Source organism: Haematobia irritans, chromosome 4 (assembly GCF_050003625.1).
Source record: "Haematobia irritans isolate KBUSLIRL chromosome 4, ASM5000362v1, whole genome shotgun sequence".
Classification (NCBI taxonomy): domain Eukaryota; kingdom Metazoa; phylum Arthropoda; class Insecta; order Diptera; family Muscidae; genus Haematobia; species Haematobia irritans.
Window position 1 is genome coordinate 192844617 of NC_134400.1, and position 72089 is coordinate 192916705.

Consider the following 72089-nt stretch of genomic DNA (forward strand, 5'->3'; position numbering starts at 1 on the left):
TTTTTTAATGTATTTTTATTTTATTTTTGTTTTAGATTGTTCCATTCACTCGTTTGGCCTCTTTGCCATCTGGCTTTACCAGCGAAAAACCATTTGCTACCGAATATGCTTTAGCATTGATTCAACTGCCTCAGGACAATGAAGACAAAGAGGAAGCTTGGCGTGCCTTCTCTGACGATGTTCTAAATCGCAAGCTTCAGATCAATATTGAATTAAAATCTGGAACCGGTCCTGCCCTTGCTACCATCCACGATCCATCTACCAACATTGATATTGGTAAACAATTGGTATCGGACGGTTTGGTTTTGGTGGAGAAACGCGGCGAACGTAAACTCCGTGAATTGATTGACCAATACAGAGTTGCCCAACGAGCTGCCATGGATGCCCATTTGGCCATCTGGAAATATGGTGACATAACCCAGGACGATGCGCCTGAATTCAGCCGCTAAAGACGCCCGTTAGCCTTCCACAAAAACAAAGCTATGAGCGCATTTAGCAAAAGTTGAATGTTTGTCTGCCACATACCCGCCCTTTAAAATAACAACAACAACAACTATTACAACAAAGTACACGAAAATAAAATCTTTGGAAATTCAAAAAGAAAAACATCCCGTTCAACTCAGACGAAGCAACCAGATTATAAATACTTATATACATAAACTAATACGGTAGAGGTCTATACAACAACAACAACAAAAATCAGTAAACAAAAACAACATAAATTATAAATATTTAATCGTGTTTAAATGAAATATAATACCAAGCTTCCAATACAATAAGTAAACAAATATGAACGAACACCAACAACAAAAGAAAAAAACTCAGCAATCAATCAATCAACAACAAAAAACCAACAACCACAACATTTAAACGATAAATTCCTTTTTTATACATTTAAAATAAAAACTAAATAAATATTATTGAAAACTACAAAAAGAAATCATATTCTAATGGTAGATCTATTATTATTACAAAGAACTAAATTTTTTTCAATTTATAAACAAAAATATATTAAAATATATACCGCTTTTCTCAAGTTAACTATTATTAAAAAAACAAAACAAAAACAACAAACCATATGAAATGAATCCAGAATGACTTAGAAATTTCTGCTTCAACTCCTTTAGTTTTTATGAGAGCCTTGAAATACTTCTTGTTATGTATTTTCCTTCTACACTTCCTGCCCCCCAAATCACTCAAACCCAAATCAAGTTCACTGTTTATTTTTTACAATCACCTTGCGTTTTTCGTATATTTTCTTTTTTTATGATAATGAAGAGAATGATGTTTGATAAACATTTTTTTATTAAGAATTATAAATATTTCATATATATATTTTGTCATTTTTTAAACGAAAATTTTATTTCAAGAAAAATACACGATGTAATTAATAATAATGGAAAAAATAATTGATGTTTCATTTGTTTTATACCCGTTATGAGGTTCTTTGCTATTGGTCTCATAATTAAGGTGAAGCGAATGTCTACTAAATTGGTCAATAAGCTAATTTTGACCAGTAAATGTAAATATACCCAAAATAACGATATTCTTAGATTTAATATACTTTTGGCCGGTTTTCTCATTCTATAGAAATATTTCAATAGAAAGTTTTGTCAAAATTTTATTTCTATAGACAATTTTGTCAAAATTTTATTTCTATAGACAATTTTGTCAAAATTTTATCTCTAGAAAATTTTGTCAAAATTTTATCTCTATAGAAAATTTTGTCAAAATTTTATCTCTATAGAAATTTTGTCAAAATTTTATCTCTATAGAAAATTTTGTCAAAATTTTATCTCTATAGAAATTTTGTCAAAATTTTATCTCTATAGAAATTTTGTCAAAATTTTATCTCTATAGAAAATTTTGTCAAAATTTTATCTCTATAGAAAATTTTGTCAAAATTTTATCTCTATAGAAAATTTTGTCCAAATTTTATCTCTATAGAAAATTTTGTCCAAATTTTATTTCTATAGACAATTTTGTCAAAATTTTATTTCTATAGAAAATTTTTTTCAAAATTTTATTTCTATAGAAAATGTCTAAATTTTATCTTTATAGAAAATTTTGTCAAAATTTTATTTCTATAGAAAATTTTGTCAAAATTTTATTTCTATAGAAAATTTTGTCAAAATTTTATTTCTATAGAAAATTTTTGTCAAAATTTTATTTTTACAGAACATTTTTGTCAACATTTTATAGAAAATTTTGTAACAATTTTATTTCTATAGAAAATTTTTGTCAAAATTTTATTTTTATAGAACATTTTTGTCAACATTTTATAGAAAATTTTGTCAAAATTTTATTTCTATAGAAAATGTTGTCTAAATTTTATCTTTATAGAAAATTTTGTCAAAATTTTATTTCTATAGAAAATTTTGTCAAAATTTTATTTCTATAGAAAATTTTGTAAAAATTTTATCTCCATAGAAAATTTTGTCCAAATTTTATCTCTATAGAAAATGTTGTCCAAATTTTATTTCTATAGACAATTTTGTCAAAATTTTATCTCTAGAAAATTTTGTCAAAATTTTATCTCTATAGAAAATTTTGTCAAAATTTTATCTCTATAGAAATTGTCAAAATTTTATCTCTATAGAAAATTTTGTCAAAATTTTATCTCTATAGAAAATTTTGTCAAAATTTTATCTCTATAGAAAATTTTGTCAAAATTTTATCTCTATAGAAAATTATGTCCAAATTTTATCTCTATAGAAAATTTTGTCCAAATTTTATTTCTATAGAAAATTTTGTAAAAATTTTATTTCTATAGAAAATTTTTGTCAAAATTTTATTTCTATAGAACATTTTTGTCAACATTATATTTCTATAGAACATTTTTGTCAACATTTTATTTCTATAGAACATTTTGGTCAAAATTTTATCTCTATAGAAAATTTTGTTAAAATTTTATTTCTATAGAAAATTTTGTCAAAATTTTATTTCTATAGAAAATTTTTGTCAAAATTTTATTTTTATAGAACATTTTTGTCAACATTTTATAGAAAATTTTATCTCTATAGAAAATTTTGTCAAAATTTTATCTCTATAGAAAATTTTGTCAAAATTTTATCTCTATAGAAAATTTTGTCAAAATTTTATCTCTATAGAAAATTTTGTCAAAATTTTATCTCTATAGAAAATTTTGTCCAAATTTTATTACTATAGACAATTTTGTCAAAATTTTATTTCTATAGAAAGATTTGTCAAAATTTTATTTCTATAGAAAATTTTGTCAAAATTTTATTTCTATAGAAAATTTTTTAAAAATTTTATTTCTATAGAAAATTTTGTAAAAATTTTATTTCTATAGAACATTTTTGTCAAAATTTTATTTCTATAGAACATTTTTGTCAACATTTTATTTCTATAGAAAATTTTTTTCAACATTTTATTTCTATAGAAAATTTTGTCAAAACTTTATCTCTATAGAAAATTTTTGTCAGAATTTAACTTCTATAGAAAATGTTGAAGCCTATTCTAGCCATATTTTTCACAAGTGTTAATTAAAGGCCTCAATTCCAGTCTGTTCATCGCCATCAGACTTTCATAATTCCCGCAGTTCTTTTAATCTCATGTCAACTGGGTTTGCTCCCACCCTCTGAGGAAACCCAACATTTTCACTATAGGTTCTCATATTTGACATGAATCCTATAACGATATGAAGACAGCGTGGGAAAGCGTCCGCATAGACATTAGCGCACTTCGGCACATCTGCTTCCCCAGCACCTTACGTTAGAATGACTAGCCTATTTAATTTGCAGTAGAGTGGGTCATATCCTGCTCGAGATTTTGGGCGCTGTGGATGCAATGAGTTCCCTGAGCTTGTGCCCAGTGTCTTTTCCTACCAATCGAAATGTATGACTATTTGTGCTCACATTAGTTATCTGTCGGGTGTTTAAGCAGCAAATATTTACGGTCTCTTATAGAGAGTCCATCGATCGAGCATACACGAGATAACCGATATAGTAAACATTTTTAAAGTTCGAGATCTTTTTGTACTATTTTGGAACGAATAAACAAACAAACGATGTGGGCGCATTGAGTTCCATTAGCTCATGCCTGCGTTTTGTGGGTGTGACCCACGAACTGGAGAAGGGTACAATGAACATAGGGCCGATTCGAAAGAAAAAAATCCTCTTGTGCCATAACAAGAACAAACTATAGCCCCTTTCCGTGTCACCTGCTACAAATATCGGGCGAAAATATTAATCTCCTCATTCGGACAGTTTATCACATTGTATCGAATTATGAAGAACATGTTGAAACTAGTCTTGTGTCGTTCCGGAACGAACTAGTTCCAATGAACGATTCACTAAAAGGAACGACTGTAACTAGTTCCATCTCTTTCGTTCTCATCGTTCCTTTTGTCATTTAGTTTTATTTTCAATTTACGCTCCATCGTTCCGCGGATCGCAGTTTTTATACCCTTCACCACTACTGTGGTACAGGGTATAATAAGTTTGTGCATTTGTATGTAACGCCAAGAAGGAGTAATCATAGACCAACCTTTTAGTATACGGATCGGCTTAGAATTAAATTCTGAGTCGATTTAGCGATGTCCGTCTGTCTGTCTGTCTGTTGATGTATTTTTGTGTGCAAAGTACAGCTCGCAGTTTTAGTCCGATTGTCCTAAAATTTGGTATAGGGTCCTGTTTCGGCTCAAAGACGATCCCTATTGATTTTGGAAAAAATCGGTTCAGATTTAGATATAGCTGCCATATATATTTTTCGCCGATCTGGTCATAATTGGCGTGTATATCAACCGATCTTCCTCAAATTCCGTACATCCGAATATTTTATGGGTCTCGAAAAACTTGCAAAATACCAGCCAAATCGGTTCAGATTTAGATATAGCTCTCATATATAGCTTTCGCCCGATTTACACTCATGTGCCCACAGAGGCCAATTTTTTGCTCCGATTTAGTTGAAATTTTGCACAGGGAGTAGAATTAGCATTGTAGCTATGCGTGCCAAATTTGGTTGAAATCGGTTCAGATTTAGATATATTTCCCATATATAGCTTTCGCCCGATTTACACTCATATGACCACAGAGGCCAATTTTTAACTCCGATTTAGTTGAAATTTTGCACAGGGAGTATAATTAGCATTGTTGCTATGCGTGCCAAATTTGGTTGAAATCGGTTCAGATTTAGATATAGCTCCCATATATATGTTTTTCTGATTTCGACAAAAATGATCAAAATACCAACATTTTCCTTGTTAAATCGCCACTGCTTAGTCGCAAAATTGTAAAAATGACTCTAATTTTCCTAAACTTCTAATACATATATATCGAGCGATAAATCATAAATAAACTTTTGCAAAGTTTCCTTAAAATTGCTTCAGATTTAAATGTTTCCCATATTTTTTTACTAACATTGTGTTCCACCCTAGTGCATTAGCCGACTTAAATCTGAGTCTATAGATTTTGTAGAAGTCTATCAAATTCTTCCAGATCGAGTGATATTTAAATGTATGTATTTGGGACAAACCTTTATATATAGCCCCAAACACATTTGACGGATGTGATATGGTATCGAAAATTTAGATCTACAAAGTGGTGCAGGGTATAATATAGTCGGCCCCGCCCGACTTTAGACTTTCCTTACTGGTTTTTTACTAACATTGTGTTCCACCCTAGTTCATTAGCCGACTTAAATTTTGAGTCTATAGATTTTGTAGAAGTCTATCAAATTCTTCCAGATCGAGTTATATTTAAATGTATGTATTTGGGACAAACCTTTATATATATCCCCCAAAACATTTGACGGATGTGATATGGTATCGAAAATTTAGATCTACAAAGTGGTGCAGGGTATAATATAGTCGGCCCCGCCCGACTTTAGACTTTCCTTACTGGTTTTACTTCTGTTTGAGCTATTTGCCAATTCATTTTTGGCGCGTATGTATTTAAATCATTGATTGATATGCTGATATTTAATAGAATCATTAATCCCATCTCAAGCTCTTCACAAACGACAAAAAATCGTAATTTCTTGCAAGGAATAATTTTGCACAGAGTATAGTATTATTAAATCCAAAAATCCATCAAAAGAGTTTGGCTTCCTGAGTTTAGTTACTACCTTAAATTTTCCATTCCTTTCATTATTTTTTCTTACTATAAACTATTTGAAGTAATTTCACCCAATTTTCCATATTTTTGTATCTTTCAATTCACCACGAACTTCGTTACACAAAGTAAACAAACAATGTCATGCCTTCCTTTAGTAGATGACAGTGATAACAAATATAAAAATCCGGAACGAAAAGGAACGATGGAGCGATTTGATGGAACTAGTTCCTTTGTACAAAAGGAACGATGAGTCCGAATCACTACGGTGAACGATTTTGCCCAAGACTAGTTGAAACTTAAATCGTTACTTTTCCAAAAATACTCCTGATTTTTAAGGTAAATACTTATGGGATCCCTTGTAGAACCATGCTGTCTATGAGGTAAATGCTCAAGGCCATGTTGTGAGCCTATTTAGGTATGTTCGTCGTATGTCTGTCTGTAGCTTATTTTTGTAATCAAAGTTTAGGTCGATTAGAAATTTGGCCGGGTCAACCCTAAGCCCTTGTTAGTTTTTGCATTAATTTTTCCATTCGGAAAATTTAATGCATTACGATAGAACCACTTAGAGAAGCTTTGAAATAAATACTCAGAAATGTGAGGGGATAATCCACCGGTTTCTCTAAACTTCCAAGAACTTTAGTACATATTCCAATATTTAAAAGGTTCAGATTTAATAATATAGAAATTTTATAACAATTTATTTGGCAGTTTTATCCTTTTTGAGTAAATGTATCTTCTTAATCAATTCATCAATATTGAAATCCTCCGGTATATTCAATGCATCCTAGAATGAAGTGTTTATAGTAATTAATTAGTACATAATATTTATTATTAATTGCTACTTTACCAAACGATCTTGTAGACTCTCCATATTTGATTCAACATCCATTACAGATGATTGCATCTGAGCTTCAGACACAAGACGCTTATTGATAGATGTTGTAAATCTAAAGAGAAAGAAGAGTTCAAAAGTTTTAAAATTAAAATTCTAACAAGAGTTTCATAACATATCTTACTTCTCCAATAAATTACATTCCGCCTGCTCCTTTTCCAACTCCTCTTGTTGTTTCCTAATTTCGTTTTTCAACTTAGCAATTGTGGCTTCATTTTCAATTTGCTCTTTTTTCTTTTTGTAATAGAATGATTTCAGATTCAATAGATCAAGATCTTGCAAATTCGTAGCACGTTGGAGTTCTACACAATCATCGAGCAGAACATGCAGATTATCATCTAGATCGCACATTTCCAGACCAACTAATTTCAATTGGTATTCATAGTGCTCTCCTAAGAGAAAGTTAAAGTCCATTAATTTTAGAATTGCATATAAAAAAGAGAAAGGTAAGTCGGAAGGAACTGACTTCAATTACTCTACTATCGAAACGTTGGCAAAAAAGTGAGGGATAATAAGTAAATGTTTGCTTTTGGACAAGCAATTGCATAGGGTGCATATCAGTGTAGAGAAGCGTACTATCGCTTTATTTATAGATCTTTCCTGGGACACTTTGTATCGCTTCTTTGGCATAAGTTTATGGGAGCCACCGTGGTGCAATAGTTAGCATGGCCGCCTTCGTGGGTTCGATTCCACCTCAGTAGTGCTGGTGTCATTTCTGAGTGTTTCACAACGTATCTAAGTGGTGTCACTGCAATGTCGAACACCGTTCGGACTTGGCTATAAAAAGGATGTTCCTTGTCATTGAGCTTAACATAGAATAGGCCAGCACTCAGTGATAAAAGAGAAGTTCACCACTGTGGTATCACAATGTTCACCACTTTGGTATGAGTTTGGAGGTTGAAAATCCATGTGGACCGATGTGTAGAACCAAATTCACTAAGTTTATATACTAAAATGAGTCCTGAACAAGCTTGTTAATGTTGCTCGACAATAACAAAACTTTGATAACACATACTTGCCAAAAATTGTTAGGTGTTTCATTCGGAGTTTGGACCGACTTTTTAAAGAACTGTAAAAATCCAGTTACGGCGCGAACAGAATTTGCCCATCGGGAGAATTTTGTGGAAAGGATAATTTGCCCAACGGGAGACTTCCTTCGAGGATCAATTCGCCTAATAGGAGAACTTCAATGGGAGAACTCTTCCGAGGAACAATTCGCCCAAGCCGAGCACATTCTCTGTGAATTTGCCAGTCGGAAGAACACTCCCAAACACAGAATATATCCACGGGACAGCTTCTCAGAGGAAAAATTTGTCCTAGGGCAAAGCTCCCACAGCGGACAATTTGCCCAACAGGAGATCCCGCACAAATTTGCCAGTAAAAGAAAATTCCCCCAAACGAATAATATAGCTATCGGGAGAACACCCTCAGAGGACAATTTAGCCAACTCGGATTTACACCAGTTGAAACTAAAAATTAGCGCATGCACTTTTTCTCACATTTAACCACTGGCTCAAATTTAACATAAAACCAAACTCAAAACTTACTCAATTTCTTCAATTGATTTATCTCTTCAGACAGTAGCAAAGAATCTAAAATATAAATGAAAAATCAAAACCATCAAAAACCAAAAACTTATAAAATTAGCAACAAATACCCATTTTTATTTGAAATAATTAGTGTGTGCGGCACAAATACTAGAAAATGAAATGTTAATGGCGTTGCCAAATGATGAAATTTCTTCGATGTTTGGCAATGCATTACAGCTGCTATTGACAATCTCACAAAAACAAAACAAAATATAAACACAGGGCAGACTTTTTCAATTAGATAACGCACTTAACTTTTCCATTCCGATTGCAACAGATAAATATAGTCGGCCTCAAAAATGAGAAGAATTTCTAGAATATATTGTGGATATTTGAAAAATAGACAAATATATACAACCACAAATACTGGTAGATATATTAATACAACAGCGTTAAGTTCCACTCCATGTCTACACTTAGAAAAAGAGACAATATTTCAAAGTCTATCTAATCAACAAAAACGTGCCTATGTTCCTGACACAACGGCCCCTGCAAATAAAGAATGTTGGAATTGCAAAAAGGATGTCACACAGACTATGATTTGTCAGCATTGTAAATATATTCAAGACGTGAACTCCAATGTGGTAAGATTTAGGAAGAGGAATTCCAAATAAAGTCTACAATAAAAATTTTACATTTTTTTAGAACTATTTCGAATTGCTGGACTTCCCACAAAGTTTCGAATTGGAAACTTCATCATTAACCAAACGATTCCGCCAACTACAATCCCTGGTGCATCCTGATAAATTTAGTAATAAGTAAGTTATCCATAATACATTTTTTAGTATTTCTTGAGCTTATAACTTTTTTGTTTAGATCTTCACGTGAACAGATAAATTCTGCGGATTGGAGTTCCTTGATCAACAAAGCCTACAAGACTTTATTAATACCCATAGATCGTGGTCAATATCTATTACAATTAAATGGAAGACAAATTCCCCAAGATAATAGTGCTTTAGATAAAGAATTTCTTATGGAAATGATGGAACGTAATGAAGAAGTAGATGAAGCCAATACCAAAAACGAATTAGAAGAAATCCACGAAAGACTATCGCAAGAGCTCCAGGAAAAAGTACAAAATCTAACAAAGAGTTTTGGCAGCAATGACTTAGAGAAAGCCACTGCTGTATTGGTGGAAATGAAATATTTATTGAGTATACAGAAAACTATTAAAAATAAGTTACAATCATTAATGGGAAGCTGAAGCTATAGTAGTATGTTGAAGCAATGTTGTTATTAAATGACAAAAATATGTGATTATTTTAATGTTATACGCAGTTATTGGCGATATATAAATAGTAAACTTAAAACAAATCTATCTTGTCCGCTGTGTTTCATGTACACTAAATTCAGAGTAGATTAATATGACCGTATTCAAACCTGAACTTATATATCTGATACTTTGTAAGTCCAAGAAGTTTCATAAAAACCAGTCACCATGGTATAATGGTATTGGTGTATTGCCACAATGAATTTTTATTTTGAACCAAAATTTTTCCAAAATTGGACAAAAATACGTAAATTTGTCCAGATTAAATTAATATAATTTAAAAGTTAAAATTTTTCCAAAATTTTACATAGATAGAAAATTTGGTAAACTTTTTATTTCTATAGAAAATTTTGTCCAAATTTTATTTCTATAGAAAATTTTGTTCAAATTTTATTTCTGTTGTTTTTTTGATTTCAGCTTAAAATCATACATTGACTAAACTACAAGTGTAGGCTAACCAACAGAGGAAAAGAATGTTTGTCAAATTTATTTGGGCAAAGCCCTATAGACTGGAAGATGGTTGGATGGACGCACGTTTCGGAATTACCACATTCCTCATCAGCATCCTCTACATGCAGCAAAACTATCAACCAATTATCAATGGAACTCGATATCCACATTCGTGGCCAGAGTATCCCCACTTCCAGGAACCCCAAGGTTCTTGGTGTGACGTTTGATAGCCTGATCCTCTTTGGTAAACATGCGGAAGTGGTAGCTAAGAAGGTTGGGAGCAGAAACAAGATCCTGAAGGCATTGGCTGGTAGCACCTGGGGAAAGATAAAGAGACGATACAAAAGACCTACGAGTCTATTGGTCGTCCCCTTATCGATTATGCAGCCCCTGTTTGGACTCCCAGTATTAGCGATACCCAATGGAGAAATCTCCAGACGGTGCAAAATACTGCGCTGCGGATTGCGACCGGGTGTCACTCCAAGACCCCGGAACAGCATCTGCATCATGAGTCCAAAATGCTATCGGTGAGGCAACACTGTACCCTCCTCACCCAACAGCACCTGATAAAGTGTAGAAGTGTAAACCACCCAAACCACGCCACCTCAAGGAGGGCAACGACCGAGAGGGGTAGACCCATTCGGTTTGATTTTAGGAAGGACTTACAGCCAATAGAACATGTGATCGGCGATGACAGTGATGAGGGAATAAGGACGGCATTGAGTGCAGTGCACACGGCAGCGGTTCAAGATGCGATCAACTCCTACCAGTGCAGTGTTGTACTGGGAGGTAGGCCACCACCGATCAACGAAGATGAGAGACGGCTTCCTAGAGAAACCAGGTCGGTGCTATCCCAGCTAAGATCTGGGATCTCTAGGTACTTAAACAGTTACCTCTCCATATTGAACCCGGCAATTCAGGATGTTTGCCCGAATTGTGGACATTCGCCTCATATCACGAGGCACCTCTTCGAATGTCCTGCTAGACCGACAGATCTGACACCTGCTTCGCTTTGGACACATCCAGTTGAGGCAGCACGCTTCCTTGAACTGGATGTGGATGCTTGAAATGTCTAATCCCTGTATTTGTTTGTAATCGTTTATCCTTTGTTTGTTTTGTCTTTTTCAATCCTTTTTCCACAGGGGCTACAACAACAACCAATTATCAGAATAAATTCAGGCAGTTCATTAAACCCAACAATGAACCACACTTGAACCTTCCGAAAAAAGGTTTTACATTGAAGAAATATTCTTAAATTTGATCATGAATTGACAAAATTATATATATATATATATATATATATATATATATATATATATATATATATATATATATATATATATATATATATATATATATATATATATATATATATATATATATATATATATATATATATATATATATATATATATATATATATATATATATATATATATATATATATATATATATATATATATATATATATATATATATATATATATATATATATATATATATATATATATATATATATATATATATATATATATATTTGTACTTCAGGGCCAAATGAACAACAAATTATAAAATGTTTAGGTTATAAATTTTTCCCCAAAGCATATTTAAGAACCAAAAGTAGTTTTTTGTATATTTTTGCACTGTAATATACTTACAAGCTCCTAAATACGTTATGCCTCAATTCGATAAATATTCAGATTTTTTGGTCAAATACTATAGATATTCATAAAATATTGTTTTAATTATGTTAGGATAGCTCCTAAGTTGACATTTTTGTTTGTTTTAGCCAAAATAAAACATGTTTTAGTTTAATCGAGCTTCAGAAATAGCAGGAAATGTTTGCTATTTCAGCAAACAGTGACTGCTGTCCCTTTTTCAGCAGACTTTCTGCTGTTTTAGCAGACTTTTCTGCTGTCCCTACTAACAAATTTCTTTGGGTGTATAAAACCCTTACATTTATTTTAGTATGGGCAAGTTTGGGCAGACAAACCTTACAGTACGTAAAAGTATACTTTCTCACGAACAATTATAAGCAACAACTTTCATTAACAATCGTTAACATTTTTAGTTCTATTCTTCGCAAATATACGTATGTACTATAATTTTCACATATAAACAGCACTTTATGCTTACAACGTTTTGAACTACTAAACCTTTTCTTAGAATCTACATTTAAAAGTTTTCTTTATTCACTTGTATAGGCCGGTATGCACCTCTAGCGAAAAATTTCATTCCCATAAGAAATGCATTGCTATTTATGCTAACGAAATTTTCGGTAGCGTTCAATTTCGTAAGCTGGTACGCACCTCTAATGAAAATAACAGGGTTGTCAAAAGCATAATTTGGCAGCAAACATTTAATTTATTACAATCATTGTGTGCGTAAAAGTTTTAAAAGGTCTGTAAATAATAAACAATTTGTTTGAGGAATATTTGGAACATATATTAACAATTTTTAAAAGCGATTAGCTGGTTTAAAATTTGTGTACACAGCCCTGGTTTTTTGTTGTAGACTTAAATAAATTTTTGCTATCGAAAATTTCGCTAGAGGTGCATACCGGCCTTATTGCGAAAAAAATGAAGCACGAAATTTTTCCATTTTTGCTCTCCTTGATTGCACGCAACTTGCATAAAATTTGGTAAACATTGGTAACCTTTTTCTTCTGAACAGGGTTGCCAAGTTTTAAATTAACTTTCGATTTGTACTTTCCAAGATGTTCTATAGTAATTTCAATTGGAACATCCAATAATTTTTCATTTTGAAAATTTGACTTTTTGCCGCTGTTTTGCGATTTCCGCCCATAGTGCAGTTCCCAAAACTATTCAGATTTTCTTGTAGGACATACGGTTCATATGAGCTATCAAATGAGAAGAAAATCTTTATATTATACGCATATTACCGAAGGTTTATTACAGTTTCCCCTTACAACATAACGATGTAGAATAGAATAAAACATGGCTAATATGGCTTGCGGAAATGAATGTATATGTTTTGCAAATAATCAGCTGGTCGCTGTCAAATAACAAAAATCTCGCGCTCAGCTCAGCTCTCCTCTCCATACTACATAAGTACATTGTTATCATTTTTGCAATGGAATTGTATGTGCTGTGGTGTCTCTTTCGGCTTGCTTCAAATTGAGAATTTCAAGTTGTTTAAAAGAATATTTGCATTTATATTCACAATTCACGTGCGAAAATTTCTATTTTAAAAACCGCGGAATTCATTAATATTTCGGATCATCGTTTAAGTTGCTGTTACTTCGGAGGTGCTATTTGTGAAGTAAGTATGCACTGTCATAAAATCACATTGTATAGTTCCGGCATTTATTATTAATAAGACAATATATTAGCATTAGTGTGTAAACATTTCTTATATGCACGCCATCTCTTTTTCTAACAATTCTTCTGTTTGATAACAACAGGAATGGCAAAAAAATAAATGTGGACACCATATAAACTGGAAATGTGCATAAGTCTCATGTGTTTGTTTTTGTATATATTTTATTCATATCGATTTATGTCCCTAAATATTCATATATTTAGCTATCCTAACACCTGTGAGAGTTCATATACACCCAGAAAAAAAATATGTGTTATGAGCTACCATGTTCTATTACACTCATAGAAAAATTCTGTTATTAACAGTAAATTCCCCTTTTCGGTAGTCGGTGTTGTTTTAATAGTTTTTATTTCTTAAACACCAATACATGTGTAATTTCAAATCATTAAACCTACACGCTCACAAAAAATCGCTTCTGTAACATATACTCCCAAACATATTTTGCTTCAAGCATATACATTTTTGGGTATTGCCCAAACATTTATATGTTTTATCTCTACCAATATATAATATGTTTGAAAGCATATTGGTCTAAACAATATATGTTTGGGTAGTCTAAGTTCCAAACATTTTGTATTTTTGCATCCAAATTCAATAATGTTGTCTTCCAAAAAACAATATGTTATTATGTGAACATATAATATGTTTGGAAGCATTTTGCACCCAAAAATATTATATGCTTAAAAAAAATTCTCCCAAACAATATTGTGCTCAAAATTTTATTTATTTATTTATATATTTACAATCATAATGAATTATGAAAATAAACAGGTAATATAGGTGCTAACAACATAGGTTTTCGACCTGAATGCTCAAAATTTTGTTTCTGCCCAATTGTATATTCCCCCACATCTTTCTCACTTCCACGAGATTTTTTAGTTCTTAGCACCTTTTTCTGTAATACAAACATTGTAGAAGAAATTATTCAATTGTATGATTTTTTTTATTTTAATTTTACCTTTTGCCGGACGGGGATTCGAACAGCGGACCACACAGTTTGTAAGGATCAAAGAAGTAGCTGATCAATTGCCCAAGGAAAAATAAAATGTTAATTTTGTAATAACAAGCAACAACCACCAACTTAATTCAATATCGCTCCCTGTTAAATAGCGCTCCAAGCTACTAAACACATACAGTTTGTCAAGAAAGTGTTTTGACAATGGGATCAAAATTATGTTTTGTTCCAAAATTAAATATAATGAAATTTTAAAATAATATTTTATTATGTATTTTGCAAAGTATACATACGTACACAGAATTAAAAATTTAATAAAATATTTAATATTTCAATTTTTTTTTTGGATTTGAAATAGTTGGCAATGTCAAAAGACTTTCTTGACAGACTGTATATGTTTATAGACTATTTCTAAATTAATATATGTTTGCATCCAAGCATATTATATTTACAAACATTTTATGTCCCAAACATAATATGTTCTAACATATTAACATATATGTCCCAAACATGTTATGCTAGTTTATGAACATTATATGCTTGCACTCAAAAATATCGTGTTTAAAAATTTGTGTTCCAAACATATAATGTTTATATCCAAACATATGAAAAACAGTCTTTTTCATCCGTGTACTTGTTCCAAGTTGGATAGTACAAAAAAAAGTTTTCGGTTTATACACTCAAAAAAAAAGTGAACTCTCTATTTCACTAAAGCCAATTTAACTTTATTTTAGTTCATGGAATTATTATGTTTGGAGAAAGTTTCCTTTAATTTTTTGTTTATGTTAGTTAAATTAACTAAAACCGAGGAAAAAATATACTCAAATGAAGCATAAAGATGAACTAAATTCGTGTCTTCCACAAAATAGTTCAGAATTTCTTTCAATTTGTAAATTTTATCAAAAATGCGTCCATCATGAACTTCGTATGTCACTAAAGACATTCTTGCAATTTTGAATACCAAGTTTTTCCTTCAAACTAAAAAATTTTCTTTAACAAGTGAAAAAACGTAGTTATGTCTAATAAATTTTCTTGAATTTGTCGAAAAATATTTACTTATTTTTATGACATCGGCCTGATGTCAATGTTTGTAATACTATTTAGTTCAAATTTTCTACAAATATTCAAAATTTTCTAAAATTAACCAAAAGTTTTCTTCGTAGTGGGTTCACTGTTTTTTCAGTGTAGGTGGGTAGTAAGTTCGAGTTTAGCTGCTAAAATCAAAACTAAAATCAGTAAATTATACCTATTTGATGCAAATTTTATTATAACTTGACGGGGAATAAGCCAAAAGGAAATTTTTATAATATTTATAGTCTTCATGAATGAATTATTAAAGAAAAGTAGTCGCGAAAAATGACATTTTTAGCGATTAAACTTGAAACTTAATACCCACCTTATCGGAAAAACCAATTTTTAAAAATCGCCTGCAAATTCGCCCTGCCAACATTTCAAAGCTCCATTTCATCCTCATCCAGTGTTGTTACAATAAAATTTTATTTTGGACCAAATTTTTTCCAAAATCGGACCAAAATTCCCTTCATCAGACCAAATTTCCAATAAAAAAATATTTAAAAAGTAATTTAAATGTCGTACAGAGTGCTTTTATAAAAAAAGTAAAGTAAACCAGAAAGGACTATTACGATTTATCTGGTACACATTCGAGTATAATGATTAAAATGGTCCAAAAAGATATAAAACCTGGCCCAAGACCTTACGATTTTCTTGTATGCTTGTCCAAGGAATTTAAGATTCCTCTATAACTTAAAGATCCACAATCTAATGTAGTTTACTTCATATGTAAAAAACTTTTAATTTGGCCTACATACACTGGTAAAAAAAAGACGGTAGGTGGACATTACCGTTTGTTATTAATTGATTGGTTCACGTTACCTTTCAATTTTGATACCACTTTATACCAAATCATTTACATCCGGTATTAATTATCACATCCCCGTAACATATGATATGTCGCCGTTGCTAAAAACTAGGGCTGCCATTCGGGCTCGATTTTTAAAAATCCCGGGTTTCGGGATTTCGCAATATAGAATTCCGGGATCGCGGGATTTTTTTTGGGATCCTGAATTTTTCGGGAATCTTTAAATATTTTAAGTAATAACAATATACAGCCAAAAATTGTTGTACATTAAACCAATTTAGTTTAATTCAATTTTATTAACCAACAAGTAAGTAAAATAGGAAGTCGGGCGGGGCCGACTATATCATATCCTAAACCACCATTACAGAATTAGCAATCATAAGCATTTGTGGGGTAACATATAGGACTGGGAGATAAACCGCAGTTGCATATTTAAGAAAGTTAAGGGGTGCATGTCTATGGGTGCTTTGTGTCAATCTGACTATAGCTCATAGTCAATGTTGCCAGGGAAAATGTTCGGTTTACCCTACAAGGACAAAAAAAAGTTCCCTACTTTCCTATACATTCCCAAACAATTTTCCCTACTATATTTTTCGTTAAATTTAAAAAAATTTACAAAACAAAAATGGTTCTAAGTACTTTATTATCTTAAAACATGATTATGCAACGTATATAACTTAGAATATGAATTTGTATTACGACCACGGACAGCCCTACTAAAAACCTTGGTAGTTTGTTTTCTTCATATAAAGTAGGTGAGTAAATTACAATATTTCTTGGATAACGTGACAACCAAAAAACTAAATTTGTGAAGCATTGTTAAGTATAATTTGTGTTAATGTTTTAGCATTATTATTTTTTTGTTAATTCGGCATTCTTCTCTCATTAGATGCGTAAGAGACATACAAAAGCTTTCCAAATCTGACAGCAAACAACTTGAGACATGCAGTGCACCCATAGAAAAATTATTACCATACGGTCTCAAATCAATACCGTACGTTATTGATGGTTAGCCAATCCCGTATGGTACAATATCAATGCCGAACGGTACAGGCGGTACACAAAGCATGAAAGTACCATACGGTATTATGAAAATACCAAAATGGTATTAAAAATAATACCTAAGCGGTATTAATATTTATACCATTAAGTTATTCTCTAAATTCTATGTCCCATCGCAGGCACACTGGTAGAAAAAAGGCGGTACGTGGCCATTACCGTGTGGTATTAATTGTTTGGTTCATGTTACCTTCTAATTTTGATACCACTTTCTATCAAATCATTTACATCCGGTATTATTATGGTATTAACTATCACATACCCGTAGCATATGATATGTCGCCGTTGCTAACAACTAAGTTGTCGCCTTAGTAGTTTAGTTTGTTCACATAAAGTAAATAGACGCGTTAATTGTAATATTTCTTGGAAAACATGATGACTCATTAGATGCGTAAGAGACATACAAAAGCTTTCCAAATCTGACAGCAAACAACTTGAGACAAGCAGTGCACCCATAGAAAAATTATTACCATACGGTCTCAAATCAATACCGTACGTTATTGATGGTTAGCCAATCCCGTATGGTACAATATCAATGCCGAACGGTACAGGCGGTACACAAAGCATGAAAGTACCATACGGTATTATGAAAATACCAAAATGGTATTAAAAATAATACCTAAGCGGTATTAATATTTATACCATTAAGTTATTCTCTAAATTCTATGTCCCATCGCAGGCACACTGGTAGAAAAAAGGCGGTACGTGGCCATTACCGTTTGGTATTAATTGTTTGGTTCATGTTACCTTCTAATTTTGATACCACTTTCTATCAAATCATTTACATCCGGTATTATTATGGTATTAACTATCACATACCCGTAGCATATGATATGTCGCCGTTGCTAACAACTAAGTTGTCGCCTTAGTAGTTTAGTTTGTTCACATAAAGTAAATAGACGCGTTAATTGTAATATTTCTTGGAAAACATGATGACTCATTAGATACGTAAGAGGCATACAAAAGCTTTTCAAATCTCACAACAGACAGCTTGAGGCATGCAGAGCCTGTGATGGGACATAAAATTCAAAGAACAAGTACAAAATCTATAGACTACAAATTTAAGTCGGCTAATGCACTAGGGTGGAACACAATGTTAGTAAAAAAAGTATATACGGCCGTAAGTTCGGCCAGGCCGAATCTTATGTACCCTCCAGCATGGATTGCGTAGAAACTTCTACGAAAGACTGTCATCCACAATCGAATTACTTGGGGTGTGGTATCCATTTATGCATGGTTGTTAGAGACCATATACTAACACCATGTACCAAATTTCAGCCGGATCGGATGAAATTTGCTTCTCTTAGAGCAATCGCAACCCAAATTTGGGGGTCCGTTTATATGGGGGCTATACGTAAAAGTGGACCGATATGGCCCATTTGCAATATCATCCGACCTACATCAATAACAACTACTTGTGCCAAGTTTCAAGTCGATAGCTTGTTTCGTTCGGAAGTTAGCGTGATTTCAACAGACGGACGGACATGCTCAGATCGACTCAGAATTTCACCACGACCCAGAATATATATATATATATACTTTATGGGGTCTTAGAGCAATATTTCGATGTGTTACAAACGGAATGACAAAGTTAATATACCCCCATCCTATGGTGGAGGGTATAAAATATGGAAAACATTTAAATCTGAAGAAATTTTAAGGAAACTTCGCAAAAGTTTATTTATGATTTCTCGCTCGATATATATGTATTAGAAGTTTAGGAAAATTAGTCATTTGTACAACTTGTCGACTAAGCAGTGGCGATTTAACAAGGAAAATGTTGTTATTTTGACTATTTTTTGTCGAAATCAGAAAAACATATATATGGGAGCTATATCTAAATCTGAACCGATTTCAACCACGCATAGCTACAATGCTAATTCTACTCCCTGTGCAAAATTTCAACTAAATCGGAGCAAAAAATTGGCCTCTGTGGTCATATGAGCGTAAATCGGCCGAAAGCTATATATGGGAGCTATATCTAAATCTGAACCGATTTCAATAAAATTTGGCACACTTGACTATAGTACTAATTGTTCTTCTTGTGCAAAATTTTAAGTACATTAGGGTAAAACTCTGGCTTCTGGGGCCATATAAGTCCATATCGGGCGAAATATATATATATATATATATATATATATATATATATATATATATATATATATATATATATATATATATATATATATATATATATATATATATATATATATATATATATATATATATATATATATATATATATATATATATATATATATATATATATATATCTAAATCTGAACCGATTTCTTCCAAAATCAATAGGGATCTATTCTGAGCCAAAACACATACTTGCGCCAAATTTGAAGTCGATTGGACTAAAACTGCGACCTAGACTTTGATTACAAAAATGTGTTCACGGACAGACGGATAGACGGACTTCGCTATATCGACTCAAGAGCCCACCCTAAGCATTTGTGCCAAAGACTCCATGTGTCTATCTCGTCTCATTCTGGGTGTTGCAAACATATACACTAACTTATAATACCCTGTTCCACAGTGTGGAGCAGGGTATAAAAAATAAATTACTAGAAAAAATTGATAATTTGACTAAATTTATGAAAATAGACCAACATTAACTCCGTTTGGTCCGACCATCGGAACAAATTTAAAATTATAAATTTTTTGGATCGATTTTGGTCCAATCGGACCAAAATGACAAATGACGCTATCCTCATCGCTACCATCGAATCGTAAGTGACACTACAACAATCGTCAACTGTGATGGGGGAAGCTTATCAAAAAGTACGAAATGTACATGAAAGTTTTTTGCCATCACTATGGCTACAAGAGCCATGGTGCTATGGTAGAGGGTAAAAAATAATTTGCAACATTTTATTACTATCACACTTTTGGTGCAATTTTCGATAGAAATTTCCCAGGGACATTTTCCAAATTTCGATGCTTTAAAGTATTCTGGAGACTAAAAACATGTAATAACTTAAATTATATATAAAATATTTTATTGTGCATGAACAAACAAACAATGAGTACAAATATACTTTATTTATAAAGATTTAATTTATTGTCATTCTGAAAAAACCAGACAAAACATCCTTCATAATGTTGCAGTAGCATAAATGCTTAAGAATGTCCTGTTTTTATACGTTGAGTTCTATAGGTGAAACTTTTTGATAATGGCAATGTTCTTCCATTACCGCCCAAACGTATGGAATCAATACGTGGATATGTAGTCAAAACGGTCGCTGGTGGTGGAATGACAACAGTGTAATGTGTATCCGGAGTATCAACTGTGTAATAGGTAGTATCCGAATTGGATTCATCCAAGAGAGATTTCTTGTTGATCATGTTATTATTGCCATGATTATTGTAATTTCCATTACCATGATTAATGCCATTACCATATAAATTTGTTGTATGATGGTCATTACCGTTTCCATTATGGTCATTACCACTGACATGGCTTTCATTAGTATCGATATTACCATGTCCATTACCCTTGCCATATCCGTTTCCATTAGCATCTGCATTTCCGTTTCCATTACCATTTCCACTGGCATGTATATCATTATTGTTATCATTTCCATGTCCGTTATCATGGCCATTTCGTTTATCATATCCCTTTTCATTGTTACCATTTTCATGTCCGTTACCATATCCATTTCGTTTACCATATCCGTTTCCGTTACCACCTGTATTTCCGTTCCTAAGTCGATTTTCGTTGGCATGTCCGTTTCCATTGCCGCGACCATTACCGTTGGCATGTCCGTTTTCATTACCTTGCCTATATTCGTTTGCAAGTCCGTTACGGTTCCCATTTCCGTTTTGGTTCGCATGTCCATTTCCGTCATCGCTACCATGTCCATTTCCATTCCCATTACTATTTCTGTTACCATATCCATTACTGTATCCGCTACTATATCCATTACCATATCCACTACCATACCCATTGCCGTTGCCATTATTTTGTTCATTACTAATACCATTGTCATTATCATTCTCTTTCCCATTACTATGTCCATTTCCGTTTCTATTACCATGTCCGTTTCCATTATCATTTCCTAACTCATTCCTTATTAAATTGCGTCTATTACTTCCTGGGTCTAGCCTATCCAAAAGTCCAACACTCAAATGTGGGGTAGATGATAAAGCATGAGCCTCTGCTTTAGCAGTTAAAATGTAGGTGGTTATCAATTGCCTCTGCTGCTGATGTCCCAAATCATGAGAAATTCTTTCTAAATCCGATGATCTGCTACGATCTGATTGATCTGGCAATTGATTCCTCGTCGTTTGTTTATTCAACAATAGCTCACGAGTGTTTTGTTGCAACTCATCGACTTGGTCTAACTTGAAATTATTTGCCCCAGAATCGCTATTCGAAGATTCATCAGTATCGGGAGCAATAGCAGCCATTAAAGCTGCTTCCCTATAGGCCTCAAAATGAGCTTGTCTTGCCATTTCAACTTCAGGAGTATCTGTAACTGGTTCTGGAAGGCGATTTAAATCTGCAGTAACTTCAGATAACGAATCGGCACTAGAATCATGAGCGTATGACGGATGCAATGCATTTGAAAGATCTCCAGAATTTGTTAGATGTTGACCATTGCCATTGGTTGAGGTAATTTCTTCATTGTGAATTATTGTATGGAATCCATTGTTATCTTTTAAATGTCCCAATCCTGTATCCGTTTTTAATCCAATAAAATGATGATGGTTTCGCGAAGCCGTCACTATTGTTATAAAAACACATACGAATATAATTTTCATCATGGATATTGGTGATCTGTATACGTTCTCGTTTCGATGAATCTTTACTGATGAAAGGCTAGAATGAATCTAATGTCCAGCCATTGTAACATCTAACAATTTATAGTCATCTCTAGCTGATTATGACCCAGTTTTTGTTCATTACGATTTTCGAAAAATCTCTGAAGCATAACCTCATAACATGTTCTAGTACATGACGCTCCATATATTCCAAATAAGATTTCTTTTAGATTGACCTCGAGACTGGTGTCTGCCCTTCTGCAGTGATCTTGTGTAAATGATACTTTAGCTATGGTGACTGATGATTTTATTGTCATCATGGTATGGATGTTCATTTGAAGGTGATAAAATCAGTTTTGGACAAATGCATTTTATTGTCAACATTATGCACTTGCCCAAATGAAGGTGTAAAGCTGACAAAAAATATTATATTACTTGATATTTACCTCATAGCTCAAGATTTGAGCCTTCAAGTATTTTGTAATTCCTTAAAACGCGTATTGGTGGGATTAGGGTACATTGAATAAAAAGAAGAAAATACAACAAAAATTTCTATAGAAATGAAATTTTGATAAAATTTTCAATAGAAATAAAATTTAGACAAAAATTTCAATAGAAATAAAATTAAAAAAAAAAATCAATAGAAATAAAATTTTGACAAAATTTTCCATAGAAATAAAATTTTGACAAAATTGTCTATAAAAACCAGTAAGGAAAGTCTAAAGTCGGGCGGGGCCGACTATATTATACCCTGCACCACTTTGTAGATCTAAATTTTCGATACCATATCACATCCGTCAAATGTGTTGGGGCTATATATAAAGGTTTGTCCCAAATACATACATTTAAATATCACTCGATCTGGACAGAATTTGATAGACTTCTACAAAATCTATAGACTCAAAATTTAAGTCGGCTAATGCACTAGGGTGGAACACAATGTTAGTAAAAAAAAATATGAGAAACATTTAAATCTGGAGCAATTTTAAGAAAACTTCGCAAAAGTTTATTTATGATTTATCGCTCGATATATATGCATTAGAAGTTAAGGAAAAATAGAGTAATTTTTACAACTTTTCGACTAAACAGTGGCGATTTTACATGGAAAATGTTGGTATTTTGACCATTTTTGTCGAAATCAGAAAAACATATATATGGGAGCTATATCTAAATCTGAACCGATTTCAACCAAATTTGGCACGCATAGCAACAATGGTAATTCAACCCCTTGTGCAAAATTTCAACTAAATCGGAGTTAAAAATTGGCCTCTATGGTCATATGAGTGTAAATCGGGCAAAAGCTATATATGGGAGCTATATCTAAATCTGAACCAATTTCAACCAAATTTGGCACGTATAGCTACAATGCTAATTCTACTCCCTGTGCAAAATTTCAACTAAATCGGAGCAAAAAATTGGCCTCTGTGGTCATATGAGTGTAAATCGGGCGAAAGCTATATATGGGAGCTATATCTAAATCTGAACCGATTTCAACCAAATTTGGCACGCATAGCTACAATGCTAATTCTACTCCCTGTGCAAAATTTCAACTAAATCGGAGCAAAAAATTGGCCTCTGTGGTCATATGAGTGTAAATCGGGCGAAAGCTATATATGGGAGCTATATCTAAATCTGAACCGATTTCAACCAAATTTGACACGCATAGCTACAATGCTAATTCTACTCCCTGTGCAAAATTGCAACTAAATCGGAGCAAAAAATTGGACTCTGTGGGCAAATGAGTGTAAATCGGGTGAAAGCTATATATGGGAGCTATATCTAAATCTGAACCGATTTGGCTGATATTTTGCAAGTTTTTCGAGACTCATAAAATATTCGGATGTACGGAATTTGAGGGAGATCGGTTGATATACACGCCAATTATGACCAGATCGGTGAAAAATATATATGGCAGCTATATCTAAATCTGAACCGATTTTTTCCAAAATCAATAGGGATCGTCTTTGAGCCGAAACAGGACCCTGTACCAAATTTTAGGACAATCGGACTAAAACTGCGAGCTGTACTTTGCACACAAAAATACATCAACAGACAGACAGACGGACAGACAGACAGACAGACAGACAGACAGACGGACATCGCTAAATCGACTCAGAATTTAATTCTAAGACGATCGGTATACTAAACGATGGGTCTCAGACTTTTCCTTCTTGGCGTTACATACAAATGCACAAACTTATTATACCCTGTACCACAGTAGTGGTGAAGGGTATAATAAAATTTTGACAACATTTTCTATAGAGACAAAATTTTGATTAAATTTTCTATAGAAATAAAATTTGGACAAATATAATTTTGACAAAATTTTCTATAGATATAACAAATTTTTATAGAAATAAAATTTTGACAAAATTTTCTATAGAGATAAAATTTTGACTAAATTTTCTATAGAAATAAAATTTTGACAAAATTTTCTATAGAAATAAAATTTTGACAAAATTTTCTATAGAAATAAAATTTTGACAAAATTTTCTATAGAAATAAAATTTTGACAAAATTTTCTATAGAAATAAAATTTTGACAAAATTTTCTATAGAAATAAAATTTTGACAAAATTTTCTATAGAGATAAAATTTGGACAAATATAATTTTGACAAAATTTTCTATAGATATAAAAATTTTGTTAGAAATAAAATTTTGACAAAATTTTCTATAGAAATACAATTTTGACAACATTTTCTATAGAGACAAAATTTTGATGAAGTTTTCTATAGAAATAAAATTTTGATGAAATTTTCTATAGAAATAAAATTTTGACAAAATTTTCAATAGAAATAAAATTTTAAAAAAATTTTCTATAGAAATAAAATTTTGACAAAATTTTCTATAGAAATAAAATGTTGACAAAATTTTCTATAGAAATAAAATTTAGACAAAATTTTCTATAGAAATAAAATTTTTACAAAATTTTCTATAGAAATAAAATTTTGACAAAATTTTCTATAGAAATAAAATTTTGACAAAATTTTCTATAGAAATACAATTTTGACAACATTTTCTATAGAGACAAAATTTTGATGAAGTTTTCTATAGAAAAAAAATTTTGACAAAATTTTCTATAGAAATAAAATTTTGACAAAATCTTCTATAGAAATAAAATTTTCTATAGAAATAAAATTTTGACAAAATTTTCTATAGAAATAAAATTTTGAAAAAGATTTCTATAGAAATAAAATTTTAACCAAATTTTCTATAGAAATACAATTTTGACAAACCGATCCACAGATTTGACTTCCCGATCCTCTGGAAGGAGCAAATTTCATCTGCTCTTATTGAAATTTGGAACGTGATGTCAGCATATGCTCTCTAACAATCGTGTAAAAATTGGTTTATATCGGTCTTCCAAGATTTTACTTTTGGATCCTTATGGTGGAATAAATTTCAATTGGTCTCGTTGAATTTGGCCCTCTAATTACCATTACCATATCGGTTCATAATTATAGACACCTCAATCTAAATCGATCAAGAATTAATTTAAATAATATAAGCTTGTTATTTTGTATTTATTTAGTCCAAATGGACTAAGTTACATTTTTAGTAGGCAATTTTAAGAAAGCTTAAGATACCTTGTCATCGGTAACTGTAACCAAAAAACCATGTAATTCGATTGTGCCTGACAGTCTTTAGTGGAACTTTATGCGCAATTCATGATGGAAGGTAAATAGGATTCCGCCTGGCCGAATTTCCGGCCGCATTTACTTATTTTAATATCACATACCAAATTTCAGTCAGATAGGATGAATTTGACAAAATTGTCTATAGAAGAGAAATTTTGACAAAATTTTCTATAGAAATAAAATTTTGACAAAATTTTCTATAGAAATAAAATTTTGACAAAATTTTCTATAGAAATAAAATTTTGACAAAATTTTCTATAGAAATAAAATTTTGACAAAATTTTCTATAGAGATAAAATTTTGATGAAATTTCCTATAGAAATAAAATTTTATATAGAAATAAAATTTTGTTAAAATTTTCCATAGAAATAAAATTTTGACATTTTCTATAGAAATAAAATAAAAAAATAAAATCCGTATTTCTACAGATATAAAAAATATTCTATAGAAATACAATTTTGGCAAAAATGTCTACAGAAATAACAAGTAAGGAAAGTCTAAAGTCGGGCGGGGCCGACTATATTATACCCTGCACCACTTTGCAGATCTACATTTTCGATACCATATCACATCCGTCAAATGTGTTTGGGGCTATATATAAAGGTTTGTCCCAAATACATACATTTAAATATCACTCGATCTGGACAGAATTTGATAGACTTCTACAAAATATATAGACTCAAAATTTAAGTTGGCTAATGCTCTAGGGTGGAACACAATTTTGGTAAAAAATATGGGAAACATTTAAATCTGAAGCAATTTTAAGGAAACTTCGAAGAAGTTTATTTATGATTTATCGCTCGATATATATATATATATATATATATATATATATATATATATATATATATATATATATATATATATATATATATATATATATATATATATATATATATATATATATATATATATATATATATATATATATATATATATATATATATATATATATATATATATATATATATATATATATATATATATATATATATATATATATATATATATATATATATATATATATATATATATATATATATATATATATATATATATATATATATATATATATATATATATATATATATATGTATTAGAAGTTTAGGAAAATTAGAGTCATTTTTACAACTTTTCGACTAAGCAGTGGCAATTTTACAAGGAAAATGTTGGTATTTTGACCATTTTTGTCGAAATCAGAAAAACATATATATTGGAGCTATATCTAAATCTGAACCGATTTCAACCAAATTTGGCACGCATAGCTACAATGCTAAGTCTACTCCCTGTGCAAAATTTCAACTAAATCGGAGCAAAAAATTGGCCTCTGTGGTCAAATGATTGTAAATCGGGCGAAAGCTATATATGGGAGCTATATCTAAATCTGAACCGATTTCAACCAAATTTGGCACGCATACCTACAATGTCAATTCTACTCCCTGTGCAAAATTTCAATTAAATCGGATTAAAAGATTGGCCTCTGTGGTCGTTTAAATGTATGTATTTGGGATAAACCTTTATATATAGCCCCCAACATATTTGACGAATGTGATATGGTATATAAAATTTAGATCTACAAAGTGGTGCAGGGTATAATATAGTCGGCCCCGCCCGACTTTAGACTTTCCTTACTTGTTTTTCATTCGTTTTGTTATTGTTGGTTTTTTTCTTTAATCATTGTTGTTGTTTTTGATTTCAGCTTAAAACCATGCATTGACTAAACTACAAGTGTAGCTTAACCAACAGAGGAAAATAATGTTTTGACAAATTTTTCTATAGAAATAAAATTTTGACAAAATTTTCTATAGAAATAATTTTTTGACAAAATTTTCTATAGAAATAAAATTTTGAAAAATATTTCTATGGAGATAAAATTTTCTATAGCAGTAAAATTTTGACAAAATTTTCCATAGAAATAAAATTTTAACAAATTTTTCTATAGAAATAATTTTTTGAAAAAATTTTCTATAGAAATAAAATTTTGAAAAAGATTTTTATAGAAATAAAATTTTCTATAGCAGTAAAATTTTGACAAAATTTTCAATAGAAATAAAATTTTGACAAAATTTTCTATAGAAATAAAATTTTGAAAAAGATTTCTATAGATATAAAAAATTTTTATAGATATAAAAATTTTCTATAGAAATATATTTTCGATAGCAGTCAAATTTTGACAAAATTTTCCATAGAAATAAAATGTTGACAAAATTTTCTATAGAAATAAAATTTTGACAAAATTTTCTATAGAAATAATTTTTTGACAAAATTTTCTATAGAAATAAATAGGATGGACATATTTGATGGAGTATGAGACCAATGTTGCTATGCGTTACAAATGGACTGACAATGTAATGACTATCGTATGGTACTTTCATACAATTACTTGAACAGACCTATTATTATTTGGTACTTTACAAATACCTAATGATTGATATATCAATACGGCTATTAAACAGACGCATAACATTTTGCAAATCAAACTCTCTCAATCCAAACTCGATTCGTTGTAGATACAAAAATCATTATCACATTGTTTAACAAGGGGCAGTTAGTAGAATAATTTAAGTTATTTAGTTGATTGCACTCTACACTCTAGAGCACACGCTATTCATCCGGTCTTCGGTTGTGTTTTTGTTTTGTTTTCAGGGCATTCGACAATTGACTTTAGTAGTAGCTCAGATTGCCATCTAACCAGCACAGCACATTTTCCGCTCGCTGACCACAACGGCAATGTCGAAGAAGATAATGACAAAGACGATGGCAAAGCCAACAGTTGTCGCCTTCGTTTTAGGACTATTCATTGCCTGCCTAATACTGACAATGCCGACCTTAGCTACTGGTCGTATAATGAGATACATCGATGTAAATGAGAATCCCCAGGTGAATACGGACAATGAAAATCCAACACCCATTGTGGGTATATTGACTCAGGAGGTATCGCAATTGATATTGCGTAAATATCCCAATAGTACATTTTCCAGTTACATAGCAGCATCATATGTGAAATTTGTTGAAGGAGCCGGTGGACGAGTGGTGCCTATATGGTAAGTAAAAGTGATATTTTTCGATATTTATTGTTTAAAAAAATTATTTGTTTAGAATTAATTAACCAGTGTATTTATTATTTATGAAAAAAAAACCCCTCAATATGAATGACAAAACACAATGGCATTATATACAATAGCTTTATGGCAACGTTTTAGAACCGGACTATGTTTTCATGACGTTGAATCTTGTATTTGCCTTCGATATTCTAAGGCCAAATCAAATTGCAATCATCAGTGTAGTCATTCATTTGAATATTGATTTTGAATTAACGGTCATTGTCTGCAGCCTCACTGTGCATCGAATCTCTTCGTAACGGTTTTGTATATCCATAGGGAGTGAGAGAGAGCATTCATTTTATGAATGACATCTCAACAGATGTTATCTCATTTACTTAAGACTTGTTTACATGGTCAAGAACATGTAAACAATATTTTAACATAATGTAATGTTTCTCTCATAATGTAAAATAATGTGCTCTCAAAAAATAATGTTAGTCAGATAATGTACAAAGCAAAGGAGTCTTAATGCAGAGTGGTCGTATGAAATTGGTATGTACTAGAAAGTTGTTCATAATTTTATAAGCTATATTTTTCCCTTAATTGCTTGGTAAAATTTTCAAGAGCTGTAGTCGAAAAAGGGAAAAATCGGTGATAAAAGTGATAATTTGATCGATATTTTTGTGGTTTTGAGCATGAAGATGACATTTTTATACCCTGCGCCACACTGTGGAACAGGGTATTATAAGTTAGTGCATATGTTTGTAACACCCAGAAGGAGACGTGATAGACATATGGTGTCTTTGGCAAAAATGCTCAGGGTGGGTGCCTGAGTCGATATAACCATGTCCGTTTGTCCGTTCGTCCGTCTGTCTGTGAACACATTTTTGTGATCAAAGTCTAGCTCGCAATTTAAGTCCAATCGCCTTCAAATTTGGCACATGTTCCTAATTTGGGTCAGGATAGAACCCTATTGATTTTGGAAGAAATCGGTTCAGATTTAGATATAGCTCCCATATATATCTTTCGCCCGATATGCACTAATATGAACCCAGCAGCCAGAGTTTTATCCCGATTAGCTTGAAATTTTGCACAAGGAGTACTATTGGTAGTATAGTCATGTGTGCCAAATTTGATTGAAATCGATTCAGATTTAGATATAGCTTCCATATATATTTTTCGCCCGGTATGGACTTATATGGCCCCAGAAGCCAGAGTTTTGGTCCAATTTGGTTGAAATTTTGCACTAGGAGTACAATTACTAATATAGTCTTGTGTGCCAAATTTAATTGAAATCGGTTCTGATTTAGATGTAGTTCCCATATATATCTTTCGCCCGATATGGACTAATATGGTCCTAAAAGCCAGAGTTTTGGCCCAATTTGGTTGAAATTTTGCACAGGGAGTAGATTTAGCATTGTAGCTATGCGTGCCAAATTTGGTTGAAATCGATTCAGATTTAGATATAGCTCCCATATATATCTTTCGCCCGATATGCACTTATATGGACCCAGAAGCCAGAGTTTTATCCCGATTAGCTTGAAATTTTGCACAAGGAGTACAATTGGTAGTATAGTCATGTGTGCCAAATTTGATTGATATCGGTTCAGATTTAGATATAGCTTCCATATATATTTTTCGCCCGATATGGACTTATATGGCCCCAGAAGCCAGAGTTTTGGCCCAATTTGGTTGAAATTTTGCACTAGGAGTACAATTTTGTGTCAAATTTGATTGATATCGGTTCAGATTTAGATATAGCTTTCATATATATTTTTCGCCCGATATGGACTTATATGGCCCCAGAAGCCAGAGTTTTGGTCCAATTTGGTTGAAATTTTGCACTAGGAGTACAATTAGTAGTGTAGTCAAGTGTGCCAAATTTTATTGAAATCGGTTCAGATTTAGATATAGCTCCCATATATATCGTTCGCCCGTTTTACACTCATATGACCACAGTGGCCAATCTTTTACTCCGATTTAGTTGAAATTTTGCACAGAGAGTAGACTTAGCATTGTAGCTATGCGTGCCAAATTTGGTTGAAATCGGTTCAGATTTAAATATATCTCCCATATATAGCTTTCGCCCGATTTACAATCATATGACCACAGAGGCCAATTTTTTGCTACGATTTAATTGAAATTTTGCACAGGGAGTAAAATTAGCATTGTAGCTATGCGTGCCAAATTTCGTTGAAATCGGTTCAGATTTATATATAGCTCCCATATATAGCTTTCGCCCGATTTACACTCATATGACCACAGAGGCCAATTTTTTTGCTCCGATTTAGCTGAAATTTTGCACAAGGAGTAGAGTTAGCATTGTTGCTATGCGTGCCAAATTTAGTTGCAATCGGTTCTGATTTAGATATAGCTCCCATATATATGTATGTTTTTCTGATTTCGACAAAAATGGTCAAAATACCAACATTTTCCTTGTTAAATCGCCACTGCTTAGTCGAAAAGTTGTAAAAATGACTCTAATTTTCCTAAACTTCTAATACATATATATCGAGCGATAAATCATAAATAAACTTTTGCGAAGTTTCCTTAAAATTGCTTCAGATTTAAATGTTTCCCATATTTTTGACTAAAATTGTGTTCCACCCTAGTGCATTAGCCGACTTAAATTTTGAGTCTATAGATTTTGTAAAAGTCCAAATCGAGTGATATTTAAATGTATGTATTTGGGACAAACCTTTATATATAGCACCCAACACATTTGACGGATGTGATATGGTATCGAAAATTTAGATCTACAAAGTGGTGCAGGGTATAATATAGTCGGCCCCGCCCGACTTTAGACTTTCCTTACTTGTTCTGACTCAATATATTCAGCACTTTTGTTGGCCGAGTCAAGAGCTACAACTTTGTTGAAGACTGCAACAAAAATTAATAACAATTTTTGATGCGAAAATTACAAAAAAGTGCTCAAAATAGAATTTTGCGAAAAACTTTAGGGGCTCAATAAAAAACGGACGGCAAACAATCTAGTAAAATGCAGAAATTACTTTTCTCCTTTCATCGAGTACTTTCGGCTGAGATAAGTGATTTTTTGTTTATAATCAAAAATTTGAATTTTGCCTCACAGTGTTATTAGAGGTCATATACTCACACCACGTAACGAATTTCAACCGGTTCGGATGAAATTTCCATAGGTCAAATCGGTTTACATGTGGGCCACACCTAAATTTGGTCCGATATAACTCATTTACAATGATATCCGACCTACATCAATAACAACTACTTGTGCCAAGTTTCGTGATTTCAACAAACGCACATCGCTAGATCGGCTCAGAATTTGACCTCAAGCCGGAATATGTACACAGTCTCACACAAGTTTACATACCCCTGAGTTTGTTACCTCTTAATTAATTAATTTACTAAAACCAATGGATATACATGCATATTTTCTAAAATTTGATTATTTAAAGAAAATATAAATTCTTTAACCGTATGTAAACTTATGTGAGACTGTGTATATACTTAATGGGGTCTGAGACACGGTTGCCACAGTTGGTAGAATTCTATCAAAAATGTTTTGGTAGATTTTGCGAAACACACTTCTCCACCTAAGAGGTACTTCAATTCTCTATAGAAATATAATTTTGGAAAAATTTTCTATAGAAATATAATTTTGGAAAAATTTTCTATAGAAATAAAATTTTGGAAAAATTTTCTATAGAAATATAATTTTGAAAACATTTTCTATAGAAATAAAATTTTCGAAAAATTTTCTATAGTAATAAAATTCTTACAAAATTTTCTATAGAAATAAAATTTTCGAAAAATTTTCTATATAAATATAATTTTGCCAAATTGTCTATAGAAAGAAAATTTTGACAAAATTTTCTATAGAAATAATATTTTGACAAAATTTTCTATAGAAATAACAATTTGACAAAATTTTCTATAGTAATAAAATTTTGACAATTTTTTCTATACCCTCCGCCATAGGATGGGGGTATACTATATATCTGGGTCGTGGTGAAATTCTGAGTCGATCTGAGCATGTTCGTCCGTCCGTCCGTCTGTTGAAATCACGCTAACTTCCGAACGAAACAAGCTATCGACTTGAAACTTGGCACAATTAGTTGTTATTGATGTAGGTCGGATGTTATTGCAAATGGGCCATATCGGTCCACTTTTACGTATAGCCCCCATATAAACGGACCCCCAAATTTGGCTTGCAGACCCTCTAAGAGAAGCAAATTTTATCCGATCCGGCTGAAATTTGGTACATGGTGTTAGTATGTGGTGTCTGACAACCATGCAAAAACTGGTCCACATCGGTCCATAATTATATATAGCCCCCATATAAACCGATCCCCCGATTTGGTTTGCGAGGCCTCTAAGAGAAGCAAATTTCATCCGATCCGGCTGAAATTTGGTACATGGTGTTAGTATATGGTCTCTAACAACCATGCAAAAATTGGTCCACATCGCTTCATAATTATATATAGCCCCCATATAAACCGATCCCCAGATTTGGCTTGCGGAGCCTCTAAGAGAAGAAAATTTTATTTGAGCCGGCTGAAATTTGGTACACGGTGTTAGTATATGGTCTCTAACAACTATGCAAAAAATGGTCCACATCGGTCAATAATTATATATAGCCCTCATATAATCCGATCCCCCGATTTGGCTTGCGGAGCCTCTAAGAGAAGCAAAATTCATCCGATCTGGTTCAAATGTGGAACGAGGTGTTAGTATATGGTCTCAACATCCATGCAAAAATTGGTCCACATCGGTTCATAATTATATATAGCCCCCATATAAACCGATCCCCAGATTTGGCTTGCGGAGCCACTAACAGAAGCAAGCCGATCCGGTTGAAATTTGGAACAGATTTTGACCTCCGGAGCCTCTTAGAGAAGCAAAGTTCATCCGATCCGGTTCAAATTTGGAACGTGGTATAAGTATATGGCCACTAACAACCAGACCAAAATTGGTCGAGCCAAAAATAATCTACCAAAATTTTATTTCTATAGAAAATTTTGTTAAAATTTTATTTCTATAGAAAATTTTGTTAAAATTTCATTTGTATAGAAAATTTTTTTCATAATTTCATTTCTATAGAAAATTTTGCCAAAATTTTATTTCTATGGAAAATTTTGTTAACATTTTATTTCTATAGAAAATTTTGTTAACATTTTATTTCTATAGAAAATTTTGTTAATTTAATATATACCATGTATGGACTTACTTACAATTTAGAAGACGGTGTTAGGAGGTTTTAAGATACCTTGCCATCGGCAAGCTTTACCGCAACTCAAATATTTCGATTGTGGATGGCAGTGTTTAGAAGAAGTTTCTACGCAATCCATGGTGGAGGGTACATAAGCTTCGGCCTGGCCGAACTTACGGCCGTATATACTTGTTAGAAATAAAATGTTGACAAATTTGTCTATAGAAATAAAATGTTGACAAAATTTTCTATAGAACTCAAAATTTTATTGATGTTTTGGTTAAAGCTTAAAATCATGCGTTGACTAAACTACAAGAGTTGCATATTTGGGATTTTTTTTTAATTTGTTTGATTTGTGGTAAAATTTTCTTCAAATTTTTGGAAGGTTATTGATGGCACTAGTGGCAAACGTAGCCTGAGGGTAAATAAATTAAATTAAAAAAAAATTCACAATAATATCGCATGTTCCTTCTTAGTATTTTTTCTGGAGGTATCAATTCGTCATATTGCTATGATAAGAACCAATACATTGTTTATTTTGATAATTTCAAGTGTTATCTAACTTCTGATTTATACTTAGGAGTTATTGCTTTAAATAAATACAATCAAATCTTAAAAAAGAATCAATAAAATCAATGATATTGTCATCATGCAGAGTGCTACTTTAGATAGTGGGAAAATAAAAGTAATACAAAGTACAAGTAACAACCTCGATTATTTATAATTAAAATATTTTAATAAATTTGATAATTTAGATTCGTTATTACACAACGTATTTGCTAGACTGACAGAAATAGCGGATATAATAAAGTCAGAAAACAAACACAACTTGGTTTTTTAACCCTTATACTACGTTGGGTATTAGGTCGTATTTTTCATCACCGAATTTTTTACTGCCCAGCAAAAAAGCATCGCCACAAAAGTAATGAAAATGTTCTTTTTGGATCCGGAAGTGGTGCAAAATTGACGCAGAAGCGATGAATTTAACATGGGCTTGTCATAGGACGGAAGTCTTCCATTTCAACAGCCGTTGCACTGAATTTCCATGACTTCTTTAGGTGTGATCCGAATTCAATGTTTTGGATGTAAATTAAAAAATTCTGTGATTCTATTCAAAGTGATGCATGCTGATATTACAGGGTCTTTCCTCTCGATGTCCTTTGTCCGTTGAAAAGTTTGTTAATTCTTATAATCACAATTTTTTTCTTTTTATTTTCCAGGATCGGAAAATCTCGAGATTACTATGAAGATATACTATCTAAAATCAATGGGTAAGTTTGACGATTTATTCTGATATAGTTTTCTCTTTTAAATATATCTTCGAATTTTTTTGAAGTGTTCTATTACCTGGTGGTGCTACATATTTCAATCAATCCGATGGTTATGCTGATGCTGGTCGTCACATTTATGAAATTGCCATGGAAATCAATGATGCTGGTACATATTTTCCAATTTGGGGTACATGTTTAGGTTTTGAATTGATGGTATATGTTACGGCAAATGGAACAGAACCCCGAACCTATTGTTCATCATCGGCCCAAGCTTTACCTCTGGAATTTAGAGATGGTGGGTAAAAAAAAGTACATGTAAGGGGTCTTCATATTTAATTAATATTATTGTGATTTGTTTATTTTTAGGTTTTCAAAAATCTCGTATGTTCCGCAATGCTAGTGATGAAGTTATAAATATTTTTAAAAATTATCCAGTTACAGCCAACTTCCATATGTATTGCTTTACATTACAGGTAATGCAGTAGTTGCGTGTTCCTTTTAGTTGTAATTTGATTTATTTTGTATTATAATTTATTTTTATTATTCTTTTGAAATTCTTTTGTAGACATTTGCCGAAATGAAATTGGATACAATGTGGAGGGTGATGAGTCTTAATCACGATTGGGATGGTAGTGAATTCATTTCTACAATTGAACATGTAAAGTAAGTACAAGGAAATTTATATTAGAATGTCCTGCATTCGGGATGAAGTTGATTTTTGATGGTAGGACGGGCCTATGTCGATCTATATAAACAAAGCACTTACCCAGGCATACATAGGTTAGGTTAGGTGGCAGCCCGATGTATCAGGCTCACTTAGACTATTCAGTCCATCGTGATACCACATTGGTGAACTTCACCTGGGTATACATAATATGCTGCTCTCATGGAAAAACTATATGCTCATTTTGTCTATTCTCTTTGTCACTCTCTTTTCTCCCAATACGAATTTTAATATTCAAGTTAAATAATCTTTAGACTTAAGCATAGACAATTTTTGGCGAAGCTTCTTTCAAATGTCAAGCGAATTCACTCTTCACAGTTTACATATGTCACGTATTAACATATGTGACCCAAACGTTTAATGCTAATTTAGGATCAATATAGTTTTGTACTTAAATATATTTTGTTTAAAAAATTCAGCCCGAAACATATTTTGTTTACATCGCAACGAATGAAAAATATATGTTTTCGATCAGCGTAGATTAGAACAAATTTAATGAACATCGTACGTTTTTGCCAAAACAACCGATAAATATATCAGCCCTAGGTTAGGTTAGATTAAAGTGGCAGCCCGATTAATATTCAGGCTCACTTAGACTATTCAGTCCATTGTGATACCTAAGCCCTAAATCAAAAGTCAGCTAATTCTAGTCGAACTTTTTCCATTTCTGTTTATTGATTGCATTTCAACATGAAAAGAAGACTGATATCCAATTCAGTAACAAAAGCGTCGCCATAAAAGAAAAATACTCTTGTTGCATCCAGAAGTGATGCAAAATTGGCGCAGAAGCGATGAGATTAAGCCCATGGTTTGTCATAGGACGGATGTTCACCATTTCAACATTCGTTGCACGGAATGACTTATAAAGTTTCTATAGAAATAAAATTCTGGCAAAATTTTATATAGAAATTTTGATAAAGTTTTCTATAAAAAAGTATATACGGCTGTAAGTTCGGCCAGGCCAAATCTTATGTACCCTCCACCATGGATTGCGTAGAAACTTCTAAGAAAGACTGTCATCCACAATCGAAATACTTGGGTTGTGGTATCTTAAAACTTCTTAACATCGTTTTCTAAATTGTGAGTTAAGGTTGAATTACACACCATGCGTCAATCCGTGCGTTGATGGAAGGGTTGATTTTTTTCTGTTTGCGGCAGACTATTCGAGCTTTCGATTTCAAAGAGAAATTTCAACTCTTCAATCATCGGACGCATTTAACGCGTTGAACGCATGGTATGTAATTCTACCTTTAGTCCATACGTTGTATATATTAGACAAAAAAGGTATGTATAGGTAAGTCTACAAATAATTACGAATCGATATCGACTTTTTGCACGGTACCTAGAGAGCCAGAATTGAAATATGGGGGTCACTTGTATGGGGGCTATATACAATTATGAACTTGATATAGACCAATTTTTGTGTTATTGGGGATCTATTTATCTGAGGGCTATATATAATTATAGACCGATATGAACCTAGTTAGGCATGCCTAGTTAGGCATGGTTGTTAACACAACAAATTTCAACTGACTCAGATGAAATTTGCTCCTCCAAGTGGCTCCAAAATCAAATCTCGGGATCGGTTTATATGGGGGCTATATATGATTATGGACTGATATGGACCACTTTTGGCATGGTTTTTAAATATCATGTACTAACATCACGTACCAAATTTCAACCGAATCGGATGAATTATGCTCTTCCAAGGGGCTCCGGAGGTCAAATCTGTGGATCGGTTTATATGGGGGCTATATATAATTATGAACCGATTTCGACCAATTTTTGCATGGGTGTTTGCGGCCATATATTAACACCACATACGAAATTTCAACCAAATCGGTTGAATTTTGCTCTTCCACGAGGCTCCGGAGGTCAAATCTGGTGATCGGTTTATATGGGGGCTGTATATAATTATGGACCGATGTGGACCAATTTTTGTTATGGTTGTTAGAGACCCTATACTAACACCATGTACCAAATTTCAGCCGGATCGGATGAAATTTGTTTCTCTTAGAGGCTCTGAAAGCCAAATCGGGGGATCGGTTTATATGGGGCTATATATAATTATGGACCGATGTGGACCAATTTTTGCATGGTTGTTTGAGACCATATCCCAACACCATGTACCAAATTTCAGCCGGATCGGATGAAATTTGTTTCTCATAGAGGCTCTGAAAGCCAAAACGGGGGATCGGTTTATATGGGGGCTATATATAATTATGGACCGATGTGGACCAATTTTTGCATGGTTGCAAAAACACACATGCAAAAATTGATCGAAATCGGTCCATAATTATATATAGGCCCCATATAAACAGATCCCCAGATTTGACCTCCGGAGCCCCTTGGAAGAGCAAAATTCATCCGATTCGGTTGAAATTTGGTACGTGATGTTAGTATATGGTATCCAACAACCATGCACGAATTGGTTCATATCAGTCCATAAGTATATATAGCCCCCATATAAACCGATCCCCCGATTTGGCTTGCGGAGCCTCTAAGAGAAGCAAATTTCATCCGATCCGGCTGAAATTTGGTACGTGGTGGTAGTATATGATATTTAACAACCATGCCAAAAGTGTTCCATATCAGTCCATAATCATATACAGGCCTCATATAAATCGATCCCGAAATTTGTTTTTTGGAGCCTCTTGGAGGAGCAAATTTCATTCGAGTCAGTTGAAATTTGGTACATTGTGCTAGTATATGGCCGTTAACAACCATGCCTAACTAGGTCCATATCGGTCTATAGTTATATATAGCCCTCAGATAAATAGATCCCCAATCACACAAAAATTGGTCCATATCAAGTTCATAATTGTATATAGCCCACATATAAGCAACCCCCATATTTCAATTCTGGATCTCTACGTACCGTGCAAAAGTCCATATCGATTCGTAATTATTTGTAGACTTACCTATACATGCCTTTTGTGTCTAATATATACCACGTATGGACTAACTACCATGTATGGACTAAAATTTAGACAACGATGTTAAGAAGTTTTAAGATACCACAACCCAATTAACAGGTTGGCTGATAAGTCCCCGGTCTAACAAAGAAAAACACATTTTATTGGTAAAATTCGTTTTTATTATTCAACATAGTTCCCTTTAAGAGCGATACAACGATTATAACAACCTTCCAATTTTTTGATACCATTTTGGTATTACTCCTTCGGTTTTGCCTCAAAATAGGCCTCAGTTTCAAAATAGGCGATCACCTCTTCATTGCAGCCAAATTTTTTCCCTGCGAGCATCCTCTTGAGGTCTGTGAACAATAAAAAAGTCGCTGGGGGCCAGATCTGGAGAATACGGTGGGTGGGGAAGCAATTCGAAGCCCAATTCATGAATTTTTGCCATCGTTCTCAATGACTTGTGGCACGCTCCAATAACGCCATATAATAGTCACTGTTGATGGTTTTTCCCTTCTCAAGATAATCGATAAAAATTATGCCATGCGCATCCCACAAAACAGAGGTCAGGGGACTTTTGAGTCTTTCCACACTTCGGAGACGGTTCACCGGTCGCTGTCCACTTAGCCGATTGTCGACTGGACTCAGGAGTGTAGTGATGGAGCCATGTTTCATCCATTGTCACATATCGACGGAAAAACTCGGGTGTATTACGAGTTATCAGCTGCAAACACCGCTCAGAATCATCAACACGTTGTTGGTTTTGGTCAAATGTGAACTCGCGCGGCACCCATTTTGCACAGAGCTTCCGCTTATCCAAATATTGATGAATGATATGACCAACACGTTCCTTTTATATTTTCAAGGCCTCTGCTATCTCGATCAACTTCATTTTACGGTCATTCAAAATCATTTTGTGGATTTTTTGGATGTTTTCGTCGGTAACCACCTCTTTCGGGCGTCCACTGCGTTCACCGTCCTCCGTGCTCATTTCACCACGCTTGAATGTTGCATACCAATCAATTGTTGTTGATTTCCCTGGGGCAGAGTCCGGAAACTCATTATCAAGCCAAGTTTTTGCTTCCACCATATTTTTTCCCTTCAGAAAACAGTATTTTATCAAAACACGAAATTCTTTTTTTTCCATTTTTTTCACAATAACAAAAGTGGCTTCACAAAAGACGCTCTATCTCACAAACTAATTGACTTACAGACGTCAAATTTTGACACGAATCATCTGAAGGTTGGTACTTTATAAAAATAATATGCATTTAATACAAGCGGCGCCATCTATGTGTCAGATCGGGGACTTATCAGCCAACCTGTTTGTGGATGACAGTCTTTCGTAGAGGTTTCTACGCAATCCATGGTGGAGGGTACATAAGATTCGGCCTGGCCGAACTTACAGCCGTATATACTTGTTTTGCTTCTATTACTAACTAAAATGTATTGGTTGTTTTTTTTTTTTGAATTTAAAATCTTTCAAGCCTTTACACAACCTAATACACCCGTGGTGAACAGAGAGACAGATTTATGCAAACTCCTAAAAGTATGCTACTGAATTATTAACTAATTTTATTTGCATTATTCATACAAATGACTATTGCCGTATAAATTCTTTATTCTCTTTTTTTTCAGATATCCCTTCTATGGTGTACAATTTCATCCGGAGAAAAATCTTTATGAATTTATACCAAATCGTAATATAACACATACGACACGTGCCATAAAAACATCACAATATTTTGCCGATTTCTTTGTGGGTGAAACAAGACGCAATCGTCAAATGTTCACAAATCAAACCGAAGAAATGGAATCGCTAATTTATAATTATGCTCCAAAATATACGGGAGCAATTGGTTCGTCATTCGAGCAACAGTATCTATTCGATGAACAGTCTTTATTGCGTAACGATGGTGTTGGGAAAAGAGCTGCAGCATGGTTAAGTTTGATTGCAGTGCTCCTGGTTCATCGACTTTGGGTGTTATGATTGAAGCATAGAAATCGAAATAAATGAAAATGATGAATTATGCCTTATGTACCTTTGATTTAAATATTTTTTTGAGATTATTTACATAAATTTCCTATTTGTAAATAGGAAAATGAGCATTCAGTTATAAACATTTTTTGAAATGTACAAAAAGAAAGAAACTTTGTAGAATTGTAAGAGAAAAAGAGGATTATATTTTGGGTGTATAGAGTGCTTAAATACTAAAATCTTTTATAAATGTATGTTTTGCTTATTATGTGAACTAAAGTGATTGTAATTAGTATATTAAACTAATTTGTATCTGATATGCAAGAATAAATGGTAAGGAAGTGAAAAAGCTCAAATATTGTATGGAGCCAATAAATATGACAGACATATACGATTTCCACAGTTGGTAGAATTCTACCAAAAATGGTAGAATTTTTACTGTTTGGTAGATTGGTAGAATTCTTGATGTTTAGGTAGATTTTAAATTTTTTTGTAGATTCTTGATGTTTAGGTAGATTTTAAATTTTTTTGTAGATATTTTGACCAAATTTTTTATAGAAATAAAATGTTGACAAAAATTTAATATGAAAATACAATTTTGTAAAAATTTTCTCTTAAAAATAAAATATTTCAAAAAATTTCAATAAAAAATAAAATTTTGCAAAAATTTCTATAGAAATAAAATTTTGCAGAAATTATCTATAGAAATAAAATTTTGCAAAAATTTTCTATAAAAATAAAATTTTGCAGAAAATTTCTATAGAAATAAAACTTTGAAATCATTTTCTATAGAAATAAAATTTTACAAAAATTTTCTAAAGAAATAAAAAAATTTGCAAAAAAAAAAAAATTCTATAGAAATAAAATTTTACAATATAAAAAAATTACAAAAATTTTCTATAGAAATAGATTTTTGGCAAAATTTTATATAAATTAAATTTTGCAAAAAAAAAATCTATAAACATAAAATTTTGATAAAAGTGTTACAAAAAATTAAAAAAAAGAGATTTTAAATTGGACAGATTTTTGGTAAAGTTTTCACAAATTTTGGTAGATTTTTTTTTTGGCACAAGTGGCAACCGTGCAAACATATGTATTGTAATATAAATCAAAATGTTTTTTTTCGACTTTTTAAAGATAAATTTATGTTTGATGTATTGAAAGTTTAATGCTATCGGGCGTCAATTAAATTTTCCAATTGTTTTGGAAACAAGTCTGCACTCAAAAAAAAAAAAAAAAAAAAAACTTGGGTCCAAAGATTTCGACCTTCCCTTAACCCTCTAATGCCCCATTGATAAAATACTAAAGGTTTACGATACAAAAGCAAGAAACGAAACAAGAAAATCCACTATATACTGCAAAGTCTCTTATAGAATTTTGACTAAGTTTTGGTTTTATTTTATCTACTTTTGTAGTCGTGAGGTTTATATTACTAAAAACTTCCCGTTTTATCGAACACCGCCTAAATGTGAGTTTGGGCATGAGAGGGTTAAGGGTTTTTGTATTGATTCCGAGCCAAACTAAAAGATCTCAAATCGGTGTAAACTGTGAAACGTTTTGGGCAAACGAATGAGAAAAACGAGTGAGTGGGGGAACATAACATTAAACGTTTTTATCATAAATGGAAAGATTCATTATATCAGTTGATTTAAAGGCAATTTCTTTAAATTAGAATTTTGTTTCTTTACTTTAAGGAAAATTTGCCTAACTTCAAAAACATACGAATTTAACAGAGGGATGCAAGTTTCCAAAAAAAAAGGAAGGAAAGTCGAAAGTCGGGCGGGGCCGACTATATTATACCCTACACCACTTTGTAGATCTAAATTTTCGATACCATATCACATCCGTCAAATGTGTTGGGTGCTATATATAAAGGTTTGTCCCAAATACATACATTTAAATATCACTCAATTTGGACAGAATTTGATAGACTTTTACAAAATCTATAGACTCAAAATTTATGTTGGCTAATGCACTAGGGTGAAACACAATTTAAGTAAAAGTAAATATGGGAAACATTTAAATCTGAAGCAATTTTAGGGAAACTTCGTAAAAGTTTATTTATGATTTGTCGCTCGACATATATGTATTAGAAATTTAGGAAAATTAGAGTAATTTTTACAACTTTTCGACTAAGCAGTGGCGATTTAACAAGGAAAATGTTGGTATTTTGACCATTTTTGTCGAAATCAGAAAAACATATATATGGGAGCTATATCTAAATCTGAACCGATATCAATAAAATTTGGCACACATGACTATATTACTAATTGTACTCCTAGTGCAAAATTTCAAGCTAATCGGGATAAAACTCTGGCTTCTGGGTCCATATAAGTGCATATCGGGCGAAAGATATATATGGGAGCTATATCTAAATCTGAATCGATTTCAACCAAATTTGGCACGCATAGCTACAATGCTAAGTCTACTCCCTGTGCAAAATTTCAACCAAATTGGGCCAAAACTCGGGTTTTTAGGACCATATTAGTCCATATCGGGCGAAATATATATATGGGAGCTATATCTAAATCTAAACCGATTTCAATCAAATTTTGCACACTTGACTGCACTACTAATTGCACTCCAAGTGCAAAAATTCAACCAAATTCGGCCAAAAATCTGGCTTCTGGGGCCATATAAATCCATATCGGGCGAAATATATATATGGGAGCTATATCTAAATCTGAACCGATTTCAATCAAATTGTGCACACTTGACTATACGACTAAGTGGTATGTTTGTACAAAATTTCAAGCAAATCGGTATAAAACTCTGGCTGCTGGGTCCATATTAGTGCATATCGGGCGAAAGATATATATGGGAGCTATATCTAAATCTGAACCGATTTCTTCCAAAATCAATAGGGTTCTATTCTGACCCAAATTAGGAACATGTGCCAAATTTGAAGGTGATTGGACTTAAATTGCGACCTAGACTTTGATCACAAAAATGTGTTCACAGACAGACGGACGGACGGACGGACAGACGGATATGCTTATATCGACTCAGGGACCCACCCTGAGCATTATTGCCAAAGACACTATGTGTCTATCTCGTCTCCTTCTGGGTGTTACAAATATATGCACTAACTTATAATACCCTGTTCCACAGTGTGGCGCAGGGTATAAATATGGGAAACATTTAAATCTGAAACAATTTTAAAGGAAACTTCGCAAAAGTTTATTTATGATTTATCGCTCGAAATATATGTATTAAAAGTGTAGGAAAATTAGAGTCATTTTTACAATTTTTCGACTAAGCAGTGGCGATTTTACAAGGAAAATGTTGGTATTTTGACCATTTTTGTCGAAATCAGAAAAACATATATATTTGAGCTATATCTAAATCTGAACCGATTTCAACCAAATTCGGCACGCATAGCTACAATGCTAATTCTACTCCTAGTGCAAAATTTCAACAAATTTGGGCAAAAAATCTGGCTTCTGGGGCCATATAAGTCCATATCGGGCGAAAAATATTAATGAAAGCTATATCTAAATCTGAACCGATTTCAATGAAATTTGGCACACATGACTATAGTATCAATTGTGCTCCTTGTGCAAAATTTCAAGCTAATCGGGATAAAACTCTGGCTTCTAGGTCCATATAAGTGCATATCGGGCGAAAGATGTTATGGGAGCTATATCTAAATCTGAACCGATTTCAATAAAATTTGGCACACTTGACTACACTACTAATTGTACTCCTAGTGCAATTTTTCAACCAAATTGGGCCAAAACTCTGGCTCCTGGGTCCATATTATTGCATATCGGGCGAAAGATATATATGGGAGCTATATCTAAATCTGAACCGATTTCAATCAAATTGTGCACACTTGACTATACGACTAAGTGGTATGTTTGTACAAAATTTCAAGCAAATCGGTATAAAACTCTGGCTGCTGGGTCCATATTAGTGCATATCGGGCGAAAGATATATATGGGAGCTATATCTAAATCTGAACCGATTTCTTCCAAAATCAATAGGGTTCTATTCTGACCCAAATTAGGAACATGTGCCAAATTTGAAGGCGATTGGACTTAAATTGCGACCTAGACTTTGATCACAAAAATGTGTTCACAGACAGACGGACGGACGGACAGACGGACAGTGTGGTCATATGAGTGTAAATCGGGCGAAAGATATATATGGGAGCTATATCTAAATCTGAACCGATTTCAATAAAATTTGGCACACTTGACTATAGTACTAATTGTTTTCTTGTGCAAAAATTTAAGCAAATTAGGATAAAACTCTGGCTTCTGGGGCCATATAAGTCCATATCGGGCGAAATATATATATGGGAGCTATATCTAAATCTGAACCGATTTCATCCAAAATCAATAGGGTTCTATTCTGAGCCAAAACACATACTTGTGCCAGATTTGAAGTCGATTGGACGAAAACTGCGACCTAGACTTTGATTACAAAAATGTGTTCACGGACAGACGGACATGGCTATATCGACTCAGGAGCCCACCCTGAGCATTTTTGCCAAAGACACCATGTGTCTATCTCGTCTCCTTCTGGGTGTTGCAAACATATGCACTAACTTATAATACCCTGTTCTACAGTGTGGCGCAGGGTATAAATATTTTTATCTTTCTAATGCATTCTTGCTTGTTTTTGCATTAAAGCTAATAGAAACCCATCTTGAGCTGCTACGTAATGTGACTTAATGAATTTCACCACACTTGCATAATGCATTAGGTGTAATTGCATCATTCATCCCTAAAACCCTTCAGTTACATTGCCTCGTTAATTACTGCAATTTCACTAATCTTTCATTACTATATATCACTTTTATTGCTTTTTTGTTTAAACAAAAGTATAAAAAAAGCGCACACTTTTTCAAACAACGGTAGAATAATTGAAAAATGCATTGCATTTGAATGTACAACGGTTTGCCTCCTCACCCCATTTGTTTTGATTGAATTTCCCCAATTTCTTCTTTGTTTACATGGTACAATTAGGTAGCCTTTCAAGGGCTCAGCAAAATGTCAAAACAAATTTTTGAAATAATTTTGTTTTTATTTACGTGTTGTTGTTAAAAATTTAAATTGAAATTCGAAAATAACAATGGAAAAATGCGTAAATGTTGTACGCTTTACAAGCGGCAAAATGGTAATAAGATGCCCATAAATCTTGCAATTGGATATTTTGCCCCAAAAATGTTTTTCGATACCATTACCCAGCAAAAACTGGGTAAGCACTAGTGATTCTTTCAGTAATACCGGTAATCAAAAAGTTACTACTTGCAGTATTACCTGGGGTTTAAAAATAATAACTTACCTGTGTAGGCAAAAAGTGATTCTTCTATTAATACCGGTAATCAAAATCGTATCTTGAGGTCCAGGTTCGGCTCTACAGTGGGTACTGTTAATAGTAGCGATAAGTAATGCCAAATTACATTTCAGAAAAAAATTGCCAATAAAATATACCTTCGTTTTCTAAAGTTGTATTGTAAATAATTTATATTACAAAATAACATCATTGAATAGATCCATGTAGTGGAGCGGGCAATAGTGTATTGAATTACAAAACAACAGGTGTGAGTTCGCACTTTTTGGGTATCTTTATGGTAAAGATATTGTTTTTGGAGAGCTGGTATGCTTGCGAAGAAGTACTTATTTTTCGACTGCTGGTATGCTTGCACGGAAGTACTTTCCTCCAATGTCATGCCCGTGTAAAAGTATTACTACTGATATATGTACGAGGAAGTTGTTACCAATTTGGCGCAGGTATACTTGTACTCATACCTGGTAATAGGAGTTTTTGCTGGGTAATAAACATTTCTCATGAATGACACAAAATTCCAACAAAAATGTTTATATATTTTATTTACTTTTGACTGACATTATATTTTGAGTGAGGCTACCTTATAAATAATTGTACAATATTTGTTTATATCCAAGTGATGGCATTTTCGGCTCAGTTCTCAACACGACACCAAACGATAAACGTCTTCGGTTCAGAGACTGAAGGAAACGCACACACACACAAACACATATTCATATGTTCTGATGTTTGTAAACACAAAATTGTGAAGAATATTTTTTTTCTGAAAGTGAAAATTTGCTATTGTAAAAATTATGTCAGAATCTTCTCATGGCTATGGTGACAAATTTGTACCGGTTATTGGGATTTTATGTATGGATATAGCCCAAGCTCTACAGCAAATGTTTGGAAATGAGAATCACAGTTATTTGGCCGTTTCATATGTGAAATATTTAGAAACGGCTGGAGCCAAAGTTATACCTATTTGGTGAGTGGTTCAAAATAATGGTAAATTTGTATTGTAGTGGTAGTTTGGTATTGTTTGACCCATAGTTGTATTTGTTGCATCTTTCGCTCCTGGGTTTGTATATCAACAGGGCTATCGTTGCATTTTCTTTTTGGAGGATGAAAAGAAGAGGGAGAGATAGGCTAATAATGTGATGAGAGGGTGTTGAGTGGGAGAGTGTGAGTATCTGTTTGACTCAATGACTTTTTCTTTGTGTTACTTTACATCAAGAGTTGAAAATAGTCGGTTGACATATTATTAACTTAAAAGGCCTATAAACCATAACTTTCGCTTTGCCAAGCAGGGTAGGAGGGGTACTATAAATATTTGTGACTTAAAGTAACATTCATAGCTGTTTTCATGGTTGCGTTTCTTAAGCAATTAATTTAATTTATAAGACATTTAAAAGAGTAATATTTAGAATTCTTATTTTGTTTTTCTTTCCACTTATGTATCAAACTTTCTCTAATAAAACATAGATTCCACGAAATCAATGCAATACATGCATATACGTATTCACACACAATGAATGGGATGTGACAGTGCCAAAACCAATGAATTCGTTGCATAAACAAGTGAAAATATGAAGAAGGCAGCGAACAAAAATGAGAGTGTTTTTATTGTTTTGTTCTGAGGGAAAAATCGATGTTCTTTTCACCACAAAAAAAAAAAAAAAAAAAAAAAACTATTAGAAAAAGAATCGAACACAATAGTTGTGACTGGTTTCTATATATCGAATATCTGGATAGCATATACAAATTTTACCAATCGGTGGTTTATCCTCCAATAAAGTACTATTGAGAAACCGGCCATTAGTTTATTGTCTTTGGTGTTTACCCTAAAGGTCTGCAACAAACTGTTAAAATTTTGTTATTATGGCCAGTGTTGCCAATTTGGTGCTTTTAGCACCAAATTTAGTGCTTTTTGATTTCTAAAAAGCACCAAATTGCCTTTTTGGTGCCTTTTCAAAAAAAGCACCAACTTGGTGCTTTCTGGCATTTTCATTTAGTGCTTTTGGTGCTTTTTTTATTTTGAACAGTATTAAGTTTAATTGATAAAAAAATTTTGATTAGGTTTTCAAGAGCCGAAAAAACTCAAATTTATTGCCAAATATAGAATTTGATTGTTATGAAGTTGGTATTGATTATTTTTTAATTAATATTGTTATTTAGGGTATTCTGTAGGAAAGTCGAGCGATGAGTGTCGAATTTTTTAATTTGGTAAAGATTTCATTAAAAACGTTTGTATTAAATTCACAACAGCACGCACAACTGAAATAAGCAATAGACTCCTTCCATATATTAATATTTTGAAAGTTGAAAAACATCACGGATCAAAATGAATTGGACGAAAGCATTAAAACTGATCAAAGTGTATACTTGAATAGCGGTTCATAATGGGTACTAAGTTCGAGGTTTGCCGCTAATGTGAAAACTATATCAGTAAAAAAGGCATAAAATTATGCATATTTGCTGCAAATTTTATTAGAACTTGATGGGGAATAGCCAAAAGCAAATTTTCACAAAGTTTGTATATTATGAAAAATGGTAATTTTAGCATTTAGCATCTATAATACATCTTCGGAAGTTTTTTTTTTTTTTTTAGTAGAGCGTTTAATTTTCGATTTTGTGGTGGAAGATGGTATGTTTGATTTTATGATATATTTTTGGTGCTTTTTGGCCTTGGGGAGTTGGCAACACTGATTATGGCCATGTATTCTGAGCACGTTAAAGAGAAAGAGAGAGAGAACAAGAGTCTGTTAGTTAACATAAAAGCAAATGTAGGAACTAAATATAGCAGACATCTATTATGGGGCAATTTAAATAATGAACGTTACAAAAATGAATTTGAGACGAGAAATAAAATTCCATTGCATTACGAGCTATAACGACCAGGGAGAAATTTTTTATAAACTAATCTCAGAAAGATACATGATCTATTAAAAAAATGAAATGAAATTAAGAAAAAAATAAAATAGCAATTTTTTTCACGGCTACTTTTGTTTAATAATTCATTTTAAAGAAAATAAACTTTTTCAATTGTTGCTTTAGGTCATTCGCCACTGAGTTATAATAGAACGTGCAAACAAAAAAAAATAGACATAATTTTATTGTGCTTTTACAGATTTATTTTCGATTTTAGCGGCTAAACACGAACTTGTCTTAAAGAAAAAAATTTATGAAATTTTCTTTAAAAAAAATTTCTATGAAATTTTCTTTAAATATTCTCTAAAAAAAAAAAAAAAAAAACAATTATATACGGCCGTAAGTTCGGCCAGGCCGAAGCTTATGTTCCCTCCACCATGGATTGCGTAGAAACTTCTACTGAAGACTGTCATCCACAATCGAATTACTAGGGTTGCGCTAACACTTGCCGAAGGTATCTTAAAACTTCCTAACACCGTAACATATACCACATAGTCCATACGTGGTATATATTAAACTAAAAAGGCCGATTAACTACGTATATAATTAAGTTTAAATTTTCTATAGAAAACATAAAATTTTGACAACATTTTCTATAGAAGTAAAATTTGGAACAATTTTTCTATAGAAATAAAAGTTGGAAAAATTTTCCTATAGAAATAAAATTTTGACAAAATTTTCTATAGAAATAAAATTTTGACAAAATTTTCCTAAAAAATAACAATTTGACAATGTTTTCTATAAAAATAAAATTTTGGTAGATTACTTTTGGCTCGAGTGGGAACCATGATTATGAACCGATATGGACCAATTTTTGTGTGATTGGGGATCGGCTATATATAACTATAGACCGATACGGACCAATTTTGGCATGGTTATTAGCGGCCTTATACTAACACCACGTTGCAAATTTCAGCCGGGGATCTGGGGATCGATTTATATGGGGGCTATATATAATTATGGACCGATATGGACCAATTCTTGCATGGTTGTTAGAGACTATATACTAACATCACGTACCAAATTTCAATCGGATCGGATGAAATTTGCTCCTCTAATAGGCTCCGGAGGTCAAATCTGGGGGCTATATATAATTATGGGCCGATGTGGACCAATTTGTGCATGATCATTAGAGAACATATACCAACACCCTGTACCAAATTTCAGCCGGATCGGATGAAATTTGCTTCTCTTAGAGGCTCCGCAAGCCAAATCGGGGGATCAGTTTATATGGGGGCTATATGTAATTATGGACCGATATGGACCAATTTCTGCATGGTTGTTAGAGACAATATACTAACACCACTTACCAAATTTCAGCCGGATCGGATGAAATTTGCTTCTTTTAGAGGCTCCGAAAGACAAATCGGGGAATCGGTTTATATGGGGGCTATATATAATTATGGACCGATGTGGACCAATTTTTGCATGGTTTTTAGATATCACATGCTGGCACCATGTACACAATTTCAGCCGGATCGGATGAAATTTGCTTCTCTTAGAGTCCCCGCAAGCCAAATTTGGGGGTCTGTTTATATGGGGGCTATACGTAAAAGTGGACCGATATGGACCAAGTTTTGCATGGTTGTTAGAGACCATATACTAACACCATGTAGAAAATTTCAGCCGGATCGGATGAAATTTGCTTCTCTTAGAGCAATCGCAAGCCAAATTTGGGGGTCCGTTTATATGGGGGCTATACGTAAAAGTGGACCGATATGGCCCATTTGCAATACCATCCGACCTACATCAATAACAACTACTTGTGCCAAGTTTCAAGTCGATAGCTTGTTTCGTTCGGAAGTTAGCGTGATTTCAACAGACGGACGGACATGCTCAGATCGACTCAGAATTTCACCACGACCCAGAATATATATACTTTATGGGGTCTTAGAGCAATATTTCGATGTGTTACAAACGGAATGACAAAGTTAATATACCCCCATCCTATGGTGGAGGGTATAAAAAAAACTATGAAATTTTGTCCATGAAACAATTGTGTCTATGAATTTTTATCTAAAGAAATACTTTCTATGTAAAATAAACATATTTATGAAATTTTCTCAAAACGAAACATTTCTATGAATGTTTCTCTAAACAAAAAAATTCTGTGAAATTTTCTCAAAAAAACATCTATGAAATTTTCTCTAAAGACAAAATTTCTATAAAATTTTCTCCAATTACAAAATGTCTATGAAATTTTCTCCAAAGATAAAATTTCTATGAAATTTCTTCTTAAGAAAAAAATTCTATGAAATTTCCTCTAATGACAAAATTTCTATGAAATTTCCCCTAAAGATAAAATTTCTATGAAAATTTCTCAAAAGAATAAATTTCTATGAAATTTCCTCTAAAGACAAAATTTCAATGGAATTTTCTCAAAAGATAAAATTTCTATGAAATTTCCTCTAAAGACAAAATTTCCTCTAAAGACAAAATTTCAATGGAATTTCCTCTAAAGACAAATCTTCCATGAAATTTCTTCTAAAGATGAATTTTCTATGAAAATTTCTCTACAGACAAGATTTCTATGAAATTTTTTCTAAAGACGAAATTTAAGAAAAAATTATTTAAAATTTCCTTTAAAGAAAAAATTCTATGAAATTTTCTCTAAAGAAAAAAATTCTATGAATTTTTTACAAAAATTCCTATAAAATTTTCTCTAAAGAAAAAATTTCTATAAAAAAGTCTCTTATGGCAAAATTTCTAATTTTTTTTAAAGGCAAATTTCTACAAAATTGTCTCTAAAAACTTAATTTCTATGTAATTTTCTTTAAAAACTAAAATAGAGAAACTTTAATTTTTCTGAAGACAAAATTTCGAAATTTCTTATAAAATTTGCTCTGAAGAAAATTCCGCTAAACAAAATTTCTATGAAATTTCCTCTAAAGGCAAAATTTCTTCGAAATTTTCTCTAAAGACAAAATTTGTATTAAATATTCTCAAAAAAAAAACAACATTTATTAAATAATATTTGAAATTTCTATGAAATAAAATTTCCATGAAATCTCTTCTAAAGACAAAATTTCTATGAAATTTTCTCAAAAATCAAAATTTCTATGAATTTGTCTCTATAGGCAAAATTGCTACGAAATTTTCTCTAAAGACAAAATTTGTATGAAATATTCTCTAAAAACAAAATTTATGAAAGAAATATTTGAAATTTCCTCTTGAAATTTCTTTGAAATAAAATTTCCATGAAATCTCTTCTAAAAACAATTTTTTTTTTTTTTAAATTCTCTGAAAAATTTTCTACGAAATTTTCTCTAAAGACAAAATTTGTATGAAATATTCTCTAAAATCAAAATTTATGAAAGAAATATTTGAAATTTCCTCGTGAAATTTCTATGAAATAAAATTTCCATAAAATCTCTTCTAAAGATAAAATTTCTATGAAATTTCCTCTAAAGACAAGATTTGTATAAACTTTCCTCTAAAGACGAAATGTCTATGAAATTTCCTCTAAAGATAAAATTTCAATGAAATTTTCACTAAAGATAAAATTTCTATGAAATTTTCTCAAAAGATAAAATTTCTATGAAATTTCATCTAAAGATATTTCTATGAAATTTCCTCTGAAGACAAATTTTCAATGGAATTTCCTCTAAAGACAAAACTTCCATGAAATTTCTTCTAAAGATAAACTTTCTATGAAAATTTCTCTACAGACAAGATTTCTATGAAATTTTCTCTAAAAACGAAATTTATGAAAAAAATATTTAAAATGTCCTTTAAAGAAAAAATTCTATGAAATTTTCTCTAAAGAAAAAAATTCTATGAATTTTTTACAAAAATTCCTATAAAATTTTCTCTAAAGAAAAAATTTCTATAAAAAAGTCTCTTATGGCAAAATTTCTAATTTTTTTAAAGGCAAATTTCTACAAAATTGTCTCTAAAAACTTAATTTCTATGTAATTTTCTTTAAAAACTAAAATAGAGAAACTTTAATTTTTCTGAAGACAAAATTTCGAAATTTCTTATAAAATTTGCTCTGAAGAAAATTCCGCTAAACAAAATTTCTATGAAATTTCCTCTAAAGGCAAAATTTCTTCGAAATTTTCTCTAAAGACAAAATTTGTATTAAATATTCTCAAAAAAAAAAAAACAACATTTATTAAATAATATTTGAAATTTCTATGAAATAAAATTTCCATGAAATCTCTTCTAAAGACAAAATTTCTATGAAATTTTCTCAAAAATCAAAATTTCTATGAATTTGTCTCTATAGGCAAAATTTCTACGAAATTTTCTCTAAAGACAACATTTGTATGAAATATTCTATAAAAACAAAATTTATGAAAAAATAAAATATTTGAAATTTCCCCTTGAAATTTCTTTGAAATAAAATTTCCATGAAATCTCTTCTAAAGACAAAAATTTTTTTTTTTAAATTCTCTCAAAAATCAAAACTTCTATGAAATTTTCCCTAACGGCAAAATTTCTACGAAATTTTCTCTAAAGACAAAATTTGTATGAAATATTCTCGAAAAACAAAATTTATGAAAGAAATATTTGAAATTTCTATGAAATAAAATTTCCATAAAATCTCTTCTAAAGACAAAATTTCTCAAAAATCAAAATTTTTATGAAATTTTCCCTAAAGGCAAAATTTCTACGAAATTTTATCTAAAGACAAAATATGTATGAAATATTCTCTAAAAACAAAATTCATGAAAGAAATATTTGAAATTTCTTCTTGAAATTAATACTCACCTTAAATATACAATTTCAATGAAATTTTCACTAAAGATAAAATTTCTATGAAATTTCCTCTAAAGACAAAATTTTTATGAAATTTCATCTAAAAAGAAAATTTCCATGAAATCTCTATAGGCAAAAATTCTACGAAATTTTCTCTAAAGACAACATTTGTATGAAATATTCTATAAAAACAAAATGTATGAAAAAAAAATATTTGAAATTTCCCCTTGAAATTTCTTTGAAATAAAATTTCCATGAAATCTCTTCTAAAGACAAATTTTTTTTTAAATTCTCTCAAAAATCAAAATTTCTATGAAATTTTCCCTAACGGCAAAATTTCTACGAAATTTTCTCTAAAGACAAAATTTTCGATGAAATATTCTCGAAAAACAAAATTTATGAAAGAAATATTTGAAATTTCTATGAAATAAAATTTCCATAAAATCTCTTCTAAAGACAAAATTTCTCAAAAATCAAAATTTTTATGAAATTTTCCCTAAAGGCAAAATTTCTACGAAATTTTATCTAAAGACAAAATATGTATGAAATATTCTCTAAAAACAAAATTCATGAAAGAAATATTTGAAATTTCTTCTTGAAATTAATACTCACCTTAAATATACAATTTCAATGAAATTTTCACTAAAGATAAAATTTCTATGAAATTTCCTCTAAAGACAAAATTTTTATGAAATTTCATCTAAAAAGATAATTTCCATGAAATCTCTATAGGCAAAAATTCTACCAAATTTTCTCTAAAGACAACATTTGTATGAAATATTCTATAAAAACAAAATTTATGAAAAAAAAAAAATATTTGCAATTCCCTCTTGAAATTTCTTTGAAATAAAATTTCCATGAAATCTCTTCTAAAGACAATTTTTTTTTTTTAAATTCTCTGAAAAATCAAAATTTCTATGAAATTTTCCCTAAAGGCAAAATTTCTACGAAATTTTCTCTAAAAACAAAATTTGTATGAAATATTCTCGAAAAACAAAATTTATGAAAGAAATATTTGAAATTTCCTCTTGAAATTTCTATGAAATAAAATTTCCATTAAATCTCTTCTAAAAACGAAATTTATGAAAAAATTATTTAAAATTTCCTTTAAAGAAAAAATTCTATGAAATTTTCTCTAATGGCGACATTTAACAAAAGACAAAATTTCTATAATGGCAAAATTTTTATAAAATTTTCTCTAAAGAAAAAATGTCTATAAAATTATCATAAAGACAAAATTTCTATAAAAATTTCTCTAATGGCAAAATTTCTACGAAATTTTCTCTGAAGACAAAATAATATTTGAAATTTCTATGAAATAAAATTTCCATGAAATCTCTTCTAAAGACAAAATTTCTATGAAATTTTCTCTAAAGACAACTTTTGTATGAAATATTCTCTAAAAACAAAATTTACGAACAAAGAATATTTGATATTTCCTCTTGAAATTTCTTTGAAATAAAATTTCCATGAAATCTCTTCTAAAGACAAATTGTTTTTTAAAAATTCTCTCAAAAATCAAAATTTCTATGAAATTTTCCCTAACGGCAAAATTTCTACGAAATTTTCTCTAAAGACAAAATTTGTATGAAATATTCTCTAAAAACAAAATTTATGAAAGAAATATTTGAAATTTCCTCTTGAAATTTCTATGAAATAAAATTTCCATAAAATCTCTTCTAAAGATAATATTTCTATGAAATTTTCTCTAAAGACAAGATTTCTATAAATTTTCCTCTAAAGACGAAATGTCTATGAAATTTCCTCTAAAGATAAAATTTCAATGAAATTTTCTCAAAGATACAATTTCTGTGAAATTTCCTCTAAAGACAAAATTTTTATGAAATCTCTTCTAAAGACAAAATTTCTATGAAATTTTCGCAAAAGTCAAAATTTCTATGAAATTTTATCTAACGGCAAAATTTCTACGAAATTTTCTCTAAAGACAAAATTTGTATGAAATATTCTCTAAAAATAAAATTTATGAAAAAATTTCCTCTTGAAATTTCTATGAAATTTTCTCTAAAGAAAAATTTTCTATGGAATTTTTTCTAGGTATTCTTTAAACATTTTTTACGAAATTTTCTCTAAAGACAAAATTTCTATAAAATTTTCTCTAATTTTCTACAAAATTTTCTTTAAAAGCAAAATCTCTATAAAAATAAAAATAGAATTTATGAAAAAATTTCCTCTTGAAATTTCTATGAAATTTTGTCTAAAGAAAAATTTTCTATGGAATTTTTTTCTAAGTATTCTATAAAAAAATTTTACGAAATTTTCTCTAAAGACAAAATTTCTATAAAATTTTCTCTAATTTTCTACAAAATTTTCTTTAAAAGCAAAATTTCTATAAAATTTTCTCTAAAAACTTAATTTATATGAAATTTTCTCTAAAAAAATTCTACAACGAAAAAAAAGTATAAAATTTTCTCTAAAACTAAAATTTCTACAAAATTTTCTCTAAAAACTCAATTTCTACGAATTTGTTTAAAAACTAAATTTCTATGAATTTCTTAATTTCTATAAAGAAAAAAAAAATCGAATTTTTCGAAAGATAAAATTTCTTATAAAATTTGCTCTAAAGACAAAAGTTTCTGTGAAGTGTACTCTAAGAAAAATATTCTATGCAATTTTTTATAAAGAAAAATTTTCTCAAAGATAAAATTTTTATAAAATTAATTGACTTTTTGGATCGTTTCAGGAACAACCGTCCACGCACTTACTACGAGTCAATTATGAATAAAATCAATGGGTATTGAAGCAATATCAAATTCAGTTGTTTTATAAATTATTCTGTTGTTTTATTAATGCAGAATTTTGCTACCTGGCGGTGCTATATTTTTCAATAAAAAATATTGCACAAAGGACTTGACCAATGATAGCTACTTGAGTTCCAAATATATATTTGACATTGCGGTTGAGCTGAATCGTAAAGGCAAATATTTCCCTTTATGGGGAACTTGTTTGGGCTTTCAATTAATCTTGACTCATTCCTCTGGTATGGCAGATATAAGACAGGATTGCCAAAGTATGAATGCCTCAATGGCGATAAAATTTGAAGATGCAGAAGGTAAGTGCAAAGACTACTTAAGAATGAACTATGGTATAATTGTTTCTTCTTCTTCGTAGTATTACAAGAATCCAAATTGTTTCAAAACATCGCTTTGGATATAGTCGAAAAAATGATCAAGCAACCATTTGGCTTTCATTTTCACAGATATTGTATAACAAAAGGTGATTTGGAAATGTTTAAAATTTCTAATCAATGGAGAGTATTGGCTTTAAATCAGGATGAAAAGGGTTTGGAATTTATATCCATTGTAGAGCATAAAGAGTAAGATTGATTTTTATGCAAAATAAACAAAAATACTATGAACTAACCCATCACAAATGCTTTCAGATTCCCCTTTTTTGGTGCTCAGTTTCATCCAGAACGTGTTATTTTCGAGTATATGGGTCCCCAGGATCATTGCCACCACTGCTTAAGCTGTTTTGAATTGAATCAATATTTTGCAAAATTTTTTGTTAGTCAATGCTGCAAGAGCCACCAAAGATTTACCAGCTATGAAGAAGAAATACGCCACAGTATTTATAATTTTTCCAGTACATATACTGCACCCTTTAAATTACATTGGCAAAACTGTTTCCTATTCAAGGATGATGCAGATTATCCCAAAGATTTTACCTCTGAGTGTGCATAGTAAGTTCCTTAATAAGGCTTAACATATTTGATTGTGATAAATAGACAATGTGATCCAAAGAAATAAAAATACAAATGTATTATTATTTTATTAACTATATTACAAATGTACATAACTATAGAAAATGATTATTTAAATAAATTGGCAAAATCCGATTTTTATGATTTTTAATTAAAACAAGTAAGGAAAGTCTAAAGTCGGGCGGGGCCGACTATATTATACCCTGCACCACTTTGTAGATCTAAATTTTCGATACCATATCATATCCGTCAAATGTGTTGGGTGCTATATATAAAGGTTTGTCCCAAATACATACATTTAAATATCACTCGATCTGGACAGAATTTGATAGACTTCTACAAAATCTATAGACTCAAAATTTAAGTCGGCTAATGCACTAGGGTGGAACACAATGTTAGTAAAAATATATGTGAAACATTTAAATCTGAAGCAATTTTAAGGAAACTTCACAAAAGTTTATTTATGATTTATCGCTCGATATATATGTATTAGAAGTTTAGGAAAACTAGAGTCATTTTTACAACTTTTCGAGTAAGCAGTGGCGATTTAACAAGGAAAATGTTGGTATTTTGACCATTTTTGTCGAAATCAGAAAAACATACATATATAATATACATATATATATATATATATATATATATATATATATATATATATATATATATATATATATATATATATATATATATATATATATATATATATATATATATATATATATATATATATATATATATATATATATATATATATATATATATATATATATATATATATATATATATAAATATATATATATATATATATATATATATATATATATATATATATATATATATATATATATATATATATATATATATATATATATATATATATATATATATATATATATATATATATATATATATATATATATTATATATATATATATATATATATATATATATATATATATATATATATATATATATATATATATATATATATATATATATATATATATATATATATATATATATATATATATATATATATATATATATATATATATATATATATATATATATAAATATATATAAATATATATATATATATATATATATATATATATATATATATATATATATATTATATATATATATATATATATATATATATATATATATATATATATATATATATATATATATATATATATATATATATATATATATATATATATATATATATATATATATATATATATATATATATATATATATATATATATATATATATATATATATATATATATATATATATATATATATATATATATATATATATATTTATATTTATATATATATAAATATATATACATACATATATATATGGGAGCTATATCTAAATCTGAACCGATTTCAATCAAATTTGGCACACATGACTATATTAGTAATTATACTCCTAGTGCAAACTTTCAACCAAATTGGGCCAAAACTCTGGCTTCTGGGGCCATATAAGTCCATATCGGGCGAAAGATATATATGGGAGCTATATCTAAATCTGAATCGATTTCAACCAAATTTGGCACGCATAGCTACAATGCTAAATCTATTCCCTGTGCAAAATTTCAACCAAATTGGGCCAAAACTCTGGCTTTTAGGACCATATTAGTCCATATCGGGGGAAAGATATATATGGGAACTACATCTAAATCAGAACCGATTTCAATCAAATTTGGCACACAGGACTATATTAGTAATTGTACTCCTAGTGCAAAATTTCAACCAAATTGGGCCAAAACTCTGGCTTCTGGGGCCATATAAGTCCATATCGGTCGAAAAATATATATGGAAGCTGTATCTAAATCTGAACCGATTTCAATCAAATTTGGCACACATGACTATACTACCAATAGTACTCCTTGTGCAAAATTTCAAGCTAATCGGGATAAAACTCTGGCTGCTGGGTCCATATTAGTGCATATCGGGCGAAAGATATATATGGGAGCTATATCTAAATCTGAACCGATTTCTTCCAAAATCAATAGGGTTCTATCCTGACCCAAATTAGGAACATGTGCCAAATTTGAAGGCGATTGGACTTAAATTGCGAGCTAGACTTTGATCACAAAAATGTGTTCACAGACGGATGGACGGACGGACGGACGGACGGACAGACGGACATGGTTATATCGACTCAGGCACCCACCCTGAGCATTTTTGCCAAAGACACCATGTGTCTATCACGTCTCCTTCTGGGTGTTACAAACATATGCACTAACTTATAATACCCTGTTCCACAGTGTGGCGCAGGGTATAAAAAGGCCTGTACTAAGTTTGAGAAAACCAAAATTGTAAGGGCAAAAAGCCATTCGTCTTTCAGATATGAATAGCGCTTGATATAAACTAAATCAGAGAATGAAGCCGCCGAGTCGCGCCGCCGACCATTGTTTGCTAGTCAACTCCACTGCCGAGCATGTCGACTCATCTCGACTCAAATTTAGCCGGCAAATAATCAAAAATATCGGTTTAAATTAGAAAAATGTATTAATAGTTGTCGTATATTTTACCGAAATTTGGAACCTGTCGCCCACAATCAATCAATTTCAAGCAGCGCTAATAATATTGAACAAATTTAGCTCGGAAAATTTGAATGAAATATAAATTTGATTGTAAGATTGGTTGTACAACTAATCTCATTGCCATTCGAATAACTTCAAAATAATTATACCCTGCGCCACACTGTGGAACAGGGTATTATAAGTTAGTGCATATGTTTGTAACACCCATAAGGAGTCGAGATAGACACATGGTGTCTTTGGCAAAAATGCTCAGGGTGGGCTCTTGAGTCGATATAGCGATGTCCGTTTGTCCGACTGTCCGTGAACACATTTCTCTAATCAAAGTCTAGGTCGCAGTTTTAGTCCAATCGACTTCAAATTTGGCACAAGTATGGGTTTTGACTCAGAATAGAACCCTATTGATTTTGAATGAAATCGGTTCAGATTTAGATATAGCTCCCATATATATATATTTCGCCCGATATGGACTTATATGGCCCCAGAAGCCAGAGTTTTACCCTAATTTGCTTAAAATTTTGCACAAGAAGAACAACTAGTACTATAGTCAAGTGTGCCAAATTTCATTGAAATCGGTTCAGATTTATATATAGCTCCCATATATATCTTTCGCCCGATATGAACTAATACGGTCCCAGAAGCCAGAGTTTTAACTCAATTTGGTTAACATTTTGCACAGGGAGTAAAATTAGCATTGTAGCTATCCGTGCCAAATTTGGTTGAAATCGGTTCAGATTTAGATATATCTCCCATATATAGCATTCGCCCGATATGGACTTATATGGCCCCAGAAGCCAGAGTTTTACCCTAATTTGCTTAAAATTTTGCACAAGAAGAACAATTAGTACTATAGTCAAGTGTGCCAAATTTCATTGAAATCGGTTCAGATTTATATATAGCTCCCATATATATCTTTCGCCCGATATGAACTAATACGGTCCCAGAAGCCAGAGTTTTAACTCAATTTGGTTAACATTTTGCACAGGGAGTAAAATTAGCATTGTAGCTATCCGTGCCAAATTTGGTTGAAATCGGTTCAGATTTAGATATAGCTCCAATATATAGCTTTCGGTTGATTTACACTCATATGACCACAGAGGCCAATTTTTTGCTCTGATTTAGATGAAATTTTGCACAGGGAGTAGAATTAGCATTGTAGATATGCGTGCCAAATTTTATTGAAATCGGTTCAGATTTAGATATATCTCCCATATATAGCATTCGCCCGATTTACACTCATATGACCACAGAGGCCAATTTTTTGTCTGTCTGTCTGTCCGTCCGTCTGTCTGTTCATGTATTTTTGTGCGCAAAGTACAGGTCGCAGTTTAAGTCCGACCGTCCTCAAATTTGGCATAGGGTCGTTTTTTGGGACAAAGACAATCGCTATTGATTTTGGAAAAAATCGGTTCAGATTTAGATATAGCTGTCATATATATTTATCCCCGATCTGGTCATAATTGACGTGTTTATTGACCAATGTTCTTCAAATTCCGTACATCCGAATATTTTATGAGTCTCGAAAAACTTACAAGATATCAGCCAAATCGGTTCAGATTTAGATATAGCTCTCATATATATATCTTTCGTCCGAGTTAGACTCATATGGCAACAGAGGCCAAAGTTCACTACGGATTTTCGTAAAATTTTGCACAGAGAGTAGAATTAACATTCTACCAATCCTTGCTAAATTTGATTAAAATCGGTTCAGATTTAAATATAGCTCCCATATACATCTTTCGTCCGATTTGGACTTATATGGCCTCAAAAGCCATAGTTTTGCCCTGAATTGCTTCAAATTTTGCACAAGGAGTACGTTTAATAGTATCGGTAAATGTGTCAAATTTGGTTGAAATCGGTTCAGATTTAGATATAGTTCCCATATATATCGTTCGCCCGATTTGGACTTATATGGTCTCAAAAGCCAGAGTTTTACCCTGACTTACTTCAAATTTTGCACAAGCGGTACTTTTAACGATACTATTGTATGTGCCAAATATGGTGAAAATCGGTTCAGATTTAGATGTGGCTCCCATATATATCTTCCGTCCGATTTGCACTCATATAACCAGGGGGCCAAAGTTATACTCCCATTTACGTGAAATTTCGCATAGATAGCAGAATTATTATTCTAACTATACATGTCAAATTTAGTCAAAATCGGTTCAGATTATATATAGCTCCCATATATACGTACACCAGAGTTGGGGAAATATGGTAGACTGTTACACATTTTAGACCCATTTTCAATGGAAGTTTCCTCCAATTAACTGGATTTAAATTTTAATTCTAGAGATTTTGTAGAAGTAAAAAAAAATGTCTCCTTTATATAGCTTCCAGCAAATGTGAAGTAGTTGAGATGGTAAAACAAATTTTGGCCTACATAGGGGTGAAGGGTATAATATAGTCGGCCACGCCCGACTTTAGACTTTCCTTACTTGTTTTTTACTAACATTGTGTTCCACCCTAGTGCATTAGCCGCCTTAAATTTTGAGTCTATAGATTTTGTAGAAGTCTATCAAAAGCTGTCCAGATCGAGTGATATTTATACCCTTCACCACTACTGTGGTACAGGGTATAATAAGTTTGTGCATTTGTATGTAACGCCAAGAAGGAAAAGTCTGAGACCCATCGTTTAGTATACCGATCGTCTTAGAATTAAATTCTGAGTCGATTTAGCGATGTCCGTCTGTCTGTCTGTATGTCTGTCTGTCTGTCCGTCTGTCTGTCTGTCTGTCTGTTGATGTATTTTTGTGTGCAAAGTACAGCTCGCAGTTTTAGTCCGATTGTCCTAAAATTTGGTATAGGGTCCTGTTTCGGCTCAAAGACGATCCCTATTGATTTTGGAAAAAATCGGTTCAGATTTAGATATAGCTGCCATATATATTTTTCACCGATCTGGTCATAATTGGCGTGAATATCAACCGATTTTCCTCAAATTCCGTACATCCGAATAGTTTATGAGTCTCGAAAAACTTGCGAAATATCAGACAAATCGGTTCAGATTTAGATATAGCTCCCATATATAGCTTTCGCCCGATTTACACTCGTTTGCCCACAGAGGCCAATTTTTTGCTCCGATTTAGTTGAAAGTTTGCACAGGGAGTAGAATTAGCATTATAGCTATGCATGTCAAATTTGGTGGAAATCGGTTCAGATTTAGATATAGCTCCCATATATAGCTTTCGCCCGATTTACACTCATATGACCACAGAGGCCAATCTTTTACTCCGATTTAATTGAAATGTTTCACAGGGAGTAGAATGAACATTGTAGCTATGCGTGCAAAATTTGGTTGAAAACGGTTCAGATTTAGATATAGCTCCCATATATAGCTTTCGCCCGATTTACACTCATATGACCACAGAGGCTAATTTTTTGCTCCGATTTAGTTGAAATTTCGCACAGGGAGTAGAATTAGCATTGTTGCTATGCGTGCCAAATTTGGTTGAAATCGGTTCAAATTTAGATATAGCTCCCATATATATGTTTTTCTGATTTCGACAAAAATGGTCAAAATACCAACATTTTCCTTGTAAAATCGCCACTGCTTAGTCGAATAGTTGAAAAAATGACTCTAATTTTCTTAAACTTCTAATACATATATATCGAGCGATAAATCATAAATAAACTTTTGCGAAGTTTCCTTAAGATTGCTTCAGATTTAAATGTTTCCCATATTTTGTTACTAACATTGTGTTCCACCCTAGTCCATTAGCCGACTTAAATTTTGAGTCTATAGATTTTGTAAAAGTCTATCAAATTCTGTCCAAATCGAATGATATTTAAATGTATGTATTTGGGACAAACCTTTATATATAGCACCCAACACATTTGATAGATGTGATATGGTATCGAAAATTTAGATCTATAAAGTGGTGCAGGGTATAATATAGTCGGCCCCGCCCGACTTTAGACTTTCTTTACTTGTTTTTACTAACATTGTGTTCCACCCTACTCCATTAGCCAACTTAAATTTTGAGTCTATAGATTTTGTAGAAGTCTATCACATTCTGTCCAGATCGAGTGATATTTAAATGTATGTATTTGGGACAAACCTTTATATATAGCCCCCAACACATTTGACGGATGTGATATGGTATCGAAAATTTAGATCTACAGAGTGGTGCAGGGTATAATATAGTCGGCCCCGCCCGACTTTAGACTTTCCTTACTTGTTAAATGTATGTATTTGGGACAAACCTTTATATATAGCACCCAACACATTTGACGGATTTGATATAGTATCGAAAATGCGGATTTACAAAGTGATGCAGGGTATAATATAGTCGGCCCCGCCCGACTTTAGACTTTCATTACTTGTTGGGAGCCACCGTGGTTCAATAGTTAGCATGCCCGTCTTATATACACAAGGTCGCGGGTTCGATTCCAGCTTCGACCGAACACCAAAAAGTTTTTCAGCGGTGGATTATCCCACCTCAGTAATGCTGGTGACATTTCTGAGGGTTTCAAAGCTTCTCTAAGTGGTTTCAGTGCAATTTGGAACGTCGTTCGGACTCGGCTATAAAAAGGTGGCAGCACTCAGTGATAAGAGAGAAGTTCACCAATGTGCTATTACAATGGACTGGATAGTCTAAGTGAGCCTGATACATCGGGCTGCCACCTAACCTAACCTAACCTTCCTTACTTGTTTTTATTGAATTTTCTCTACAGAAAAAAATTTCTATGAATTTTTTAAAGATATATATTCTATTAAATTTTTTCTAAAGGTGAAATTTTCATTAAAGACAAAATTTTTAGGAAATTTTCTTTAAAGACAAAATTTCTGTGAAATTTTCTTTAAAGACAAAACTTCTGTGAAATTTTCTTTAAAGACAAAATTTCAATGAAATTTTCTTTAAAGACAAAATTTTTTTGTGAAATTTTCAATATACGCAAAATCTCTATAAAATTTAAAATTTTCTCTAAAGTCATAATTACTATGAAATTTTCTTTTAAGTCATAATTTTTATGAAATTTTCTCTAAAGACAAAATTACTATGACATTTTCTCTAAAGAAAAAATTTCTATGAAATTTTCTCTAAAAATAAAATTTTTATGAAATATTTTCTGAAGATATAATTTTTATGAAATTTTCTAAGAAGACAAAATGTCTATCTAGTTTCCTCGAAAGATAAAATTTCTATTAAATTTTCTCTAACGACAAAATTTCTATTAAATTTTCACCAAAGACAAAATTTCACTAAAGACAAAATTTATATGAAATTTTCATGAAGGGCAAAATTTCTATGAAATTTTCATGAAGGGCAAAATTTCTATGAAATTTTATCTAAAGATGAAATTTTCTCTAAAAACAAATTTCTATGAATTTTTCTCTGAATATTTAAATTACATGAATGTTTTTTTAAAAACAAAATTTCTATGAAAATTTTTCTAAAGACAAAATTTCTATAAAATTTTCTATAAAAATAAAATTTTTATGAAATTTTCTCTAAAAGCAAAATTTCTATGAATATTTAAATGTTTTTTTAAAAACAAAATTTCTATGAAATTTTCTCTAAAAATAAAATTTTTATGAAATTTTCTCTAAAGACAAAATTTCTATGAAATTTTTTCTAAAAAAAAAAATTCTATGAAATTTTCTCTAAAGACAAAATTTCTATTAAATTTTCTTTAAAACCCACAATTTCTATGAAACTTTCACCAAAGACAAAATTTCTATAAAATTTTCATGAAGGGCAAAATTTCTATGAAATTTTATCTAAAGATGAAATTTTCTCTAAAAACAAAATTTCTATGAAATTTTCTCTGAATATTTAAATTACATGAAAGTTTTTGTAAAAACTAAATTTCTATGAAATTTTCTTTAAAAATAAAATTTCTATGAAATTTTCTCTAAAAACAAAATGTGTATGAAATATTTTCTGAAGATATAATTTCTATGAAATTTTCTAAAAAGACAAAATGTCTATCTAGTTTCCTCGAAAGACAAAATTTCTATTAAATTTTCTTTAAAAACCACAATTTTTATGAAATTTTAACCAAAGACAAAATTTCACTGAATACAAAATTTATATGAAATTTTCATGAAGGACAAAATTTCTATGAAATTTTATCTAAAGATGAAATTTTCTCTAAAAACAAAATTTCAATGAAATTTTATCTAAAGATGAAATTTTCTCTGAAAACAAAATTTCTATGAAATTTTATCTAAATATGAAATTTTCTCTAAAAACAAAATTTCTATGAAACTTTCTCTGAATATTTAAATTACATGAAAGTTTTTGTAAAAACAAAATTTCTATGAAATTTTCTCTAAAGACAAAATTTCTATGGAGTTTTCTCTAAAAATAAAATTTCTATGAAATTTTCTCTAAAAACAAAATGTCTATGAAATATTTTCTGAATATATAATTCCTATGAAATTTTCTTAAAAGACAAAATGTCTATCACGTTTCCTCGAAAGATAAAATTTCTATGAAATTTTCTCTAAAGACAAAATTTCTATGAAATTTTCTCTAAAGACAAAATTTCTATGAAATTTTCACCAAAGACAAAATTTCACTAAATACAAAATTTCTATGAAATTTTCATGAAGGGCAAAATTTCTATGAAATTTTATCTAAAGATGAAATTTTCTCTAAAAACAAAATTTCTATTAAATTTTCTCTGAAAATTTAAATTACATGAATGTTTTTTTAAAAACAAAATTTCTATGAAATTTTCTCTAAAGACAAAATTTCTATGAAATTTTCTCTAAAAATAAAATTTTTATGAAATTTTCTCTAAAAGCAAAATGTCTATGAAATATTTTCTGAAGATATAATTTCTATGAAATTTTCTAAAAATACAAAATGTCTATCAAGTGTCCTCGAAAGATAAAATTTCTATTCAATTTTCTTTAAAAAACACAATTTCTATGAAATTTTTACCAAAGACAAAATTTCTATGAAATTTTCATGAAGGACAAAATTTCTATGAAATTTTCATGAAGGACAAACTTTCTATGAAATTTTATCTAAAGATGAAATTTTCTCTAAAAACAAAATTTCTATGAAATTTTCTCTGAATATTTAAATTACATGAAAGAAAATTTCTATGAAATTTTCTCTAAAGACAAAATTTCTATGAAATATTCATTACAGACAAATTTTCTATGAAATTTTCTCTAAAGATGAAATTTCTATGAATTATCTCTTAAGACAAAATTTCTATGAAATTTTCTCTAAAGACAAATTTTTTATGAAATTTTCTCCAAAAGATACAATTTCTATGGAATTTTCTGTAAAGTCAAAATTTCTATGAAATTTTCTCTAAAAACAAAATGTCTATGAAATATTTTCTGAATATATAATTCCTATGAAATTTTCTAAAAAGACAAAATGTCTATCAAGTTTCCTCGAAAGATAAAATTTCTATGAAATTTTCTCTAAAGACAAAATTTCTATGAAATTTTCTCTAAAGACAAAATTTCCATGAAATTTTCTTTAAAAACCACAATTTCTATGAAATTTTCACCAAAGACAAAATTTCTATGAAATTTTCATGAAGGGCAAAATTTCTATGAAATTTTATCTAAAGAAGAAATTTTCTCTAAAAACAAAATTTCTATGAAATTTTCTCTAAAAACAAAATTTCTATGAATATTTAAATTACATGAAAGTTTTTTTTTTTAAACAAAATTTCTATGAAATTTTCTCTAAAGACAAAATTTCTATGAAATTTTCTCTAAAAATAAAATTTCTATGAAATTTTCTCTAAAAACAAAATGTCTATGAAATATTTTCTGAAGGTATAATTTCTATGAAATTTTCTAAAAAGACAAAATGTCTATCAAGTTTCCTCGAAAGATAACATTTCTATTAAATTTTCTTTAAAAACCACAATTTCTATGAAATTTTCACCAAAGACAAAATTTCTATGAAATTTTCATGAAGGACAAAATTTCTATGAAATTTTCATGAAGGAAAAAATATCTATGAAATTTTATCTAAAGATTATCTAAAAACAAAATTTGTATGAAATTTTCTCTAAAAACAAAATTTCTATGAAATTTTCTCTGAAATTTTCATGAAGGGCAAAATTTCTATGAAATTTTATCTAAAGATGAAATTTTCTCTAAAAAGAAAATTTCTATGAAATTTTCTGTGAATATTTAAATTACATGAAAGTTTTTTTTTTAAACAAAATTTCTATGAAATTTTCTCTAAAGACAAAATTTCTATGAAATATTCATTACAGACAAATTTTCCATGAAATTTTCTCAAAGAATGAAAGTTTCTCTAAAGATGAAGTTTCTATGAATTGTCTCTTAAGACAAAATTTCTATGGAGCTTTCTTTAAAAATAAAATTTCTATGGAGTTTTTTTTAAAGATAAAATTTCTATGAAATTTTCTCTACAGACAAGATTTCTATGAAATTTTCTCTAAAGACAAATTTTTTATGAAATTTTCTCCAAAAGATACAATTTCTATGAAATTTTCTGTAAAAACAAAATTTCTATGAATTATCTCTTAAGACAAAATTTCTATGAAATTTTCTCTAAAAACAAAATTTCTATGAATTTTTCTTTAAACATAAAATTTTTATGAAATTTTCAATGAATGCAAATGAATCTCTATACTATTTTCTTTGAAAACAAAATTATTATGAAATTTTCTCTAAAGACAAAATTTCTATGAAATTTTCACTAAAGACAAAATTTTTATGAAATTTTCTCCAAAAGCTACAAATTCTATGAAATTTTCTGTAAAGTCAAATGTTTCATAAGTAACATGACGGCTGATATTGGTGTTTATGTAGTAGTGGGGATAACTTTCTAAAATTGCCTTAACAGAAATTGTAACTTTTGGGAAATTTTCATAGAAATTTGGCTCTTAGAACAAATTTCATAGAAACTTAAGAGAAATTTTTGAAATTTTTGTCTTGCAAGAAAATTTCATGGAAATTCCTAGAAAAATATTCTTCAATTTTCTGGAATTGTTTTGCTTAATTTTATGCATCCGGTCATAAACACTTTGTATATTCAGTTATGTACAAAAAAAAAAAAAACACAACACACTGTTTGACAAAATGTCTATTCTACTTGTTCCATATTAAATGCAAACAATGGAGATTTTCCATGCTATCCTAGAACTTCTTAGTTACATGACTATCTTCCCTTTCATTGTTTTCCTTGAACGAGTGACTGGATAGACATTGTCTCCTCTATTGTTGGTATTAAGAAATCCCATTTCAGTAGTTTTCCTTTTGGCCAAATTCATAATCAACAGATGGTCCTTTAGTTGATATTAATTCTTTTGTCTCGTTTCGTTGCTCATTTCTTTTTACGGACAAAAAAATATTCCGTGAAACTTTCCATGAATTGTAGCGCAAGGATATCAATACAAGGATGCTGTGGGATATGATAGTTGGGGACTTTCAGGAGCAGAATAGAATAGCAATTGTGGGTAGACAATGACAAATTGAATATGAATGAAATGATTTGGGGCGTTCAAATGGTTACAACCATGGCGATGCTTATGGAGAATGGGAAATCGTACACTTTATTTAATAATGCATAAAGTTATGTTAGGTTAACTTCTTCAAAGAGTTTGGGGATTTCTTATTAGGGTATTTTTTTTTCTTATTTTTTGGTATTCTTCAATTGGGCCATATTTCAAGTGTAAATATCAAACAATTTCTGTTTATTTTTCTCCGTGTAAACTGAAAACGTATACGCTCCAGATGCCAACGAAATGCACATAGGTTTGAAGTTTTTTTTTTTTTTTTCAAAGCTATAAACGTTGACCTATGATGGATTAGGAAATGCAAAGCACTACCTGGCACAACACGTGTATTGACTTCCATCCATAACCCTCAGGCTAAAAGAGATTGAAGACCCCCAGCAAGCAATTTTTTCATGTAGGAACAATACCTACGTGCGGCTGTTTGGATCGCAATCATCCAGGGAATTTTGAAATTGATAGGGATGCTTTATTAACCAAAAACCATAGAATCAAATGTCCTGAATTGATATCCTTGCTAATCGAACATTGAAGACCAAAATTTATTTCCATTAAGCCATTGATGATGGTATGAAAATTAGTTTGGGATCAATTGCAGTTAATACCAAATGTAAAGTATCATTGTTTTCCATGAAAACCAATAACAGAAGCCTATGGGAATTTTTTGGAAGAATAAATTTTATGGTTGGCCTTTGTTTGCTCTCCAACAGTAGAATGCCAAAGGTTTGCTGCATTGGATGAAGTCACTTGCTTTGACCTTTTTAGGAAATCTAAAATGTATATATGTCCAAAATTATTTTCGTGGTAATTGGTAACTATTTTCGAGGGAATGGGATGGATAGAAAACCTGAATTTTAAGTCGTATGTTTCAAGTCACCCGGAAACAATTTTGTCAAAATTTTATTTCTATAGAAAATTTTGTTAAAATTTTATTTTTATACAAAATTTTGTTAAAATATTAATTATATACAATATTTTGTCAAAATTTTATTTCTATAGAAAATTTTGTCAAAATTTTATTTCTATAGAAAATTTTGTCAAAATTTTATTTCTATAGAAAATTTTGTCAAAATTTTATTTCTATAGAAAATTTTGTCAAAATTTTATTTGTATAGAAAATTTTGTCAAAGTTTTATTTCTGTAGAAAACATTTTATTTTTATAGAAAATTTTGTCGAAATTTTATTTGTATAGAAAATTTTGTCAAAATTGTATTTACATAGAAAACTTTAACAAAGTTTTATTTCTGTAGAAAATTTTTTCAAAATTTTATTTGTATAGAAAATTCTGTCAAAAGTTGTATTTCCATAGAACATTTTAACAAAGTTTTATTTCTGTAGAAAATTATGTCAAAATTTTATTTGTATAGGAAATTTTGTCAACATTTTAGTTCTATAGACAATTTTGTGATAATTTTATTTCTAAAGAAAATTTTGTCAAAATTTTATTTCTATAGATTTTTTTTCTTCAAAATTTTAGTTCTATAAAAAATGTTGTCAAAATTTTATTTCTATAGAAAATTTTGTCAAAAGTTTATTTATATAGAAAATTTTGTCAAAATTTTATTTACATAGAAAACTTTAACAAAGTTTTATTTCTGTAGAAAATTTTGCCAACATTTTATTTGTATAGAAAATTCTGTCAAAATTTTATTTCTGTAGAAAATTATGTCATCATTTTATTTCTATAGAAAATTTTGTCAATATTATATTTCTTTAAAAAAATTTTGTCAATATTTTAGTTTTATAGAAAATTTGTCAAAATTTTATTTCTTAGAAAATTTTGTCAACATTTCACTTTTATAGAAAATTTTGTCAAAATTTTATTTCTATAGATTTTTTTTCTTAAAAATTTTAGTTCTATAAAAAATGTTGCCAAAATTTTATTTCTATAGAAAATTTTGTCAACTTTTTATTTCTATAGAAAATTTTGTCAACATTTTATTTCTATAGAAAATTTTGTCAAAATTTTATTTCTATAGAAAATTTTGTCAAAATTTTATTTGTATAGAAAATTTTTTCAAAATTTTATTTTTACAGAAAATATTGTCAAAATGTGATTTCTGTAGAAAACATTTTATTTTTATAGAAAATTTTGTCAAAATTTTATTTCTGTATATTTTTTTTCAAAATTTTAGTTCTATAGAAAATTTTGTCAAAATTTTATTTCTATAGAAAATTTTGTCAAATTTTTATTTCTATAGAAAAATTTGTCAAAATTTTATTTCTGTAGAAAATTTTGTCAACATTTGATTTTTATAGAAAATTTTGTCAAAATTTTATTTCTGTAGAAAATTTTGTCAACATTTTATTTCTATAGAATTTTTTTTTCAAAATTTTATTTCTATAGAAAATTTTGTCAAAATTTTATTTCTATAGAAAATT

General features: G+C 30.8%; 5 protein-coding genes across 5 annotated transcripts in view; 4 read left to right on the forward strand and 1 right to left on the reverse strand.

The window, feature by feature from the left end:
• The window catches only part of Tudor-SN (Staphylococcal nuclease domain-containing protein 1), a 24370-nt gene extending 22961 nt beyond the window's left edge, over nt 1-1409 (forward strand). Inside the window, exon 5 of the mRNA XM_075305713.1 lies at nt 36-1409. Within this exon, the coding sequence (XP_075161828.1) occupies nt 36-449 (414 nt within the window). The 3' untranslated portion in view covers nt 450-1409. The remainder of the gene's footprint in view (nt 1-35) is intronic.
• A 5337-nt stretch (nt 1410-6746) lies between these two features.
• Nucleotides 6747-8728, reverse strand: wac (wee Augmin). The gene is made up of 5 exons (XM_075305759.1): nt 8627-8728; nt 8517-8561; nt 7094-7361; nt 6925-7024; nt 6747-6861 (listed from the first exon to the last, which is right to left on the reverse strand). The coding sequence occupies exons 1-5, from the start codon at nt 8628-8630 to the stop codon at nt 6775-6777; spliced, it is 504 nt and encodes a 167-aa protein (XP_075161874.1). The 5' UTR covers nt 8631-8728; the 3' UTR covers nt 6747-6774.
• A 38-nt stretch (nt 8729-8766) lies between these two features.
• Nucleotides 8767-9880, forward strand: Hsc20 (iron-sulfur cluster co-chaperone protein HscB-like protein, mitochondrial). Its single transcript, XM_075305758.1, has 3 exons — nt 8767-9142; nt 9204-9316; nt 9375-9880. Exons 1-3 carry the CDS (start codon nt 8858-8860, stop codon nt 9760-9762), a joined length of 786 nt encoding a protein of 261 aa, XP_075161873.1. The 5' UTR covers nt 8767-8857; the 3' UTR covers nt 9763-9880.
• A 3489-nt stretch (nt 9881-13369) lies between these two features.
• l(3)72Dp (gamma-glutamyl hydrolase) lies at nt 13370-41445 on the forward strand. Its single transcript, XM_075304752.1, has 7 exons — nt 13370-13560; nt 28568-28965; nt 35374-35424; nt 35490-35719; nt 35791-35897; nt 35990-36087; nt 40705-41445. The coding sequence occupies exons 2-7, from the start codon at nt 28652-28654 to the stop codon at nt 41054-41056; spliced, it is 1152 nt and encodes a 383-aa protein (XP_075160867.1). The 5' UTR covers nt 13370-13560; nt 28568-28651; the 3' UTR covers nt 41057-41445.
• A 5530-nt stretch (nt 41446-46975) lies between these two features.
• l(3)72Dr (lethal (3) 72Dr) lies at nt 46976-57809 on the forward strand. The gene is made up of 5 exons (XM_075307343.1): nt 46976-47309; nt 56655-56705; nt 56767-57023; nt 57083-57287; nt 57354-57809. Exons 1-5 carry the CDS (start codon nt 47137-47139, stop codon nt 57652-57654), a joined length of 987 nt encoding a protein of 328 aa, XP_075163458.1. The 5' UTR covers nt 46976-47136; the 3' UTR covers nt 57655-57809.
• Nucleotides 57810-72089: the final 14280 nt, after the last annotated feature.

Excerpts from the sequence above, each read along its gene's own strand:
- wac (XM_075305759.1), bottom strand. Across the intron at positions 7,025-7,093 it reads GAATGTAATTTATTGGAGAA|ATTTACAACATCTATCAATA; the intron begins GTAAGATATGTT and ends CTTTCTCTTTAG. Across the intron at positions 6,862-6,924 it reads AGAGTCTACAAGATCGTTTG|GATGCATTGAATATACCGGA; the intron begins GTAAAGTAGCAA and ends ACTTCATTCTAG.
- Hsc20 (XM_075305758.1), top strand. The coding sequence starts at position 8,858 with ATGAGAAGAATTTCTAGAATATATTGTGGATATTTGAAAAATAGACAA. Across the intron at positions 9,143-9,203 it reads AAGACGTGAACTCCAATGTG|AACTATTTCGAATTGCTGGA; the intron begins GTAAGATTTAGG and ends ACATTTTTTTAG. Across the intron at positions 9,317-9,374 it reads CCTGATAAATTTAGTAATAA|ATCTTCACGTGAACAGATAA; the intron begins GTAAGTTATCCA and ends TTTTTTGTTTAG.